This window comes from Alosa alosa, chromosome 22 (genome assembly GCF_017589495.1).
Source record: "Alosa alosa isolate M-15738 ecotype Scorff River chromosome 22, AALO_Geno_1.1, whole genome shotgun sequence".
Classification (NCBI taxonomy): Eukaryota; Metazoa; Chordata; class Actinopteri; order Clupeiformes; family Clupeidae; genus Alosa; species Alosa alosa.
This window is the reverse complement of record NC_063210.1, coordinates 14,877,256-14,948,983: the sequence shown is the minus strand read 5'-3', so window position 1 is coordinate 14,948,983 and position 71,728 is coordinate 14,877,256. Positions and strand designations below refer to the sequence as shown.

The 71,728-nt window shown below is 43.3% G+C and overlaps 3 protein-coding genes across 6 annotated transcripts in view; all 3 read right to left on the bottom strand.

Annotated features, from left to right (window-relative positions):
- The window catches only part of cep131 (centrosomal protein 131), a 31,509-nt gene extending 24,802 nt beyond the window's left edge, over window positions 1-6,707 (bottom strand). The window contains exons 1-5 of the mRNA XM_048234035.1: window positions 6,558-6,707; window positions 5,148-5,344; window positions 4,794-4,888; window positions 1,687-1,798; window positions 749-885 (exon numbers count right to left, since the gene is read on the bottom strand). Of these exons, the coding sequence (XP_048089992.1) occupies window positions 749-885; window positions 1,687-1,798; window positions 4,794-4,888; window positions 5,148-5,333 (530 nt within the window). The 5' untranslated portion in view covers window positions 5,334-5,344; window positions 6,558-6,707. The remainder of the gene's footprint in view (window positions 1-748; window positions 886-1,686; window positions 1,799-4,793; window positions 4,889-5,147; window positions 5,345-6,557) is intronic.
- Window positions 6,708-17,059: 10,352 nt separating this feature from the next.
- Window positions 17,060-54,592, bottom strand: rnf213b (ring finger protein 213b). 3 transcript variants are annotated; one of them, XM_048232748.1, is made up of 63 exons: window positions 54,377-54,592; window positions 52,875-53,658; window positions 52,554-52,715; window positions 52,166-52,335; window positions 51,684-51,949; window positions 51,350-51,594; window positions 50,471-50,677; window positions 50,019-50,232; window positions 49,830-49,885; window positions 49,581-49,743; window positions 49,316-49,465; window positions 48,403-48,501; window positions 48,154-48,282; window positions 47,801-47,966; window positions 47,123-47,290; window positions 46,852-47,001; window positions 46,095-46,720; window positions 45,422-45,581; window positions 45,019-45,236; window positions 44,769-44,912; window positions 44,511-44,663; window positions 40,672-41,959; window positions 40,209-40,393; window positions 39,909-40,067; window positions 35,925-39,797; window positions 35,649-35,785; window positions 35,458-35,556; window positions 35,046-35,164; window positions 34,269-34,382; window positions 33,365-33,420; window positions 33,114-33,264; window positions 32,810-32,948; window positions 32,511-32,699; window positions 32,062-32,192; window positions 31,307-31,482; window positions 30,951-31,154; window positions 30,498-30,685; window positions 30,127-30,247; window positions 29,920-30,020; window positions 29,333-29,512; window positions 28,789-28,934; window positions 28,330-28,429; window positions 27,710-27,821; window positions 27,134-27,348; window positions 26,632-26,821; window positions 26,150-26,272; window positions 25,571-25,681; window positions 25,043-25,285; window positions 24,730-24,820; window positions 24,578-24,612; window positions 24,210-24,461; window positions 23,374-23,530; window positions 23,124-23,218; window positions 21,994-22,242; window positions 21,350-21,482; window positions 20,942-21,025; window positions 20,559-20,736; window positions 20,188-20,389; window positions 19,826-19,903; window positions 19,397-19,594; window positions 18,744-18,833; window positions 17,928-18,103; window positions 17,060-17,665 (listed from the first exon to the last, which is right to left on the bottom strand). In XM_048232748.1, the coding sequence occupies exons 2-63, from the start codon at window positions 53,654-53,656 to the stop codon at window positions 17,530-17,532; spliced, it is 15,432 nt and encodes a 5,143-aa protein (XP_048088705.1). In that variant the 5' UTR covers window positions 53,657-53,658; window positions 54,377-54,592; the 3' UTR covers window positions 17,060-17,529. The 3 variants fall into 3 exon arrangements, with proteins under 3 accessions (XP_048088705.1, XP_048088706.1, XP_048088708.1); XM_048232749.1 differs by having other exon boundaries at window positions 32,810-32,945; XM_048232751.1 differs by having other exon boundaries at window positions 52,554-52,712.
- A 5,270-nt stretch (window positions 54,593-59,862) lies between these two features.
- nploc4 (NPL4 homolog, ubiquitin recognition factor) overlaps window positions 59,863-71,728 on the bottom strand; it is a 17,939-nt gene continuing 6,073 nt past the window's right edge. Inside the window, exons 7-18 of one of the 2 annotated variants that reach the window (XR_007192392.1) lie at window positions 71,472-71,595; window positions 70,689-70,868; window positions 69,915-70,001; window positions 68,695-68,766; window positions 68,298-68,424; window positions 67,438-67,598; window positions 66,348-66,419; window positions 65,295-65,387; window positions 64,683-64,799; window positions 63,251-63,353; window positions 61,448-62,736; window positions 59,863-61,302 (exon numbers count right to left, since the gene is read on the bottom strand). Coding sequence is in view for 1 of the 2 variants with exons in the window: in XM_048233589.1 (XP_048089546.1) it covers window positions 62,576-62,736; window positions 63,251-63,353; window positions 64,683-64,799; window positions 65,295-65,387; window positions 66,348-66,419; window positions 67,438-67,598; window positions 68,298-68,424; window positions 68,695-68,766; window positions 69,915-70,001; window positions 70,689-70,868; window positions 71,472-71,595 (1,297 nt within the window). In the remaining variant the exon portion in view is untranslated. Of the gene's footprint in view, window positions 62,737-63,250; window positions 63,354-64,682; window positions 64,800-65,294; window positions 65,388-66,347; window positions 66,420-67,437; window positions 67,599-68,297; window positions 68,425-68,694; window positions 68,767-69,914; window positions 70,002-70,688; window positions 70,869-71,471; window positions 71,596-71,728 lie in introns of both variants that reach the window. The other variant, XM_048233589.1, reaches the window with a different exon arrangement.

Here is a 71,728-nt window from a genome sequence, read left to right as displayed (position 1 = left end):
CCTTCAACGACAGAACTGATGATATACATGCAGCAAGGTGCACACACACACACACACACACATACACCACACACACACACACACAGACACACACAGACACACAGACACACAGACACACACACACACACACACACACACACATTTCCTTTGCCTACACCTTGACATTCAGAGACTGGAAAAAAATCACAGGAATCTGAAACTTGTCCACCTCGGGGCAGTGTTGCCTTTTTGATGGACAGGTGAATAGGATGGCAGCAAGACAGAAACCAACCACTGAGTAATGTACACAGTACTGTATGCACACATTCTTTTAGTATTCCTGAAAGCTCACATGACTAGCGCAACCCTTTAGAAGTCCCTTTCTCTCTCTGCCATGTTCTAAACTTAGGATTAGTAGTAGCGGTACTGCTGTTGACGACAACTACCTTATAACAACAATAACAGTAAAAACAAAATAAATAATATCTAAACAAATAAATAATATCTAAACAAATAAATAATATCTAGCTCATAAGAACATCAATGTCCACACTGTGCAATACAAAGATAATGTTGCAGAACAACGTTCACAATCATTGAACACAATTGCTTTCAAAGTGGCTGAATCAGCCTCACATAAAGGCATCACATTAGTAGATGACTAGGGATTTCCTTGTCATTGGTCATTGTGGATGCTAATATCGCTATAGTTACAGCTGTCATTATGGCTACTGTGGGCAGAGTGGACGGGCCATTGGCGTTCGCCCACCTGTTGTTGGCGGTGAAGTTGGCAGCCAGGGTGACGCCACTGCTGCCCGGCTCCCTCTTCTTCGGGCCGGTGGGGGAGTCCATGCTGCCCACACTGCGGGAACTGCTGGGCAGGGGGAACGCACGTGGCTGGTCATCCTGGAGGAGGGAGAGAGAGAGAGAGAGAGAGAGAGAGAGAGAGAGAGAGAGAGAGAGAGAGAGAGGATGGGAGAGAGAGAGAGAGTAAGAAAGAGAGAGAGAGAAAGAGAGAGAGAGAGGATGGGAGAGAGAGAGAGAGAGAGAGAGAGTAAGAGAAAGAGAGAGAGAGAGGATGGGAGAGAGAGAGAGAGAGAAAGAGAGAGAGAGAATGGGAGAAAGAGTGGGAAGAGGGAATTCAGTGGTTTCTCAGTGATGAGGAATACAGCTCCATATTCACAGAGAGAGAGAGAAAAAAAACTCCTAATGGTTGGAAATGTTTTAGATTGGAGAAAGGGTTCAAATGAACAGATTTCTGCACATACATCATGTATGCATTTGTGTGTGTGTATATACACTCACACACACGCACACACACTTCTGTCTTTGTACTGCCCCACAGCTCATTTTCTTGAGTAGAGTACAGGTTACCACTGGTTTGCCATCCAACTATGTGCACAAAGTTACATAATTCAATCTACCATTTGGCTTTGCTGGAGCCTTTCATCTCGAGTGAGTCAGAGTGAAATCAACAGCAGGTTTCACTGGCAACGCTAACACTTTCCACAGACTTCATAAATATAGCACAGCTAGGAACAAGGGGAACTAGGGTTATATAAGGCCTAGTGTGTTAGCTTTCTGCAGCTAACAGTGTCCCACTTGCTGACAAGCTGAGTCAGAATCACAGGGGTCATGGACGACTTGGGGGCGGGGGTTGTGGTGGGGGGGGGATTGGTTGGTGTGGGGGAAAAAGTGCAGCGTTACCAGAATGTTCCAGGTGGTTCGGTCCGGGGAGGCCTTGCTGAGGCTGGCCAGTTTGCGGCGGCCGTTTGAGCTGCTGTCGAACAGGGCCTGGAAGTCCTCCGAGCACTCCTCACTGTAGGAGTAAACAAGCTCCGTTCATGTCTGACTCTTCAGTCTTAAAACGAGATACAAAACTTCAGCTCCAGCGAGGGAAAAAGGCTGCTCACATTCTCAGTTAACTAAGCCATCTTTGTATCAGAGGAAGTTGGCTATGCCACAGTGACAAAGAATAACACAACACTGATACAACAAAAACACTGCTCATTTGTACTAGCATAAAACTAAGTTTAGGGTCACAGTTAAGACTTGGGTTAAGGATGGATTTATATAACCACAGAGCATCACGTCCATTGGTGGACAGCACACGGTGTTCTCGGTCATGTAATAAAGACATAGCATAAAGACATAGCCAGTTCAGTGTTACAAAAAAGTGTCATGACACGGATCAAGCGGAACTCTAGCTGTCAACTGTATCTCTTGGATAAGGAGCCGTGCTAATGAGCTAGCCCTGTTAGCTAGTGCAGCCTACTCTGCTGGAGTCTTCGTTCGCGAGAGGCACACCACGCCTCCAGTGCTGAGCGGAACCGTGTGCTACAGTATGCCTCCACCCTCCACTCGCCCCCTCCACCCTCCACTCGCCCCCTCCACCCTCCACTCGCCCCCTCCACCCTCCACTCGCCCCCTCCACCCTCCACTCGCCCCCTCCACCCTCCACTCGCCCCCTCCACCCTCCACTCGCCCCCTCCACCCTCCACTCGCCCCCTCCACCCTCCACTCGCCCCCTCCACCCTCCACTCGCCCCCTCCACCCTCCACTCGCCCCCTCCACCCTCCACTCGCCCCCTCCACCCTCCACTCGCCCCCTCCACCCTCCACTCGCCCCCTCCACCCTCCACTCGCCCCCTCCACCCTCCACTCGCCCCCTCCACCCTCCACTCGCCCCCTCCACCCTCCACTCGCCCCCTCCACCCTCCACTCGCCCCCTCCACCCTCCACTCGCCCCCTCCACCCTCCACTCGCCCCCTCCACCCTCCACTCGCCCCCTCCACCCTCCACTCGCCCCCTCCACCCTCCACTCGCCCCCTCCACCCTCCACTCGCCCCCTCCACCCTCCACTCGCCCCCTCCACCCTCCACTCGCCCCCTCCACCCTCCACTCGCCCCCTCCACCCTCCACTCGCCCCCTCCACCCTCCACTCGCCCCCTCCACCCTCCACTCGCCCCCTCCACCCTCCACTCGCCCCCTCCACCCTCCACTCGCCCCCTCCACCCTCCACTCGCCCCCTCCACCCTCCACTCGCCCCCTCCACCCTCCACTCGCCCCCTCCACCCTCCACTCGCCCCCTCCACCCTCCACTCGCCCCCTCCACCCTCCACTCGCCCCCTCCACCCTCCACTCGCCCCCTCCACCCTCCACTCGCCCCCTCCACCCTCCACTCGCCCCCTCCACCCTCCACTCGCCCCCTCCACCCTCCACTCGCCCCCTCCACCCTCCCCTCGCCCCCTCCACCCTCCACTCGCCCCCTCCACCCGCCACCTCCACCCCCCTCCCCCCTCCACCCTCCACTCGCCCCCTCCACCCTCCACTCGCCCCCTCTGCTTTACAAGCAGGGCCAGGGAGGATCAGCGGATGACAGTTATGAAGGACTCTGAAGACACAGGAGGGGTGGGGCAGAGGAGGGTGGGAGAGGTGGGGTTTGTTGGATTGTCTTCTGCTTAAGCCCAGTGCTCAGGCATCCCAGAAGGCAATGTGTGTGTGTGTGTGTGTGTGTGTGTGTGTGTGTGTGTGTGTGTGTGTGTGTGTGTGTGCATCGGCAAAGAAGAGGGCGCCAGCAGCTGCCAAACAATAGGCTCCCCGCATGCACACACTTCTCCTTTCACCGCTGCATTCCCATTCAGAGAAATCTGACCCCACCTCCACCCCACCCAGTGCCCCCTCCCCTCCTAACCCCCACCCTCATGCCCCCATGAACCCCTCCTACTCCTGACAAAGCAGGGCAACACACCGTGGCGACAGCACTTCTGTCACCCCCACCCCTGCAACCCCGTCATCCCCCCCTCTTTCTCTGCCCCCACTCCCCCACTCGGGCCTTTCTGATTCAGCAGCCGCCGGCCGGCCGGCCCACAATGCCCATTGTCCCCTCTGGAGTGCTCCGGAATCCTCTGGGGGGTGCCAGCTGTTGCATGGCTCAGGAGGAGGAACGCTGACTTGACTTGAGTAACGCAGCTTGTTAAAGGGACGAGAGGGGGGGCGAAGACACAAGGCCTGCTCCAAAGTCTAGCCCCCCCACCCCCACCCCACCCACGCCACAATTCACACACACACACACACACACACACACACACACACACACACACACACAGCCTATCCCCATACATCAAATCACACAAAAGTTCACGCGTGTCACTCTTTCAGTACGCCACTTGCGCTAAAGCAGCACATGCTCAGGCATGCCCTGGAATACTAATACAACCACAAGTAATAGTAAATGCTCCCGATCACGCTGGAGTTTGACTACTTCTCCAATCTGCCACTGGTCAAATAGCCAATCAAGAGGAGGGCTGATACGTTCCCTGCAATCTGTATAACTTATTTAATTAGAAGTATGAGTAGACTAAAGACTCTGAGAGGTGCCTTTGTGTGGCTTTAGGCCTAAGTTAAAGGAGAATTCCAGCTACAGTGCTACACTCTGTGGGCATGCCCCAAGAGTGCAGCACTGTAGCTGCCTGGCAGCTCTATCTGTTGGCTGCAGCAACTCGGACTGTAGAACCGTTTGTTTTCTTTTTTTTTTCCCGAACCAAACGTTCTCGGTGACTTCGAGAAACCGCAATTCTCCTTTAAATCTGAGCAGCAACACATGATTCTATTTCATTACATGTATACTTACATAATGTTATGACTTAATACAGTAAAATCAGTCAAATAAAAAGCATTTAATGCATTGTCTACGGTGTGCACTTAATGCACACCCCTCTGAAGAAAAAAACACTTAATGCATAGGTTGTTGCCTACAGTGTCTGACACAGAGTGATTATCCTAAACTAACATCAGGGGGAGTGTCTTGCTTACCTCAGGCTGACACTGGCTTGCTGGTTCACCTGGGTGGTGCTGTTGGAGCGCCGTAGGTTCTTGATGGAGCGGGAGCCACTGAACGCAGCATCGCCCTGGCAACAAGAGGAGGGGTGTCAGCAACCTTGTGCTGTACAGTGACAAAGACTTCAATATTGCATTGGTGGTGATGATACTCGCTAAAGGAAGCTCACTGGGACCTGGTGTTGCTGATGCTGCAAGGCAACAGGTTCCTGCACACTCAGCTAAACACCTGTTCGCCTTGAAACAGTTTCATATACTGGCTTGCTCATTACAACCCAGTAGGGACTACATACGTTGACCATGTCAGTGCTCAACTGCTCAAACACTCACCAGTGTGTTACGTTTTCCTCTTCCTTCACTGGCCACAGATACAGACACAGAGCGAGAGAAGTATTTGCCCGGGGACGCACTGCTGGGCCTCCTGGTCACTGAGAGCTGAGATCCGGTCAGGCTGAGGTCCAGCGCATCCCCTGCTCCTCCAGTGGGAATGGACGTGGGACTGCGTGTGGTGTGCATTGTCACAAAGTCTACAGAGAGTGAGTTTGTATGAATGTCAGTATGAATGAATGAATGTGTATGTGTGTGTGTGTAGGTGTGTGTGTTTGTGTGTGTGTGTGTGTGTGTGTGTGTGTGTGTGTGTTTGTGTGTGTGTGAGTGTGTGTGTGTGTGTGTGTGTGTGTGTGAGTGTGTGTGTGAGTGTGTGTGTGTGTGTGTGGGTGTGTGAGTGTGTGTTTGAGTATGAGAGTGTTTGAAAGAGACAGGGAGGTGTGGAAAATCAGAGGTACCATAGTTAAGACAAACCAGATGGATAGGCTATATATCAGCCCTCTAGACCCTCAAAGGACTAAAAGAAATGCAACTTAATTCAAACGGCAAAATAGGCTACTAGTATAAAACATTCACTGTTTAAAACATAACTGTTGATGCCAATTCAGCTTCAATATACACCATCATACTAAAAGCAAAGTGTACAACGTAAACAGTATAGGCTAGTTTTTACTTTACTGCATCCCATGGATGTAGAAGATTAATATTGCTTGATTGCCTTTGGTTAACTGGCTGGACACTGGCAACAAATATAACGTTAACTTAGCCCATTGAGCAATTGCATTAATTTAGCAACAAAAAACACAAGCCACAAGCAGCAGTCAGTTTTGCTTTATCAGGAGAACGCAACACTGTTGCTGATAACGTTACAGTAGCTACCTCGGCTATACCTAGCAAAGAGAAAACTGATGTTACAGTAGTGGAGTTCACTGACCTGTCTATTCTATTTGTTGACCTGTCAAGGCTGCCGTTATTATAACGTATTGTCCGTTCAATTATTTACATAGAAACGTAAGATAGGAAGCCTAACTTTAACGTCAGTATTATGTGGACAAGACAGGCTTCATCAATCAGCAAAAAGCACTACACCACAATAATAAACAGTGTTGTTAGCTAGCTTTCTGGCTAGCCATTTAGCCAGTGATATTGATGCGTTATTAGAAATATCTACATTTGTCTTTAAAAGGTATCTTTACGTTGACAATGCTAGGAAAAGATGAAAAAATGCAAACAACTGATTCAAGATAATGTTCTTGCAAACTCGACAACGTAGTTGTCTAGCTGGATGAAAGTTAAGTAAGAGCTTGCTAAATCTTGAATCCATACTCAGTGAAATTGCTTGCTTTCCCCCATTACGGACCAATGATGGACCCCCTTCCCAAATGTAGCAGAATCAAAAACAGAACAACTCACGACAGTATGCGCAGACCGATCGTCCAGAGGTTGAATAAACCTCCTGATGAGTCCTGTGTTAGTCCCAATGTAATAGTCACAAAGCAAAATTTCGTTTGTGAATTCAGACTGTTGAGGACCAACAATACAACATCTTCTCTTAGGCAACGAGAAAACACAAGAACTCCGCCCCTCGAAAGCTGTGATTGGTGGTGGCATCCCTTTACCCCAACACTGCAGATGATCCGATAGGCTGCCGAAAAGTGTTTGTCATGAAAGCTTGGTTGACTTTGCATGAAGGGGGTGTGTAGGGAGACTAGACAGCGGCAGATGTTTTCACTAATCCGTGGTAGTGGGGGGTTGTAACATGTTACTTACTAAATGAGTGTAATAATTCATAGAAAATCATTTGTAGGCCCTATTACGTTCCTTTACTGGTTAGTTATTTTAGTCTAGACAGAATGACAACATTGTTAAAACAGCACAGGAGAGACAAGGAAACTTAGGACACTTAACGCTGATGTGTTCATAAAGAAAAACATATTTACACGGTGAGACCTTCATTCAAGGTCTAAGTCTACCTTGAAAGAAAAGTTTCAGATCCTCAGTTGAATTCACCTCCCTTCCACAACAAATTGGTCACATATTTTGTTTATATAAATAATAGCAATATTGTATTAATACATACTAAATGTAGTCTACATTTCACAGTATAGCATATGCATTTCAAAACTTCTGATTGTTTATTTTTATGTTAATATTTCTATCTTCAAGTCTTTAAGTCAGATAGGCCTATTAGCCTAATTAGGCCTAAGGAGAGAGAGAGAGAGAGAGAGAGAGAGAGAGAGAGAGAGAGAGAGAGAGAGAGAGCATGCAAAGACCACAGACATAATTAATATAATATTAACATAATAGCATAATATTAGGCTATTATTATAGCCTACAATTAAAGTGTGTTTAGTTGCATGTGCAATATAATCAATAGGTTCTATGCAAACTCAGAAGTGATGCAAAGAACAGGGAGACAGCAAAGAACAAAACACAATTCAACAACAAAGGTCCAGAAAACCAAATGGACACACATTTGTAAATAAAAACAAAAAACAAATGAAGTCTGCTTCATTTGGATCATCCACACATATCCACACAGAACCACAAATAATGTTTTAAATGCCACAGCAAACCAGATCTCTGCTTTTTTGCCATAGTCAGTTGCTCTGGTAGAGCATCCAGCTTGGGTGGGGGTGACATACTACCCTTCTGGTCCAAATGGTTCTCCAGGGTGGATCTGATGCACATACTGAAGATAGATAGATAGATAGAGAGAGAGAGAGAGAGAGAGAGAGAGCAGTGATGAGGGAGGGTTTTCCAAGAGAAGAGGAGAAGAGCAGTGAAGCAACAGTTAGCATTCTAGTCTATTGTTCTGAGCACACGCATTCCTTTTCACTCTCAGCCCCCAGCTGCTTCCTCAATGGGTGACCAGTGCAAGCTGGGATTGACAGATGGTCGCCTGGAGGGGTCAAAGTGCACAGCTCCTGAGTCAAAGGACTTTAAATCCCGATATGCCCGCCGACTTGAGGGGGGCTACTTTGTTGTGATTGAAACCCACTGCCATGGGGGGATGTGATGCGGATAGCCCATGTGATGTCTTTGTTTTAGTAACAAGGGAAATTGTGAGAGCAATTCCCTTTCAGATGCGTAGGTTTTATGGTCGACACACTTCAGATCAAGGTTTCTTTGTGTGCTTGCGTTTATTTGACGTGTGAGTGCCTCCACTTAGGAACATATGTTAAATAAATATTACTACTCCAGCCATTCTTGATAGGCTATATAGCGGGAAAATAGGGGACACTTCAAACAAGACTATTAAAACTGCCGTTAGATATGAAAATGTTAGCTGAAGATATCTTACCCTAGCACCGTTACAGTGTCTGTCACTGGTTAACTTTAACCAATTTGGCACAGGGTGTCCTTCATTTCTCACCGAAGCTCCAAATCGCAGAGCTACAGGAACGGCTAAATCATCATTAAATGGACCAACAGACTGGGACTATATCAGATGGGTGGCAGAATGGATGCTCTCTTACTCCCAGTGAGGTGCATAAGGTTCTGAAGAATCTGATTCTGTGGTCTTCAGGAGGAGAACCTCATGGAGTTCACAAGTAAAGAAGTCGATGTCAGTCAGGCAAAAGAACCTTCTTGTCCCAGTCCTCAATCTTTTGAGAGTTCTGCCCCGGAACTCCAGGAAAAGACCTGGGAGAGGATCCTATGTAACACAAAACATTTAAAGAAAAAATTAGTAATGCTTGAAGTAGTGCATGTGTAGTGTATCATGTGTGTATATGGTTGAGGCTATTTAAAATAAAGTGTCAGGTCACTGAAAATTGAGATAATTGTGATTAAAAAATGCCAACATTTTCTTTACCCATCTTCTATGTTGAAATTCTAAAATGGCTGCCCAGGAACTCTCACCAATATCTGAGTCCTACAACAACAAAGTGAAGTGTGAACGAAGTGTCAAAAAAGGTCAAAAAGTCAAAATGGCGGCTAATAACATCAGTTAACTTTCAGGATCGATGAGTGTCTTTTTGGCTAAACCCTACAGATGTGTGGGACAAAGAATGGACACGTTCTATTGATCAACCTCACTGGATATATGACTATAGGGGTCAGGGCCTCCTAGTGCCTCATTAAAGACATCCAACTCAGGGTGTCAACACAAGAGAATATCCATGTTGTTCAAAAATATACTTCCCCTCTGTAATCAAATAACAAAATAAAATAACAAAATAAAGATGCACTATTATAGCCTTGGAACACAAAAATCTTTGACATATTGCAACAAAAAGTTATCAGTACAGTTCACATTGTAACAATTAACATATTAATTGTAACAGGAAACAGTAACTGTCCGCCATTGTCCAAAGGCCTAAATTGATACATCACCGTATCAATACACACAGGCTCTTGCACTATGGCGATATCCATTGTATAGGTACGTAGGTACAGTATACGACACATACCTTCTCTTCCAGAGTCTGGCTTCTCTCTTCTCACTTGCCACAGTTGGAAGTGTGCCATTTGTCAACCCTACTCTCTTTTGTTACCGATGCCTGAGGGGTTTGGCATTGTTATGGAGGTCGCATCCATTTCTTTTGTGAGAGTGAGGTAATGACTGTGAGTACATCATTATGACTCTGCACCCACCCACACACACACACACCTGCCCTCTCTTGAGCATCAGCTCTGATTTCCAGCAGGTAAGGAACTGCCAGGTGGCCACACAGTGCTGCAGGCTGTTCTCCCCCAGCGCCTGTGGAACATCAGACACACAGAGGAGGGGGGGTTGGGTTGGGGAGCTGCATTAGGTCACTTACAGTATTTTACAAAGGAATGAATACTGAAACTAAACCAAAGTTTAACAGACCCATATACAGATATCCATTCACTGGGTGTCAATAGCTGAATTGACAGATTAATGATCAATCTAAGATGCTTGCACACTGCCCCAACACAAACTCCAAGAAATACCATTGGTTGGGTCAGAGGGAACCGTCAATCTGTCAAGTTGTACATAAGCTGCTTTTAGACCTATGTGTAAGTCCGGCTGTTCTGCGGATGTCAAACGTATGGGTCGTATATCTGAACAACATCACTGGTCATTTGGAAGATCCGCAGGTTAGCATCATGTCTGAATCACCCGAAGGGTCGGACCTCCATTTGACAAAGCTCCGCAAGTAGCCTACTGCGGAGGTTGTGTCTGAAAGCAGCTATTAATATGGTTCTACATGTTCTAAAGCCGTTCTTTTCCATTACTGTCTCGGCAGTGAGGAGGTCTGTTGGCATTTGTTGAGCAGTGTGCATGCAATTGAGACAAGCTTATTGACAAACCGTACTGCATACTAATGTAACCTGTTTCAGGTAGCCCAAATACAGAAAAAAAATGTATACCTTAATGACACTCTAGTTTTTCTGATCAAGTGGGTAAGACTGTGAGAGTGATGCTGTAATTGCAAGAGGAGCAACAGAGAAAGAGGAGGAAAGAGAGACAACTCAACGACTGCAGACTCACAAGAAAATATACAGTAATGCTGCTGTGTCAATAAAAACAAAACATTCAGCCCATTTGGCTGGAGGTCCATATTAGGGGCATATTAGGGGTCTGGACTTTAAGAACAGCCTTGAATTGACCCAAACACCTGAAAGTTGTTGGAGTTGTACTTATTTGCAAGATCACTGTTCAGATGATTTAATATCTGATACACAGCCTCTGCGCTCCCATCCCCTTTCATTTCTAAGATGTAGCCCTCTGATATAAACCTATTCTGGTTGTACCTGTCTCTACAGCAGAAAGCTGACCAGAAGTGACTGGCTACTCTCACTTTAGACCAATAAGAAGTATAAGTGTTCCCCGGAACGACCCCGGTCACAACATGGGCTGTACTTTGGCTGCACTTATCTGCAATTCTCTGCGCTACTTTCGTCTCCACCTGGTTATACCACCGTTTGTTATTTTGGGCTGTCTGTGGAGCAGCATTGGTGAGGGTGAATGAGGAATCTGCCTGGTCTTGATCACAGCTTTGGCAACGGGGGTAGCATAGTGGTAGCCTCTATGTTTGTTGCTCTTGTCCGTGTTAGTGAGAGAGTAGATCCTGTCAAGTACTAGCTGGAATTCTGTCGGGCACTTTTGTCCGTTGGCAGAACGCTTTGCTCTCGCCAGCAACCATCCTAAATTTGTGCTACTCTTTTTGCAAAGAATGAGGTGCACATACTCTGTGCCCCCCGGGATGTGAAAACTGGCATCACAAAGCTTCCATATGCAAGGAACACTGCCCCATGACTGCAATTTGCCATTTGTGCGTGTAAACCACCGATGTTCGCACACACATGCATGCATGCACATTGCACACGCAGAAACACACACACCCACACAAACAGACACACACACATATATATATACACACATGTAAACCCACTCTCTCTTTCTCTTTCTCTCTCTCACACACACACACACACAAACACACAGTTCATGTTGTCATGTTGCCACTTGTGCATGTGAACCACCAATGTTCGCACACACATGCATGCACGGCACGCACACAAAAACACACAGAGTGCCTGTAACTTTAAGAAATACAATTAGCCTTCAGTCAGTTTTAGGGTAGTGAATAGTTGTGCATAGTGTGTAAGGATATGTGGATGCAATTAATTATGTTTTCTATGTCATTATATAAAATAAATGTTAAAAAACATGCCTTATTTTGTGGATAGAATGCCGTGTTTCAAAAGTGTGGTTTAGGCTACAAAGGCAAAAAGTAAAGTACTTGTCAAATGTTTTGCTTGCATAAAGGGAGTCATTAAGCATAAACTGCTCACAGAGTGTAACGCCTTTTGTCCACGAATACCGGTACACAAATTAGTTTGCATTGTGTCCACAAAATGCTGAAGAGAGCACATATGAATTTCGGTCTTTAGTGCTAATCTGCCCCGGTTCTTATTGATTATTGACTTGCCTCTGTGAAATCTTTGCCGCTAATATTTTGCTCCCCATATCTGTTTTTAAGGATGATGGAGAATATCTCATATTTTCCAATGAGATTCTGTGCTATGATAACGCTGTCATAGACAGGAATCCTTTCGAGGATCTTGGATTTTCTTGCAAGTATCCCAAACTGAGTAAAGTGGTGACTTTTAAATACAAAGCTCACCACCAGTACGGTGTTCATTTTAGGACATCCTCAGACTCAGGTGTCAGACTCAGAAAAACATCGGTCATCTTCAGACAAAACAGCCTCAGCGTCAGAAAAACCTCTGTCATCTTCAGACAAAACTGCATCAGCGTCAGAAAAACTTCTGTCATCTTCAGACAAAACTGCCTCAGCGTCAGAAAAACCAGACTCAGGTGTCAGACTCAGAAAAACATCTGTCATTTTCAGACAAAACTGCCTCAGCTTCAGAAAAACTTCTGTCATCTTCAGACAAAACTGCCTCAGCGTAAGAAAAACCTCCTCAGATAAAACTGCTTCAAACCAAACTGCCTCAGAAAAAGTGGAGTCAGGTCTCAGAAAAAACGCTGTCAGAAAAAACAGAGTCAGACGAAAAAGTCTCAAATGAAAAGTTATTGTGGGGACAGAAGAAGACGACGGATACAGAACGGTGAGTTTAATATTATGCTTAATACGTTATTCTGTCACTGGCAGGGTAGGAATTTCACGGCGGCGACGACGGCCGTGGTAGCCCTTGCGCTGGCCGTGAAGCCCCTTTGAAAATCATAGGTTTACAGGCCACGGTGGCCTTGGTGCCCCCTTCTTTCAATATTCTGCTTTGTGTCCTACTAATAGCGATTTTTATTTAGCCTGCGGCCTGTCAAAATAATCTTAGCATTCACAGCGCAAATTAATTTAGTCTTTTACGCAGTGGAGAAAGTGACATCGCAAGAAAGTGCGTCCAAATTCACCCATTCTTCTCAGTTGAACTACTCGCGAAGTAGCCTAGTCATCATACAGACATCACAAGTGATGTCACATGAAAGAGCTTTTTCTCAGCTTTTCAACGATGTTAGCCGATAACTGCTGTGTTGAACGGTTCGCGAGAAAAGTCAATAATATAATTAAATTTAATCATACATTCTACTGAAGGTTTTGCGTCCATGATCTCCCTACCCATTCATCTCGGTGGAATACTTCACGAACCCTTCTTTTAACACATGACCAACCATATATCAGAATAAACAGCAGACCTTACCGAACATAAAGGTGTAAAGCAGTCCCCTGTACAGTTAGCCGTTCCAGAGTAATCCAGTTTTGAATTTGCAGTAAATTTCGACATGCATTGATGTCTCCAAATTTGGACTTTAAGTTTTACAATGTGTTTAAATTGTTCCACATGATTTCATAACGGGCCAAATACAAAATAAATGTTACACATATCGCCTAGATATTGGTAAATCAGAGGACGGCTGACTAAGAGTTTATGAAAGTAGCCTGATCACAAAATGCTAAGCATGCATCTAGGCTATTTGAGTTTCTTAAAGATGAGCTGTGCTTAAATTTAAATTGTTCAATACATGATTTCATAGCAGGCCAAATATAAAATAAATGTTATATTTAGCCTAGATATCTGTTTTTATTAGATGATCAGATGATTTACAGTTATATGTAATATGTCATGTTTCATGTTTTTGTAATGTTTCATGCAATGATGCAGGTCTACTGCAGTGAATAGGCTAAATACAACTTTGATCATTTTTATAGCCTACTACTGTATAGTTAACTTTGGCCTTGGTGCCCATGTGGCCTTTGTGCCCCCCACCAAATATGCCCAACTGAAGGCCAAGTGGCCTTGCCCCCAGAATGGTGAAATTCCAAGCCTGGTCACTGGCATGTTATATTTGGTGCTTGGTTAGATGTAGAAATTATAAGTAAAGGTAGAAAGTGATCCAATGGTATACACATTGTAGGAAATCCATGGATGTAACTTAGCTAACCTCACTTCGCTAGTAACATTAGCAGCTGCTGTAAGGCACATACTGGAGTAAGCTACGTACTACATACAGCAAAATAATTTGTTTTTCAGAGGGACTACGGTACATTCAATGAGCTAGGGAAAAGTGGGTTAAACATTTTTCCACCACCAAAAGTCCAGAACAACACCTGGACCATTATTTCTTACTTTTGCTAACCGTTTCCCAGTTGTACACTACCTACCAGTAAGAAACCTGTATCATTATCATCACATCATTATTCCCAAACCCCCATAAAGACAAATGTGCTATGTCATGATGTAATACCATATAATACCATTATGATAAAACATGAAATAGCAGGTACCAACAACAAGGCACATTTCTCTAAATAAGTTAAGATAACATCTCATATGAAATGAATTCAACAACGCTGCAGTTATTGTCCCCTGGGGATTACATTTCAAGTACCTGTCTATCTTTATGTCTGTCTATTATTGTTGTGCAATGACAAAGACAACTGCTAACGTTCTATAATGGTATTATATGGTATTACATCATGGCATTGCACATTTGTCTTTATTTAATACTTAATACTTTTCTGAGACCTGATTTTCTGAGACCTGACTCCACTTTTTCTGACAGCGTTTTTTCTGAGACCTGACTCCTTAGAGATGTTTTTCTGAGGCAGTTTGGTTTGAAGCAGTTTTATCTGAGGATGACAGAGGTTTTTCTTACGCTGAGGCAGTTTTGTCTGAGGATGACAGAAGTTTTTCTGAAGCTGAGGCAGTTTTGTCTGAAAATGACAGATGTTTTTCTGAGTCTGACACCTGAGTCTGGTTTTTCTGACGCTGATGCAGTTTTGTCTGAAGATGACAGAGGTTTTTCTGACGCTGAGGCAGTTTTGTCTGAAGATTACCGATGTTTTTCTGAGTCTGACACCTGAGTCTGAGGATGTCCTAAAATGAACACCGTACACCAGCCAGCAATCAATGTCACGTCGCAGAGGGGCTTTGGTAAGTTCACATTGCAGTTTAAATTCTTCAAGTCAGAGGCATACAGTCAAGTAGAGGAACCAAACTCCCCTCTGGAGTTCGACCTGGGAGAGATGATGTAGGGTAGGCTACATGCAGATCGAGGCCATCTCTTCTATTCCCAACATTGAGTTGCGAGCACTCGATTGCACCGCTGCTCCTACTGATTGTCCTAGCGATCAACGCAAATATCCGATTCTTCAAAGCGGGTAAGATCAGTTGTGAACGTTTATGAAGCGTCATGCAGGTGCAAGATAGATAATCTACTAAAGCAGTGTTTTTCAAACTTTTTTGTGCCACGGCACACTTTTGACACTTAAAATGTCCCACGGCACACTAACATCCTGTGTGAAGAAAAAATAAACATACCATAGCCTAAACTTTCAAATAATACACAGATATGGCCTTATAATGGCTTCTATGCAAGACCTGCTCAATAAAACAAGCGCCCTCTGTTTCATTTGTAGGTGAATATATCTAATTTAATTGTTGTTATGAACTGGAGATGTGATGATTCTGTGAATACTGGATATGGGGGCCCCTACAACGCCTGCATACCACAAATAGTGCAATGATACAATGAGAGCATATGGTTATAAATTATTTGATGCAACAGTTGCTTTTCTGGACCAGTGAGTGACATTTGGGTAATTTTCTGCGGCACACCTCATGATCTCTCACGGCACACTGGTTGAAAAACACTGTACTAAAAGAATTAACCAGGTCTATCTGACATCCACAAATTAGATTTATGAAGTAGTATGAAAATGACTTTCATTAATATTGAAAAAAGTGATTATCTGTTGATGAGATATTAAATGCCCATATAGGGGAAATGTCACAAATGGAAATTGACACAAATGTTTAAGTGATAACCCCTTACAAGAGAGACTTTCTAATGACGAGACACAGCACTCAAAAAATCCTCCATAGAAATGCATGGGGTTAGTTTGTAACGCCAATATGGCCGTTGTCTACACATATCCCACCCTGATCCCACTCCTTCCTCGCCAAAACGTTGACATGTGTATACATTGAGCCAATGATGTGGTGTGTTGTGCAGACATCGTGCCAATCATGTGTTGTGAACTCGCTGCTGGAGCACGGTTGGTGTCGTGAAGCCTTGCGCACGTGCATTTCTGCCGAATAGGATGCCCGATGAGTACCCAAAAAGCGTTGCATTATGGCCCCTGAGTGGAGGGACTTGCCTAAAAGGACTTTGCTTATACTAGCATGTCTCACCAAACCACATTTGAACAGAGTCTGGGCACACATTGCAAAATGTTTTCAGTCATTGCATGCTTATGGATGTGTTGGTTAATTCCAAAACCATTAGTGTCCAAACTATATTCTCTGATCTCAACTGAAAGCAAGCTGGCTAGTGGCTACCATTATATTGCTATTTCACAGACGTAAAGTGGATGAGACTGTGGAGATCTATACCAATGGCAATAACTCAAAGGTCCAGTTTGCAATGAAGGCTTTCAAGTTTATCGGCCTCCATGACCAGGTAATGATCATAGCTTATTGTGCAGACAGTCTACTGTTCATGCAATTATGTAAGGTCAGTTATTGTCCTGTTGGTTCTTGTGATTAAGCCATGTCCTCGGTGTGCAGGTGTTCATCACCTGCTCCACCATGCTCTGTAAGGCCGGCACACAGGGCAGCACGTGCCCTCAGGGCTGTCCTTCATCACGTCGCAAGAGAGAAGCTCCCAGCCTGACTGATGATGATTTTTTCCCCACCGAGGAGCATTCTTTCCTGCCTGTTGGCCAGGTTACCTACCTCACTGAGCACCATAGGCGCAGCAGGGATGCCCTCCTCGAGACCTCACGTCACTTCATCTCCCAGGGTCCCGTGCGTCTTAGGCCCCAGCGAAGTGTGCCCGATCAAGGTAATGTAGCCAGAGACCACTTGACCAGTGATACGAAGGGTAGCAATCAGTTAATTAGAAATCCTTTTCCTGGATATTAACCTCTGGTCACGTAAAACAATACCTCTGTATCATATATAATATCTGGGTCATATATTATTAAAGATAAATGTATTAAAGATCATTCACAGTATGCCATAGAGTGTGCAAATGAAGCATTTTAAATTACACCTATGTTGTTATTATACATTATGATGTATATCCCATCAGTGCAAATAATCTATATTTACAAAATGTGATCAATACATCTCATAAATCAGGTAGGTAAAACCCACATCCAAAAGCATAAAAAAGAGACCAACGCAAGGAGAAAAACAGTCCATCCCTCCACGTGCTTGTTTCAGGTAGGCACATTCAATGCACATGCAATGTAATCACTGTAAATTAAGAGTATGCGACACATAGGTGATGCAAGGAACAGTTTGAGGGAGACAGAGAGACAGAATTTCACAACAAAGGACCTGCTGTTCAAAACAAAACTAGGACACAAATTTGTAAATAAACAAACAAATAAAGCCCTTAATTCTGACCCATTTGGATCAGTCAAACATAAGCCAAAAATGGTCATGTTTTGAAGGCCACGGTAAATTTCCAGATCTCTGCTGATTTGGCCATAGTCAACTCCTCTGGTAGATCATCGAGTTCGGGCGGGGGTGACATGCCCTTTTGGTCCAAATGGTTCTCCAGGGTGGATCTGATGCTGAGAGAGAGAGAAAGAAAGAAAGAGAGAGAGAAAGAGAGAAGACAGTCGGACAAAAGAGGAGAGGGGAAGAGCAATGGAGCAACAGTTAACATTCTAGTCCACTGTTCTCAACACACAGCCCCCCTTCTCACTCTCAGCCCCCAGCTGCTTACTCAGTGGGTGACCAGTGCAAGCTGGGATTGACTAGAATAGATGGACCAACAGACTGGGACTACGGGAGAGTGTTATGAGATGGATGGCAGAATGGAATGGGTCTTACTCCCAGTGCGGTGCGTAAGACTCCTCATTCTCAGGGTTGGTCTTCAGGAGAAGTATCTCATTGAGCTCTCGAGAAAAGAAGTCAACATCAGTCAGGCCAAGAAACCTCCTCAATCCAGTTCTCTCCTCTTCTAAGAGTTTGCCCCGGAACTCCTTGGGAAGGCTTTGGAAAGGATCCTATGGAAGACAAAACACTTCAGTAAACCAAAAAAACAGATGGTCACACACTCTTTTGTGTAGCATATGATGGCGCAATGCTCACACGAGTGTACAGTAGCTAAATGTATTAAGACAACATATGCAATATATACAACAACAAATACAATATTTTTTTTACTCTAGGCCCAGCCGTATCTAGCAGGTTTTGAAGAATAAATTACTTTACACAAAATATTGATTATTGTATGGCAACTATATACTGTAACACAAATATTCAAATATTTGAGAATGTCGTTGAAACACTGAATTTCATCTCAACACTTTTGGCCACCACTGTATATTGTATCTGACAGGGCATACCGGAAATGCTGTTCATGGAGGTGAAATGATTTACATAAAATGCAAAATCATTAATATCGCCTTCCTGCATACATCAAATATCATTGTCTGGTTGAGAGCAATGATTAAAATATGGATACTTTACAATAGCAGCCCAAGATATCTCAGTAATCTAGAGTCTCTAGAATAACAAAGCAAGTATTACTTGTATGAATGGTCAGAAGGGCAGCTAATGACATCATCAATGACATAACTCAGTTAACTTTCAAGACCGATGAGCGAAACACACAGATACATACATACACACACACACACACACCTGTCCTTTTTTGAGCATCAGCTCTGATTTCCAGCAGGTAAGGAACTGCCAGGTGGCCACACAGTGCTGCAGGCTGTTCTCCCCCAGCGCCTGTGGAACATCAGACACACAGAGGGGGGGGGGGGGGGGGGGTAGCTGCATTAGGTCACTTACAAGAATTAAGTTATCTAGGTTGACATTTGAATCACAGAAAGAATATACCCTGGAAATCCAGAGTTCTCGCGAGAGCACAATTTGAATTGTGCCCAAGAGATACTCTGGCCAATGAGCAATGATCCAAATTTCTTCTATCTCTCGGCGAGAGGGACCAATCAAATCGGTGTAAAGCGGGACAAAGGCGAGCTACACTGATGACTGACACTGATGAATTGTTGTGATTGGTCGTAGCGTTATCGCGTGCAGTGAGAGTTTCAAATGCATGCTTGGTGCCGCCCCTCGAATTGGGCCATTTTCATTACTCGTGGCCAGACCCTTAATCTGAAAGATTCCAGGGTCTGGTTTACCAGGCTAGAAAGAATAGGGAAATTAAATAAAATGCTGTTATGCTTTTCCCAACAGTCCAAATTATCATGAAAAAAACATGCCTTCACTTGTGAAGATGACAAGATAACAAGAATGATAAGTATTGAACAGTTATCTGTTCCGACCAGCACCTTGACCATGTTGCTGGATATCTGCTGACCCATCCTGAGTGAGTCCCTGAGGTAGGGGACCAGCATAGGTTCTCCACCACCACCGGTTTTCCCCAGGAACCGCAGGCCGATCTCCACAGCGAACACAGCATCGCAGACGTCAGTGAAAGATTTTAGCACTACCTTCATGTCTCCAAGCACAGAGCCCTTCAGAGGTTCCTGGAAATGATTAAGCATTTTATTGTTATTGTTATTGTGTGTTTTTGTCTTTACCATTCTCTCTATTCACATCAAGTCAGGATGATTATCAAAGAAGAGAATCTATTTTACACTATTTACACTAATGACTTAATTAATGACTTAATTAATTAATTCATTCATTCATTGACTGTTACACTAAATCAATTAAAAAAAAAGCATGATATGCGTTGGGTTAAACAGAAATTGTACCTGGGGTATTTTACGGCTGACATCTGCCAAGATAACAGAGAAATCCTGCTGATGGCGGTTAAGGTACTTTGAGGTGTCCTGCAAGCAGAGTGATATGGCAAAGCATTGGTAGGCAGTTACAGATGCTATTAAATGCATTTACAGGGACATAATGAAAGTTTAGACCTATGTCATCAGGCTAACTGTATTTGTTTTAGGCATTTTGGTATTGACACAAGGGGGAAAAAACGGCAAAGACAGACCTCAAAGAAAGAATGAATTTTACCTAAATGAAAAGTAGTAATTGCATCTGTAATTTTACAAATGACATCATTTTGTGGAGTAGATCAAGGGGATAACATAAAAAAAAAAAAATAACTCACTACTTGGATAAGAGGTTTTCCTGCCAGGAACCTACGACAGAGTTCTCTCTGAATGCCCAGCAGGTTGTAGCTCATGTCCGTCTGTCTGCCTGTCACCAAGGTGTAATGACAGTGAGCCAACACCAGGGTCAGCAGCTCACGCTCTGGATGACACAGGGCAAGCTGGGTCTCCGACAGCCCCTCCACAGTGATGCTGTAATCACTGCATTGGCAATGGGGAGGAGATGAGAGACTATCAAAGACTGCTGACTCACAAGGAAATGTAATGCTGTGCTGCAACTGTCAGCCAACACAAGTACATTTACACACAAACAGCCAAACATACACACATAAACAGATGCATGCATACAAACACACACACACCCACACACCTGTCATCCTGATTCAGTGTCCGCGTCTCTCTGACCAGACTGTTGTGGGTGTCGGACAGGAAGTCGATGAGAACTCGGAGGCAGGAGCCTGGCCCATGGCGACTGGGAGACAGGTATGCCCCTGAGCTCTCCATCGACAGGGCCTTTCCACACAGATCCTTTGGAACACCTCTCTCAGCTAATCATAGGACAGAAAGATTAATACATGCATGCCAAACACACACACACACACACACACAAACATGAAAAACATGCAAATATGTACATAACATGAAACTATATATATATATTTATTCTAGATGGACATACACATACACATGCACCAACATTTGGGGGAAAAAAGTCAAGTGCAAATGAAGAAAAATGCCTTCAGCTATACTCACAGTCTCTTGCCAGCTCCATCCTGAGACAGTTCCACACTTTTATAAACGTCTCCACTCGGGCCACCAGCAGTGTCTTCTGATTACCTAACAACAAGCAAATAACAAGTCTTTCACACATGCTCTGTCTGCACTGACAACCAGTATTCGCCTTAAACTGATCTAATGGTATGAGTACTCACTGAACAAATAGACAAATGAGAGATGAGTAATGTCAGTTTTTACTGTACACACAATATAGACTGACACATAAAACATGCTGGTTTTAAGAGGCAAAATGCTACAGTTGATTTACAAAATGTTCAGTGTTTCTTGTAATCATATGTCATACGACTTAAGTGTAAGTGAAAGTCTAATTGACAGAAACTGTGATGGAGTCTCTGTAGGAGTTATCCCCAGGCTGGCACGAACCTTTGTGGATCTGCTGCAGCACCTCTGTGATGGTCCTGGAGGACAGGTCTGTCTCTGTGGGGAAGACCCGCAGCAGGTCCACCTGTAGGGCCGCCAGCTCCAGCAGATGGCCCAGCTGCCTCACACACGGGACCTGATATGGTTGTAGGAACAGTTACGAAGGATGAGAGATGTGGTTTTACAGAGGGTCAGAAGTGCCATTTCACATTAACATTCATTTACAACAACTGAATCTGCTACCATCTTTCTAAAAATTGTGGTTTTGGTCATTTTGAAGTCGTTTTTCAATTTCCGATTAAATAAAACTTGTGATCCCACCAGTATTTTGCAGTGATTTGTTCTGATAGTTCTGATAGAAGCATTTACCAGCACTTAACAATACCCCCCCTTCTTTCTTGAAGAAATGTCCAGTGTAGGGCAACCCAATATTCAACCGTGCTATTTTATTCATTGTCAATATGCTCGATCAATGATTTGGATACACAGCATTCCAAAACAGAAGTAATTTTGAGCTTTTGCCTTTACTTGGATAGGACGGTGAAGTGTGGACAGGAAGGAAGTGAGAGAGAGAGATGGGGTGGGATCTGAAAAATGATCGCAGGTCAGATTCGAACCTGGGTCTCCATGTCCCCTTGTCATTTTACCTTCTTGAGGAAGAGGGAGAGCAGAGGAACCGAGTCTCGCTCATGGCTCTGTTCCACCACCTGCATGAGGCGCTCCACACTCAGGTTTTCCGGAACGTTCCAGAAGGAGGACTGGTGGGTGGGGCAGTCGGAGGGCAGGGGCAGCATGGGCCGGGGGTCGGAGTGGAGGAGCCTCATGAGGGGGCTGCCGGACAATCGGTCGTCCGCACTGACCGCCTCCTGAGCTTGTGTTAGCTTCCTGTTCAGATCCTACGGGTACGTGTTAAAAAGTCTCTTTAAAATCATTTAAATATCACACATACTGTAATCCACCTTTGAGACCATAACAATTAATGAGCAATATGAAGAGAAATTAAAGATGAATTAATTATCTTGAGGGCTTTTTTTTTCTATCTATTTATTGTTCCTGTCTATTTGCACCAGGGTGATACCAACGAGAAGGGGCCGGCTGCAGAGCCGCAGACCATAGCAACCGATCTACCACCACCAATCTACCACAACGGATCTAGCACCACATGCGCTGATGTTCTTCTTACTTAGATAATAGCTGAAACTAGTTTAGTTAGTTTAGTAGCTGGTGTGTCGTGTTGTATTTTATTCATTGGAATAAAACAACATCTATTTTTTATATAGATATATTTTGTTTTGTTTTCTGTGTGTTTCGGGAGTATTTCAACCACGATTGCACTGTTATCTCGTCAGTATATGATAACGTTTTGACTATGTTACAACTGGTACGAGCATGACAAATAAAGTGATCAAATTGCAAATTTCTCCTTTCTCCATCCTCTGTAAAGGAGCATTAAAAGTTGATATGAACAAACTAAGTTAGCATAACCTATTAGCTAAGTAGAACATCAGCACAAGAGAACATCAGCGCATGCGTGAGCTAGCTGCTAGATCCGCTGTGGTAGATTGGATGCTATATGGTCTGCGGCTCTGCAGCCGGATACTATTGATACCAACAGCTGGAAGCAAATCATACTAAGCTAATAAAAGCTGCTTTTGGTTCTGATTCTGGTAAGGAATAATGAATAATTGCAAATGTACATTGTTCCTGTCTAGGGATTTTCATTCTACAAGATGCAGAGCAAGTAGCAAGTAGCAACAAGGAAAGGTGATTTCCAAACCTGAAGTGTAGGAGTGATGACAGAGTCACAAACTGTTTTCTCCCATCGCTCACGACCCTGTCTGGAAGCCAAGTCTGCCCTCTGCTGGTATGAATCTGCAAACACACGAAGAGCAATTGCAGTGTTATTTATTTCTAAATAACAAGAGAAGATTGTAAAGTTCTACTTAAAATAATGCACAATCTATCTTTCTCTCTCTCTCTTTCACACACACACACACACACACACACACACACACACACACACACACCTCTGGCTGAGGCGCTTAGAATCAGGTGCACGATGATGGCAGTGTCATCCATGTTCAGGTCCAGAGAGCGTCCCAGAACCTCCATGTCCTTCTCCAGGTGATTGTAAAGAAACTCAATGACATTGTGGACTCGGTGTTGTATCATTGCGCGAACTCCCTTAAGTCACAAAGGCATAGAAGGACTGTAAGTGTAAATGCAGACCTGAATCTACAACTGACGTCTAAAATCTGGGACAGTACAAGTAATGAACAGTACAAACAGAACATAAAGGCATCCAATGCAGTTTCAGGGGTTATTTTTGCTACTGTGCTACCCCTATATGTGGATTTGTTGACAAACCAGCAAAGATAAACTCCAAAGAGCCATGTCGACTGACAAGTAAATTTTACGTGATTTTATGCAAATAGTAGGCTACAGGGGTTTCCTGTGTATAGGCCGCATTGTGTATAAACCGCAGGATAGTGTTTTATGCAAGTTGAAAAAACAAAACCATATTAATACCATATTAACTGCCCTCGTGTATTAACCTCATAGCTGAAGAAATTTAGTAAAATCAATGTATAAACCATGGCTAATAGTTGGGAAATTAGGGTTTTGCACAATTGCCATCAAGCAATTCATGATCCTTCGGGGAGAGCAAGTTTCTTTTGCAGTCTATGGTTGCAAGGCTGGTTCTCTGTAGACGGCTGGGTTAGAACTATGCTAGGCACGAGATTCTCCCTATTACAGGTTAGTTTACCATCAAAATTACTTCTAAGCTGTTATATTAAGGTAAAACACTTGCACAGGATATCTCCAAGAATGACAGAGCTCTATAGGGCTAACGTTAGCCTACCAGCTGATTTTGAGCTGTCCCCAACAGCATGGCCAGATGAGTGAGAAGCCTGAGCAGGCAGGACTGGACAGAAGACATCTGCCGTTCGGGGGCCTCGGACCTCAGCCTGGCCTCTCCCAGGATGTGCCCGGGTTGTGTCTGATCGCCCACTCCTCCAGTCGCAAGGGTGAATCCTGCCACGGGATTGTGGCTCATGCCACCGATCGGAACGCCGCACTCTGGACATTTGGATACAGCCATAGGTTTTCCACACTAAAACAGATGGCAGACGACAAAACAGAGAGATTGTATTCCAACAGTAAGTGGGTTAAGAAATGGTATGGCATGGTACTGCACTGATATCAACAACCCAAGATACTCTTACTTACCTCTCCGACGAAGGAGAGATGGCCATTGGCACATTCTGTCAAGAAGAAAAGCAAGCTATTCTGTAACATCCTCATAATCCAGTTCATGACTTTAAAAGAGGAAGAAACGTACTATGTAATGATGGAGTTTCCTCGCGTCATGAGATACTTACTGTACTTCTTCAGGTTTTGTTCCCTCCCAGTCGCCATCCACTGTTGTGCTTGACTGCTGTTGTCATCTGGCATGGTTGGCAAAAACGCACCCTAAAAATAGAGTTAGTTAGTTAATAGAGTAAAGTTAGTTAGTACAATAAGCCATTGAAGGCTTTAATCATAACCTGTTTTATTTACAGACACACTTTATTACCAATCTATTCTTTCACTTTTACCAAATATCTTCAAAAGATCAACTACAACTGTAAACACAAGAACACCTCCATTTATTGTCCATGTTATTAATAAACCCGATTGTAATTGTTTTCTCACTGTCATGTTCTGTGGCTGTGAAGCAATGCGCTGGAGCTGAGAGAGCAGCCGGTTCCCACTGTGGAGAACGCTGCCTGCGTGGACCAGCAGCTCCAGCAGGGTGCGCCGGCGAGCAGACATGCCACGGTCCAGTTGTAGGGGAGAGCCCGGTCCTCCAACCCGATTGGATAACAAAGCAGTGCAGAAGTCTCTCAGGTCACCAGGTATATTAGTTTTTAGGAAGTCCTCTAAGGCCTTAATCTCCTGTGTAAGGAAGGCAGACCATCGGAAAAATGGTCAATGACCTTGACATACTGTGAAAGAGAAACAACTTGCAAAATAATGTAGTGCAGTGCAAAGAGGACATTTTAAATGATTTAATATACAGTATATATTGATAAATTATATTTGGTAAATATAATTCTAACAATGTTTTTACTTACGTATTTCAAAGTTAAACGGAACTACAATAAGCGACTGTGTCGAAGTAACTTAGGAGGAATTTTAGATTGCTTTTGATTTGCTCCCAAGATTCTTGGCACTCGTTACCTGTGGTCTTGGATGGAGGTTAGAGTCTGGGGACACCAGGCGACAGGTGACCTGTCTGAATACGGCCAGTGAGAGGGGCACCAGGCCAGCCGCACTGGAGCCACCAGCAGCCTGGACACAGATGAAACAGAACAGTCAGATTCTTCTCTGACCACTACGGCAGCCAGAACTCCACATTTTCTACATCTTAAAGGCCCAAGTATACTTCTACGGATGCGGATCTGCAAAATTTGTCACACTGTATGTCCGGTCCATATGGCCTTTCTGTGCTGCAGCCAAATTTTGTGTCCGTGTGGGTATCTTGCGTATTACAGTAACTGTGCATACAAGTAGATGTATGGTACAACGCCAACCCAGTTAGGAGATACACACGCAGATACATACGACTGTATGACTGTACAGCATAACCGTACGCGCAGAAGTATACTCGTTGCTTTAAACTGTTTTGTTTTTTTTGTGCTCAAGTACCGATGAATGCCTAATGCTATGAAGTAGCCTATAAGTCATGAATCATTTAAAACCATTAAACCACTTTTAGGTTTTGTAATTTGTATGCATGGTTACTCTTCAATCACAGACCTGGAGGACAGCTTTCAGGGCATCTGTTCTAGTCTCCATCAGTGCCTGTCCAACCCCATCCCTAAGCGTCCGGTAAGACTGGCCACTGCACAAGTACCTATCCACATCTGCTGGAATTAGCCTCTGAGGAAGAGACAGTAAAGTCAGCTAAACAAAGGAGAACTGTGATCTGCACTTTATCTCGTAACTGGTATCTAAAGTTTACTGTATATTAGACTGAGTTTAATGGTATATGACACAAAACAAATTTTGAAGCAATGTCAAATACATGACATTTGAATATTTTGAGCAGGTTTTATATTCCAAGTCAGAAGTTAGCTTTTACTTTTTACTTCACTTCACATCTCATGTCTGAGAAAAACATCAAGTATACCCCACTGTCTTTAACATCCTGAGATATAGACAGACAATTCCGTCAAGTTACAGTGAAACCTCTGATAAATCTGTCGTGGGGAAGCAAAGCCACCTGTGCCACTGCTCACCTGCAGTCGTATGACGTCCGGAGGGAAGGCCCAGGCCGAGGGGGGGCTGTTCATGAGGGCCAGCACCCCGTCCATGCCAGCCAGTCTGTTGAGAACCCGCAGCAGGTACACACGGTACCAGTCGTTCCCACGGTACGCACAAACCGCCTTCACCTGCTCCAGGTACTTTTGCCCCAGATCCCCGAGCTCACCTGGCCCGAGAGAAAACAGAGGTTCACTTCAGAATCCCCTGCATGACTTTACAAAAATGCTTGACAAGCTTTATGTGACGAGACAGGAGAGTAAAAATGAGTGCTTTTGAACGAATTAAGTAAGTACTGTACATGTTATTCTAAGACAAACTTTTCACACACATGCAGACACACATACACACTTGCATACATACGCACACACATACACACAAACACAGACACGCAAACACACACACACATGCAAACACACACACACAGCAAACACACACACACACACACACACACACACACACACACACACACACACACACCCCTGTGGTTGCCCCAAAGCCTTCTGCAGCAGACTGGCAGCGGTGGCGAGGCAGAGTCGGAGTTGTGCCAGGGAGAGGAGGAATTCCGCTGGGTCCTGCTGCCTGGTGGGGATCTGCCCACGGGCCAGTCGGCTAAGGAAGGCTATGTCCTCCTGCAGAGTCTTCCTCTCTGCCTCCCTGTCCTTTACTGCCCCAGCTGAGAAGCGCAGGGCATCCTGTTACAAAGCAGAAACATCACAACATCCAAGACCATCAGAATATGTTAAATATATACAGTACATGTGCTTTTTAGAGGCTTTCGTTGGTAAACTAGGTATCACATAGTAGTAGCCTCAAGGTGAAGATGTAGTTATTGTCAACGGTCAATTAATGATGGCATAAAAATGTGACCGAATATTGAGACACTGACATGATCAGTCCATTGCAAGCAAACTCTTGACAAATTGACTTTAATAAAAAAATATATATAAATAGCATATAAACATAAATTAATCACTGGATTTGCTAACTCCCAAATAATACAGTAACTGGTCAAACTGAATACTTCAGAAAATTCCAGGGAGCTGGGAAACATACTTGGAAACAGTTGACAAATAGCAGGTAGAGCTCAGTGCGGTCCTCTTTGCTCATCAGGTTCTCCGCCAGGTTCTGTAGATAGTTCTGGATATGACCCTTCACCTGCTGGAAGCTACAGGATAAAGGAACAACAGATGATGTTTAGTGTGCTTGTGTGTGATGACTGTGCCATTGTGAGATAGACATAGTTGTTTAATTGTTTCATGTGCCTTGTCCCCATAGAGTAGCTGATTTCTCTGATAAACATTTAGAATTTCTCTGAAAATTCCTAGAACCCTGTAAAGCCTTCTGTTGATGCTATCCATAGACACACAGACAGTGTGTGTGATGATGATGGCCATAACGTTGTTTGAATGAGTCAGAAGTTGTGCATATCAAGTAACAGGAGGAGCTCCCATTTCCTTTGCTTTGTCCCAATAAAACCATATCCTGATATATCTGATAAAAGCTCTTTCATGAAAGGCTCCTTGAGGTTACTTGATGTAAGGAGCCTTCCCCTGAAAGGATAGTATTACTTGTACATGACCAAATTACATGGTTGGACAAACCTACACCTTGTACTGCGGCCACCCACCAGGGGGCAATACAGAGGTGTCAATACTCTGCAGCTTCAAGCATACCTGTGTTGCAGAAGAAGTTTGGGGAGTACGGAGCGAACAACCGGGCTCTGGTCAACACACTCAAGGAAAGGGGTGAGCTCTCTTGTCTTGTATACATCACCTACAACAGGAAAATATAAACGTCACCACTAATAGGTAAAACTGATTAAGTGTGCTAAGACATGGAATTATGATAAAGATGAAAAGAGTTAATGTAGCCACCTTCAGTTATCAGCAGACAATTCACCATCAGATTACTGTAAAGTTCACTATAATATTACATCACTTGATATGAAAAGAGTTAATGTAGCCACCTTCAGTTATCAGCAGGCAATTCACCATCAGATTACTGTAAAGTTCACTATAATATTACACCACTTGATATGACTCATTCATTTTCTTTCAATTAAGTTTCTAACCATTTCCTTACAAATGAGCATACATAGTCTCTAAGAGCAGTTCTCTGCGTTATTTGCAAACCTTGTGCAGAGATGAGGAGTGAGAAGAGAAGCTCCACCACCTCCTCTCTGGGGCTCTCTCCCTCACACAGGCAGAAGCGAGACACCACCTCCAGGAAGAAGGAGTCACAGCACCTCCTCATGTGGCGGTGTTGCTCCAGTGATCTCCTGTGATAGGAAACAGCAGTTCAGTGCCTGTTTGCCTGTGCTGTCACCTCAAGTCAATGGCATGAGGTGATACAGATCCCATATAGCTGATCAGTCAATTAAATTGTCAATTAAATTGGGAATGCTTCTAATTTATGGGCTCCTCATTTATAGTTTATCAATATGACACATCATATCTTTAATCTTTGAACTTATCAATATAAATCAGTATATCAGTTTAACAGCTTATCAGTATAAATCAGTATACCACAATTACAAAATGGTCAAAATCATTAAACTTAATTATTATTTGCAATTACAAGAAATAATCATTAGCTATTCAATCTAATAATTAGCTATTCAATCGTAATAACAAAATCACTACAAAGCATATATGCCAGTTGTTATTCTCCACTCACTTGATACTCGCAGAGACAGCCGGCTGGAAGTCCGCAGGCAAGTCCGTCCTGCATGCGGGGCAGCGCTTTGCTGCTGTCTGAACGATTTGTTGGAGGCACCGCAGGCAGAGGATGTGCTTACAGGGCAGAACACATGGCTCTGTGAGAGACTCCATGCAAACTGGACATATCAACCCGAACCTGCGAATAAGCGGGACATACGCAGTGATAGAATAAATACTGCAGCATCGGTTTCAGTGTCCTGAATCAGGGAAATAGTGGATGAGGGTGATGGGATGAGTTTTCAATCTGACAATTTAGGGAGAATACAATTAGTCTCGACAAACACTGCAACAAGTCAAAAGAAGCAAATTCTCAGAAACACACATCCGCAGGTGATGCACAGCACAAAGTACACACTCCATGCATTCTGACCTGATCAATGTCTTCGTAGGATGACAATAAAATCCAAAAATGTCTGTTTTGGAAGCATTACAACATTTCCCTGTGACCATCTTATCTGTCATTATCTGCCATACAATATACAGTAGAAGGTAGCATCGTAGTGTTATGAAAGGTATTGGATGCAAATGAGCAGTTCCATTTACCGTAAGTCTCTGCTGATGGACTCATTATGGTAGGAGTTGAGAATGCGGATAAGCTGCTCCAGAGAGTCTTTGCTCTGTAGATCCGGAGCCTCCTCCATCAACTGTAAAGAGAAAGAATCCCATGAGATGAACCTGTGATGGCACAGCAATACGGAAGAACTGGAGAACGGGTAGCTTTGCAAGTGTATGTGTGCTTTCTGTACTTGCCTTATGTATAAGACTGCAGTGTTTTAGTGTCAGGGCCTCTACTCTGACTTCCTTCTTGTTGACTTCCAGGACCACTTGCTCAATGAAGGCAGCCACTACAAGCATTCCACACCACACCGTCCTGCAAGAAATCAATCTGGATCAAGCTCTCTTTTCTTTTTTTTTTCTTTTAAGGAAAAAAAAATCAACATTAAAATATTTAGGATAACATAATTGGATTTTATGAGATTTTTTTACTATCATTCTGGCTGATGCGTTACTTCTATGCCATTTCTTCTTATTTTACATGAATCCCTTTTTAAAACTTTAATGACTAGCTCATCTGATGTTATGTATTTCTGTTAGAAGACCTGTTTAATTGATGAAGTTACCGAATAGCATTCAAGTGTTGGAGGCAGCCAGGACTACAGAGTGCTCTGTAGTTTTGCCCAAAGGCTCTCTCCACACAAGGCTTCAAAACCTGCACTCTCTGCAGGAAGGCTCTGCTCTCTTCCAGAGAGGTCACTGTCTGAAGCTTTGTCTCTTCCACACACATTCCAAGCGCCCAAATGTCCTCTTTCTGTGATGGAAAGAAATGTAATTTAACACACCAGTCCCCTTAGTAATTCCTGCATAATGGTTAAGGAGCTGGGCTAGCATGCAGTAGCCAGAAAGCTGTGGGTTCAAGCTGTGGGTACAATTCCTGACTTCCACCATTGTGTCCTTGAGCAAGGCACTTAACTCTTGAGTTGCTCTGGGGACAATGTAACAATGCCCTTGTAATATAAAAAGCGCCTACTAAATGAAAAATGTAAATGTAATGTTATTCAGTTTATTCATCTCACCATTTCTGTAGCCTCTCGTTGTGAATCCTTATTTAGGATCTTAGCAGCTAGATGGGGCTGCAGCTCCAGGATGTGAAACAGAGTATCCAATCGGGATGAGTAATGTCTACTTGCGGCAAGGATCCAGGCAGGACAGAGTTCGGACGCGACAGACATGGATTGCTGCAGAGCAAAGATGCAGCCCAGCACCGCTTTGCAAAGAATCTGTGGAGATGTTATAGTTCTTGAGAAATGTACCACAGAACTGGTGGTAAAATCCATATAGTCATTCCATATAAAAAAAAATCCCATATAAAAAAGAGATTTACTTCAACTATTATACAATTCCCTGAAAATGTGTGCAAGCAGACCCTCACCGCAAGTCCTTCCTCCGACTGTACTTTAAAACACAACAGCACAAAGTCGCGCAAATAGAGCAGGCCAAATTCCTGACGACCTTGCTCTGAGAGATTTCCCAGGTATCCACCCAGCTTGCTGCTGGACGCTGAGGCAACGAACTGCCGAATCCTTTGGCTACCCTGCTGCTGATCACCTGAGCAGAACAAAAAAAGGGCAGGGAAGACATACATATAAATTATAGATATGGACCCTTTCAACAAGGTAAACAAAAACAATGCTTGAACATTCTATTTGGGCCCCAATCTACTTCCTCTGCATTAAGATAACATATGGAATGTTAAAACGGAAGTCTTGTGGGGCCAACTATGATGCTGATAATGGAAATCTCTTGAAAGGGTCCATACTCAGGAGAGGTGTTTAGTGCTACAGGAATAAGGTTTCCCACAGCATCCAATCAATAACCAAGCCTATTCACCGTCAGCTTTACCAGTTTAACTCAAACTTGCGGTGGGATTGGGTTACACATGAGTCTCTTGTACTCTCAGAACCCTACTGACTTTATACAATGTAAGTCAATCCAAAAGCAAATATTATGAAATATAGCCTACATTATGAAACTACATTATGCAACAAAACCCTTTTCTTCTCCAACCAGGCTTTAAACACTAGATTGAGACAAAGAGTAATATGACAAATAAGTTAAATCAGACAGTGTTTTTGTAACGCATGTCAATATTGTTTTTTCGCTGGCGCTGTTTTATCTGGATCTCACCAGGAACAAATTGGGATTCCTCCCACAGGGCGTGGTAGTAGGATCTGATGAGCCAGCTGAAGGGAGCTCGACAGGGTTGCTCTCGACCTCCCAACATCAGATTAGCCTGCACTTTAATCTCCTCTTCTCCTCTGCAAAAAAGAATTAAGGATGTGTTACTTTAAGTTTAAATACTGATGAAGTACAACATATTCACTGCTTACTAACTCATTTGGCGGACGCTTTTATCCAAAATGACTTACAAGTACATATGGCAATTATTATAAGGGGAGGTCACCCTAGAGCAACTTGGGGTTAAGTGCCTTGCTCAAGGGCACAGCGGTGACAGCTGGTATTTGAACCCACAGCTTTTCTGGCTACTGCATGCCAGCCCAGCTCCTTAGCCACTATGCTACCACCACCCCTTTTCAATATCTGACTGGTTCTCTTCAAAGCAAAAGACTAAATACCTTGATGTCTGTGAAAAGGTTAGGTCCAATATTTGCTTGTCATCAAAGATGTCCAACCAAAAATCGATCAGCTCTTCACTTAGGCCAGCAGAGTAAGCCAGGTCCAGGTTAGCGTCTCTGTCAAGAACCTCAAGGATACGGGCCAAAATTGGGGTAAGAGTTGATAGCAGACATCGCCAAAGGGTATGCCTGAAAAATTACAGGACAGAGATTCTCTCCAAATTCAATCAATCAACAAACGATCACTCATTAAATATTTTATTCAGAAATAATTATCCTAAAAAGTCATGTCATTTTACCTAAGAGTGCCACTCTCTTGCAAAGCTTGTCGCTTCCCAGCCTCCTTGTTCACCCAGTCTTTTGGGTTTGGCATGAGCTCTTCCTTTTGCGCCAAGGCGTCTACAAGTCTCCTCAGCAACACCTTCTGAAAACGTGCTGCTGCCATGCAAAAAGAATATAACATACACATTATCTAATATTCCAATTATGCCTTTCACTGGCTTGGACTTGCATCAACATTGAAAGAATGCAAAGAATGTAGCCTGTGTCATTGTATACAGTTGCACTGGCAAGAGATTTTGAAATTATGTGTGGTTGGCTTACCACTGGATTTTCCATGGGATCCCTCAAGAAAGCCTAAAACTATACGTATACGTTCCATACTCCTGGGGTTTTGGGTATCTTTCAGCAATGACACTGCCTTTTGAATACAGGATCTCACAAGGGATAAATTATCCAGATGTACACATTTTCCCTGCACAGCCACACAAAGTTCATGATAAGGTCCCAATGTCAACAGTAAATATTGTGAAACTTTTGTACTGATAACTATAAACATACAATACAATACTTACATGTCCGGTCCCCATTGAAGCAACAGAACTGTCTTCTGTGTTCATGGCATCTGTATCTATTAACCAGCAGTTTCATCAACTATTTTCAATCACAGCCTACTTGGGACTCAGATAATCATGAATCATCTCTCGTCTAGGGAATATTGTCTTGAATTTCCCCATGGGGATCAATAAAGTATCTATCTATCTATCTGTAACAAGCCCTGTATGACACAACTTTGTTTAAGCTATAGAAGACAGTAGTCTTCAGTAGAGTTTGGAGAGGACAAAATTGTTCCATTAATTATGTATAGCTGTTTTGTCTTTCCTTAAAATGGACCTTATGATACACTGCTGATTGATTCTGTAAAAATTTAATTATGATGGACTATGAGCCGATTGAAAATGTTCATAGAATATTTCTGTGCAATTGCACCTAAATTGTAACCTGACCCTAGCCAGATGAATTTCGTTCCGCTTAGCTCCGCCTAGATTCACTCACATCCATCTGGGACCTCTTCCATTGAGAGTGATTTCTGCAACCCGATTTTATGGTACAGCCAATCAGGGGCGAGGGGCGGAGTTTCATAGATGTGACATAGCATAGAAACGACTGTGAGACTGTTATCAGCGTCACGGGTTGGCTTCGATGTGAGTGGTTGAAGTAGCACGTCAATAGATAACGGACAAGTGGCTTATTCAATCATATGCAAGCATTTTTTGATTAGGCCCAGCCTTCTGAAGCAACACTTCAATGGATCGGTTCCAGATGGATGAGTGGAGCTAGGCGGAGCGAAATTCATCTGGCTAGGGTCAGGTTACCTAAATTGAGCATTATAGAATGAACTGTATCGGTCTACATGCTGTTCTAAAGCGATCCATATCTACTTGCTAACAAGTGTGCTGTGGGGCACTGTAGGCGTACCTGGACTAGGTAGAGACATCAGCTCACTCATGGAGGCGCCACAGAATGCAGAGAGGTCTAAACTCATGTCTTCCGTATCTCTGAGATCATCAATATGCACAGAGAGCCACACACCTAAAGCACATTCCAACATTAAAAACACAACAAGAGTCACACGTCAATGTTTATATTACATTGTTTACCTTGACCCACAATGTGCAACAGAGCAACTGAATATATAGAATTTGGGTACCACTTTAGTTTAGTTTTAGGAACACATGTTAGCCATTAATTCATAAAATGTGTACGTAATATGTGTCGTATCTGTACGTATTAGTGCTAAATAAGGTCTGTATTAAGTGTCATTACACATTTATTAGGTCTTTATTCAACAATTTACTGAATAGGATTTATTCTAGGCAAATCATTCAAATGCTGTTGGTCTTAATTAACATAATTTCACTGCATTTCTTACTTCCAGTAACTATATGCATGTGACAAAAAACTTCCTTGTATCCTTGTCTTGATCCAAAGGTTATTGATAGTATGGATGATAGTTTGATAGTATGGATGAAAAAAGAAAGTTTATAGCCTTCTAATACATTGCCTTAATATGTTACTATTCTGTCACTATAAGTCACATATTCAAACAGTGTATTAGGAGAAACTCTCCCTTTTGATCCATACTATATACCAGTAACCTTAGATCAAGACCAACTAGTAGCTTATTACCACGAATAACCCTAAACTAAAATGTTACCGATATGTGCAAATATATTTCTCATCAAAATGACATACCCCCTTGAAAACCAATGTATTGAGGTCCGCCTGTCATTCTAGAGAGTTTAGTGATGAAGACCACAGAACAACAGAACTCATCAGACCCCATGGCGATCAGTTCATTCATAGTGGAATACCTGTGAAAACGATTTTTGGGGCATGTCAAATGTATTCAATTTCTGAGTGATACAAACTACATGCATACATAAGCATTCAATATCTGAGGTGCATTCAAATTAGCAAAAATAGGCTAAGATTTGTAAATGTTTAACAAAGTTTTCTTTGAGGAGGTAATTCTCCGAGAACATGCTAGGAGTTGTGTGAAATGTAACCCAAACAGTAACCATAACCGGTGAGATGGAATGTTTACACAAAATCATTCAAATTAATCTGTTTGGAGAAAACATTTTCGCCGAATTTTAACTCTTACTTTGCCGATGCTATAAGTTCCTCACTGCACTTGGATTCTTCCGTGTCCATCTGAACCAGTAAGATGTGGAGGGATTGACCAGCATTGCGGAGAAAGTGCCTGAAAGTGTTTTTAATATCAGTCAACCATGTTAAAAAAGTAGTTGGTCTAGTCATGGATAAACACTGGTGAAACCTGCAGGCCTCCATTACCGGATTTTGCTGCAGAAAGAAGCCTCTGTGTCAAATTGATGAAGGGAGAGTAGAAGTAGTCTTTCAGTGGTTAATCCCAGAGCCTTGGCTATTGTGCGCACATCAGCTTTTGTGAGCAAACTGGAGAATGTAGTTATCTACAGACAAACATGCTTGTTATTATGCCGTTAGTGGAATTACGTGAATCCAATAGCACCAATGTGACATGGTTTAGTTACTGATTAAAATGAAATAATTGTAACTTGCAACATGTAAAAATCAACATGTAAGACATACCTCTATAAATCTGCAGTGGTTTTCAGGCTGGTTCAGATGGTTGTTAATGAAGTCTCTCAAGGAACAATGGTGCTGTCTTTGAAAGTACATTTGCTGAAGCTCCTCTCTCTCCTGATTCCCCAAGTGTGAATACTTTAGTCTCAGCACTGAGTCAGGTGTAGAACAGTTTAACAGGAATGTCTTGGCAATGTCAAAGACCTCCTCCTCTTTTTTGTCATCTGTCATTTCAGAACAGTCATCCTCAACTGTATCTTGGTCCATTTGCACAGCGTCATCCATTCCTGATGATTCTTTCTCCACAGCCATTCCTGAATGAGTTTCTTCTTGTTCTTGGCCTTCAAATTCCCCTGTGGAAGTTTCCTGTTGATCTGGAAGACTTTGCATCTCTATATCTGACTCACCAGTGCTGTCAAGGATCTCCTGCTCATTATCGCCAACAGCTTCCAAAATGTCCCCTCTTTCCCTCTGTGTGTCAGATGTTGTCTGCTCCTCAATGATTGACTCGTCTGGTACATCATCTTTGACATCTTCACCATTTTGAGCCATTTCACTTCTCAGCTTGTCTCTTTTCTCCAATGCCTGCAAGAGGGCACAGGCACAAGCGTCACTATGGAAACCCACAAAGACTTCCGATGGCTTGAACTCCTCCGAGTGTTGGCAAAATTCCTCAACCCATTCCTTGAGCTTTCCCAGGACCCGGAGTTGCCAAGGTGTGAGATCAGTACTCCTGTTCACCCTGTGTTTCTCCAGTCTGTTAATAAGAGGCACTGGGAACTGTTTGTACACCTTCTCTTGGTCCTCCACCACAACAAGTCTGAAATCCTTGTGAACTCGGCATTTGACTCGGTGTGATCCAAGTCCCAGGTCAACATACTGCTGTCCACTTAGATACACATAGTACTGATTTAACGCATCATACAGACTCTCATAGAGATTCTGAAGATTCAGGAGAATGACTGTGCGGCCAGTCTCCATGCATGTCTTCACTCGATTGACATTGCGGCAGATTTGAGAGTATTCTTGGTCTTTGGGGAATCCTGATCCAAAGACAATTTCTGGAGTGGGATACTTGCTTTTGGAAAAGATCTGCTGCTCCAGGATGTGAAGGGCAGCATTGTTGGTTGTGAGCAAAAGAAGATATCGGCATTCGTTGTTGTGAAATTCAAGATTCTTTTCAACCATAGTTAAAGTTGAAGGCAGAGTAATTTCTTTGAGGTTTTGGAATACATTCTGAAAATATGAGAGGGGATCAAAACCATCACACTGACCACTGAAGTTCCGCAAGATGGCCTCCGCCAATTCGCTCTCACTTGGTTCGTTGTCCGTTTTTTTCACCATGGCAAAAAGCATTTTCACCAGGCTATAGTAGTCTCTGAGCCCAAAGAACTGGGTTTCGTTGCAAATTTTCAAAAATGCCTCTGCTAATTGTGGGAAGAGGTGCTTGATTTTCAGTAAAATGGCCTTTGAGGATGAGCATATCCCTTGTGCTGTTTCTACCAGTTCTTTCTCACTTGGGTCCCAACGAGACACAAAAATCCCTCTGTTCATTTTGGCTGGATCTAGGGCCCAGTTTGAGATTCCAACAAATCCTACCTTCATGTGTGGATCCGATTCATCACTGTCAATGGAGCCATCCTCCAAAAGAGGATGCAGAGTCTTGAGGGGCATCTGTGGGGAATCTTCAGCCAGGCCAATCTCATCCAGAACCACCACTGAGACATACCTATCCATGTCCTTTTCCTTCTGGAAACGAGCACAATTTCGGAAAGTTCCAATGATCCCTTCAGGACTTGAGTGGGGACTGCACTGGAAGGAGACCATGTGCACCTCCTTGAGTTGCTGAAAGAACTCACAGTGTGAGTTCTGTCCCTGCATGGCATCAGCAACAACAGTCTTGGCAAGAGATTTTGAACTTCCTGGTTTGCCAACAAGGAAGAGTGGAATTCTCAATTCAATGCAGACCACCATGAGAAAGACATTTTCTTTCAGAGCTATGTTTTTGGCTATTGTTTCTCTTGTCTGAATCTCACTCAGAAACAAGTCCTGACATGAGAGGATTTCCTCTTCAAGGGCACTCTGGGTGTTTAGTGGTTTGGGAAAGTGTCGGCTAACAGTGGTCAGATATTCCTCTTTTGACTCCAGGGATGGGTAATAGCAAACTCCCACTGCAAGGGCAAGGCATTTCAGAGTAATCAGGGCAGTGTTCCTTTGGTCACATTGAGGAAAAAGTTGGTCCCTATGCTGGTAAAACCAGACTAGCACTCTCATTGACCTCTCTACATCCCTCAAACTGACAAAACTGCACTCATTTTTTCGACTGCGCATGTACCTTTGAGAGGCTGCCAACACATCAGAGATAATACCCTGATAACTCAGTGGCAAATCGTAATCTTGAAATTGATTCCAAACTATTTGCTTAATATAAGATTGCTCAGCTAAGTTGCTCAGCTGCCCAAAATCCCATACTAGGGGTATCAAGCTTGGAGGTAAGGGGTGAACCCTGTAAACCAACTGCCGCAGGGGGACTTTGCCAAGTCGGTCCTCAGTTTCCCCTGCCTTTACTCTGTATCCCAAGCCAGCACGCTCCAAACGTGCCACCATATCTGCTGAATGTCTCCTGTAGGGATTGCATGCAGCTATGATCTTCAAACCAGAGTTGGCTCTCAATGGGACTCCTTGCACTGTCTTGTCACAGAGAACTTCTTTGATGGCAAAGATAGCTTCGGTTGTGTTGGCCTCATCAAAAAACAGAACAGTGTCTAATTCATGATGCCTTTGATTTTCAATTGCCAATATTTCAGCCTCTTGTACCTTTCTATAGATGGTCTCTGCTGTGGTTCCTCCATGAACTTTGACAAGTTTCATATTTTGGACATTTTTGCCTTCTCTCTGAAGATCGCACAGGAAGCGAACAAGTCTTGTCTTTCCACAGCCCGTCTCCCCCATGATGATCACTGGAATTCCACAGCGGAACCTCATATGGATGGCCAACATCTTCTTCACGTTATCAGCAGTGAGTTCATAGGTTGGGTCTGGATCAAATCTGCCTTTAACCCAACCCAATTTTGCGCCCACAACATTGGAAATTCTTTGAATTTTGACCTCTCGAGGCAAGTCCTCAAAATCCTCTCGCAGAGAGATGTGCTGTCTCTCTATACCTGCAAACAGCTCTGGTGACATCACATTGCCCACCAATACACTTCTGGTGACTGGATCAATTGCATTGAGGATGTTGTTTCTGGGGTTTTGCATCACATTAAATCCAAGAAAAGTCATAGACATATGGTCAGCATTGAAAAAAATGTATGGGTGAGGCTCTGTCTCCCAACGTTTACGTATAGTCAGATGAGCCAGAGGGTCAACTTCACCATCACCACTGCTGATAAGGGAGGGACTCTGGTCAGAGATATCCAGGGATGGTGACGCAAAGTCCTGGGACATTCGGATCATGAACTTCACGATGAAGCTCTTAAATCCAGGCAATTGGTCAGCAAGAAAATCTGCATCACAAAATATAGAGCTCTCACAGTCTCTCAACTGCAGATTGAGAAACCAAGTGAAATGCTTCAGTTCAGCCCAGGATGGGTCTTTCAAACCACAGTTGGCCAGCAGGTGATGAAGGCAGTCAATGTGGTTTCCCTCTACAGACCCTTCTGCATATGCAAAACGATCCAAGTTATCATTTCGGTTGAATCTCATTAGAAACTGATATGGCCTTTGAATCCCTTCACTCTGAAACTCTTGGTCATCCATCAAAGGGTCCAAGTTTCTCTGCAATTGTCTGTTCCTGATTTTCAAAAAATTGTTCTCCAATTGTTTGACTTCATTTGGTGGTCTGCAGTGGATGGTAGGTAATGTGCAAAGAAGCCCTGTCTGTAGAGAATAGAAATTAGCTATATTCTGAAGTGCTTTGACAGAAATAGTTGACTATTCAGTATTTCAGAAATTATAGAACTTATAAAGTGCATTGCACCAAAGTGGCACCTCTTTTGTTGATGCTTGACCATGAAATGCAGAGTGTGGTTGTAGAACCTCAACTGACATCAGATGAAATGCATTTCTTCTCCAAAGATTTCCTTGGTTGTCACTCAAACATCCAAGAATCAAGAACTGAAACAAGAACTCCTCCAATCCAAGCTGAACCTACAGTTTAAGACATAATTTCAGGAAAATTGTTAAGTATGGTATCTCCATTTAATGCCCTTGATGATGAGATATTAAGAATAAATAATAGCATACATTCATATTAAGTAGCACAAAACACAATTCCAATGGACTACTTACTGCAGCAGTATCAATGTGCAAAAGAACAGGATCTTGCTCTCTCAGGTGATTCAATTTCTCTGTCAATATCTTCAGGAATGCACTCATATTTACTTGTGGCTCTATTAGTCTGATCCTTATGTATTGACCACCACGAAATGTAGTCTTGAATCTCTCAAACAAACGGGTGATGTAGAGGGATTTTCCTGTGTGATGAAATAAATGCTATTAATCATAACAAGTAGCACAGATACATAGGACTGAAATAAGCTCTACTGTAAGTGAAACTTGCTACAATGCTCAAGCAGAAGACAGCAACTCATGTGCAGTTAAGTTAGTAGTGCAGTTTGTCAATCAAGTATTACTTACACCAACATTCAAAATCAGCAATAACTCAAACAAAAAATAATGTTAATATATTGTCTAAAAATGTTGTTATCTATTTTAGTATCCTACATTAAATTCGAGAGAGAAATATCCTCACCAACAGCAGGACGTTCAGATGATATGATCCAAACTGATAGGTTGTCTGGGTAGACACCTTGGAGATGGTGTAGATGTGAAGGAAGACTTAAGTGGTGAGAGAGGTACCTTCTTGCCCTATCAGCTGGGGCACTTAATCCTGCTTGAACCTTGAAGTTGCTGAAGAAAGATGGAACGTATCTACCCTGGTGTGTCACAGGGCAGACCATCACCAACCGATAGTGAGGACCTGCCTTTTTGTCAAAGGCTTCAAAGTGCTCCCCCAAGGCCACACTCACATCGTAGGGCAGAAGGTCTGGATTTATCAAACTGTAGATCTTCTGGCAATTCCTCACAGCACATCTTGTGAGACATCGCCGCAGAAATATTTCAACTTGCTCTTCTGTGGTGTCTTCCTGGCACATGAGGACCTCATCAGTGGAAGGAAGTGTCTGGTCTGGACTTTGCATGTAAACAGACAGTGCAGTTCTAAGCACCTCAGTTGCTGGGCAAAGAACAAGGTTAGGCCTGCCTTCCTGAAAACCGGGAGGAAGTTTCCGCTTGACTTGATGCTCATTCATCTCAGAAAGGAAAGTGAGGAAACTCGCCAGGGTTCTGAGGTCTATTTGTTCTGTTAAGTACCTTGACATGTCTTCTTTGAAACTCTGCCAAAGGTCTTCCAGCCTCTCAACAGTGCCCAGGTCCATTATTTCATCATGAGGATGAAATGAGGGGCGAGAGTCAATGGATTCATCATTGCTATAATCCAATTCATCTTCAGACCCATAAACACTGCTATCCACACTACCCTCCTCACTGATTTCCTCAATGTTTTGTAGATCAGAGTCTGGAAGCTCTGCACTGGTACTTTCCACAACTGTCGCCTTCTCTAAAGCCTTCTTAACATCACTCAGTGTACAGCCTGATTTAATGGGGGCCAGTAGATGCCAGAACTTCTGTGGCACAGAAACCCGCTTGGTACAGATGCTGTGAATTGATTCGCTCAAGTAGACCAGTTGTTCTGAAGAAAAGTGGTTCAGTGTAGGAAACTGTGACCGTATTTCAGATAAAAAAGCACACCAGTCCTTGTAGCAAGACTCCACGGAGCGGCTAAGCTCTTGTAGACGTTCTGTGACCTCTCCTTGATACTCCTTGACAACATCTTTTTGTAGCAGATAGAAATGCAACCGAATGCAGGGCTGCTCCTCATGGTTGCAATGGACGCTGGCTTTACAGTTCCGGAAAAACATGTTTCCAGCAGACTGGAGTTGTAGAAGGATACCAGCCAGTATCTGAACTCCTTCAAATACCTGTTGATGGAGTCAAGAGAGTTAATTCGTTAAGAAAGTAGTCCCCCAAAACTGGAAATCTAAGAACTCATGCCACATCACCCACTGGATCAACCTAATTGCAGAATACATTTCAATGGAAAAAAATAATGCTCTCCAAAAGAAGCATATGTGAGCCTTTGAAGATACCTGGGGCCTATTGCACAAAACTAGGATAAGGGATTAAGCCGGGATATCTTGGTTATCCTGGCTCAATTCATCCGTGATCCAGTTGCACAAAAGCGGGATGGGGGCAGCAGGATATTTTATGGTATAAGTTACCATGGCGATTTATTCTGTGGAGCTAGCCTGCTCCAGACCAGGCTAAGTTCCAGGATCTATTTAATCTCATCCCTTATCTCAGTCAGCAGTCACCACAAACGGAAACCAATAGTTATTCCACTGCCCACTACACATTGTTATTACATATACCTAGACCCATGACTGCACTGCAACCTACAGCAACAATCACATAGTGAAATTTGCTGACGACACAACTCTGGTGGGTCTCATCACCAAGGGCTTAATTTGACTCAATACAGGTTGGAGGTCGACCATCTGACCACGTGGGTGCAGGGACAACAACCTCCTGCTGAACGTCAGCAAGACCAAAGAGATTGTTGTTGACTTCCGGAGAGGTCACACCCAACACCTGCCACTGACCATCGACGGTGCTGTGGTGGAGAGAGCGAGCAGCACCAAATTCCTGGGGTGCACATCAGTGAAGACCTCTCCTGACCACCAACACTGCATCACTGGCGAAGAGAGCTCAGCGCCGCCTGTACTTCCTCCTGCGGAAACTCAGGCGAGCAAGTGCTCCACCAGCCATCATGACCACATTCTACCGAGGCACCATTGAGAGCATCCTCTCCAGCTGTATCGCTGTGTGGGGCGGAAGCTGCACTGAATACAACAGGGAAAGCCCTGCAGCGCATAGTGAACACAGCTGGAAGGATTATTGGTGCTTCACTCCCCTCCCTGAAGGACATTTACACCACCCACCTCACCACCCAAAGGCGACCAAAATTGTGAGTGATGCAAGTCACCCCGCTCACAATCTGTTTGATCTACTGCCCTCTGGGAAGAGGTACAGAAGCCTGCGCCCCCCGCTTCCACCAGACTCACCAACAGCTTCATACAACAAGCTGTAAGGATGCTGAACTCTCCCTCCTCTCCCCTCCACCCTCAGCTACATAACATCCTGGACATTGGACCCAAAATGGCCGCCTGCACTACTCCCACTTGCACACTTGCACACTTGTACACTTTACAACTTGGTGTTGTTGTCCTGAAAACACAACACTTCTGCTGCTCTTACATAACTTGCACCACTATGCCACTTTCTTTCTTACTTAGGTCAAACAGAACTACCCAAGCCTTTTATTGGCCTGACTTTGCACTAGTATTTTATTGACTGTCTATGCACAATTTCAACCAAATTTTGCTGCTCTTATTTTTTCCTTATTATATGTGCCCTCTTATTTACTTATTTACTTACTTTTTTGTTTACTTGAATGTTATGTTTGTCTGTGGACCTAAATTGGTAAAATATGTCTTGTCTTCACCGTGGGATAGTGAGAAACGTAATTTCGATCTCTTTGTATGTCTGGAACATGTGAAGAAATTGACAATAAAGCTGACTTTGACTTTGATTATTTAAACGTTTGTAATCATTAATTAACTCTTACATACTCGCCATTCCCAACCTGTCATGCGACAATGTGACGTCACGGGAGTGCCTAACCATTTCGCGCGTGGTGGTCGCGGCACTAGCTGAAATATTCTCCTCAACAGAGGTGTTGCTGTTTGTCGCTGTTGTGAAAAGGCTATCACTACCTACTTCACTACACACTGTTTGTTGCTGTTGTGAAAAGGCTATCACTACCCACTTCAAGCAATGAAGCCGCTAGTTGCCATGGTGAATCAGTGAATCTGTGATCGGTGGCGGGGTTTATTTGAGGGAGCCGTGAGCGTGCACTTATCCAGGATAGGTTTCACCTGGCTTGATGAATCCGTGTCTGCTCATCCTGGCTTGGTCTTTGTGCAACCAATTAAGCCTGTACGCTCTTGTTTTGGATTCATTGAGCGCAGCTCAGTAACTTATCCCGGATGTCTTAATTCTGCTTTTGTGCAATAGGCCCCTGGAACCCATTCATAACCTTTCTAAATTCAATCAAAACAAATTCAACCAAAACATAGCCTTAAACTGCGTATGTCACCAGAATTGTGTCTGTTTTTCTATCTTTTTATCACTGTTTTGTCTTGTGTTTCTGTCCCACACTAGATCTATGTATGTTACCCTTCCACTTTTTACAATATATCTTCTTGCTAAAATATGGTAGGACAAGTGAATGTAATTCATTGAGCTGTATTAAAAATAAAGTTGTCCTCCAAAGGTGGCAGGATAAAAAAAAAGAGATGTTTATAGACAAAGGGCCCAAGAAGCATCCATAATGTACAAATTTCCAGTGTGTAGTGCACATCATGTTAAGAAACATTTTGTGAGGTGTGATTCGTTTTTGGGTTATTTTACCTGAGTGAATCTGTTGACGTGCTCCTTCCCATAATCTCTTTTTGATGACATCAACATGAGCTTGTTCTGTAGCTCCAGCAATTCATCCAACCCATATGTCTTGCTTCCATAATGGTTTTGCACACTCACTAAAAGCATGTTATGCAGGCTTGTCTAAAACAACACAGATAATGCAACACAGTGACATTGTACGGTGTAAGTACAGAATCAGTTTATAGTGGATTAATTAACAGCTGATGCAATTTTCACAGCATTTACCTTGCCAGTTTGATCCTGCAATCTTTGCACTTGGTACACCCCATGGTTATTGATGTCTGATGCAAGAGAAAGAGAAGACTGTTCCACTGATCCATGAGTCTCTTTCAGCCCTTTCAACCAGTCAAGCCAGCGGTTTGAATCTAGCTGAGGACAAAAAAAAACACACACACACACAAATTCTTCACTAACAGACTCCAAATTATGAGCTCTATGCTGTAAGATATGTTGATATTCTTTCTCTAATATTTACTAGTTTCTCTGGAAGTTTCTCATCTCTTTCCAGGGTGTCCCAAAGTTGTTTAGTACAACCCATGAATTCCTTAAATCCTGATGTGGTCTGCATGAAGTAGAGAAGTGGACTATAGCCCATCACAGCGTCATGGAAGTTGGCAACTCTGTCGATTTCAGTGTCATTCTCGCCAGCAGAAATTGAAGCCAAGTCCACAAAGACCTTCAGATCACTCAGATCTGTCAAATGTAAAAAAAATGTAATCAATATTTTTGAAAAGTTATGTGCTATGATGATGTAAAATATTGCCTAGATAGCTAAACATTCCATTGTTATCTACATGTACAGAACACTCTACATGACTATTTTCAAGGTGGCAGCATTGATGTTTAATCATTCATTTAATTATTCAAAGATCACTCACTCTTGAGATTGTTTTGGACCCAATCTACTAGACAGTGGCTGTCTACAAGTGCTTTTAGACTGGATGTGTGCTTGGGAGTGACTCGGGACAATGACTGCCGAGCACTGATGAGCTCATTGCTCAGTGATGATAGGTTTCTCTGTTGGAAAGACGCTTCTCTCTGCATAAAACATGACTTAGTTAGTGGAATTATAATTGGCCACAATAACATGGAATTAAGAACTTTCTCCTTGTGTACAAATAATAACAACCACTACAACTGTATCTATACGATAACACAAATGGGCAGCCGTGGCCTACTGGTTAGCTACTGGTTAATTCGGACCTGTAACCGGAAGGTTGCCGGTTCAAACCCTGACCAGTAGGCACGGCTGAAGTGCCCTTGAGCAAGGCACCTAACCCCTCACTGCTCCCCGAGCGCCGCTGTTGATGCAGGCAGCTCACTGTGCCGAGATTAGTGTGTGCTTCACCTCACTGTGTGTACACTGTGTGCTGTGTGTGTTTCACTAATTCACGGATTGGGATAAATGCAGAGACCAAATTTCCCTCACAGGATCAAAAGAGTATATATACTTATACTTATACTTAAATACAGCATACTGTGCTACGTACTATAATACACTGATAAAGGTATTTTAGTCAGAGCCAAAGTAGTATGCAACCATTCTCTTACCAGTTGGGTGAGACAGTGGATTTGACCAAAGTCTCCTGTCAACTGCAAACTGTCTCTGATGTCCATAATAACACAGGCAGATTCTGAAGCATCTTGGAGCTGCCGGTACTGCTGTATCTGCGGAAGTCTCTGCTCAGCCCATCCGGACTGCAGGCCTTCATGAGTAACCAGCATGCACTCCAAGAGGACAAGCTCCTTTTGGATTCTGGCACCGTCGCCTTGGTCTCCTGCCCTCTCCAGAGTCCTATTCAGCTCTTCAAAAGTCACAGATGAGTCTGCAATACTCAGACCGAGCTGACGGAGGCCATTGAAACAAGGCTCCCAGACTTCATCACAGACATATGACAGGGTGAGAGTCACTGGCCTGTCGCTGGAAGCCCATGATTTTTTTGACTTTGCCTCCTCTTCCCAGTAGCTTAGGAGGAGGCTGCTGTCTCCCACTTCAGACATTTCCCTGGCCATCTGTAAAACCTCAGGTTCTAATCTGTACCATAATACCACTCGGGATGCCACCTGTTCACACAGTTTATGAAGATTGAAGGGTTGAACTGACACCAGTTGATTCAAACGAGTGCTCTCCAGATCAACGCCTCTGTGGCGCTGTTCAAGGATCGGCATCTCTTGTGCTGTTTGGATAGCAACAACTTGTTAGCAAGATACTGTAGCATTATGGGACTGTACTTGTACTAAACAACAGCTGAAGATTCACAACTTTGTGGAAAAAAAGCTAATTGTAAATTGTTGCTAACTGACTTACCAACAATGAACTCTGAGACCTTCCCCATCATCTTGATGAGAACATCCATGTTTGCTTTCTGATCATAAAAGACATTTACATCATTCTCTCTAAGAAGTAATAGTTTCTCTGGATCAAGAGAGATTACTTCATCCTTTTGAATTCTTCTAGCTAAAAAGCAAGAGGAAATGACAATTATAATTATGAAGACAACAACCTATCTTGTCAACATAATATCTGGTCAATATAATGACTTTTTCAGAAACTGGAGTTCATTTGAAGAATGGCTTACCTTGAGTATAAAGTTTTCTGAAGTTATCTCGTTGTTTCAGGGTGGTTTCCAGATGACCAAGGAGAACGTCACCCTGACATAAGCCTCTAACCAGGTCAGCAAAGGCAGTCCGGCATCTCTGTATTACCGCACCAGCCTCATCATCCAATGGCCATGTCTGGTTGCCTGCTGTAATAGTCATATAGTCAGTAATTCATGTCACATGTGTGGTTGTGCAAATACAAATGCGGTGAAATGGAGGGTTGCAACCACTCCCAACTGTGCAAAGGAAAGAACATATATATATATATATATATATCACCATCAAAGAGCATCAATGTACTCCCCTCTGCTACTGTTTTTAAGCAATTGGTGTCAAATCTCTGCTCATCAAATTGCAATAGTTTTTAGTTTATATACATATATATTATGTGTGTATATATATATATATATATATATATATATATATACAATATATACCGGTATATATATTTGAAATTATATTTTTACATTTTTAAATGTCTTTATCTTTATCTATCCTTTCTATTGTTTTTTAATGCATGACCTTTCTTTGTAAACTCGTCGTCATTGTAAATGAGGGAAACCTCAATGCCCTACGAGTATAAATAAAGGTTTGAATGAATGAGTGAATGAATGAATGAATGAGTATATCATCACCACATCATCACCAGAACTAACCTTTGGACAGTAGCTGGGAAATGGCAGACTGAGGCACTAAAAGCTGGCCAATTGTATTTCCGGTGAAACGGGCAGAAGACTGCACTATGATGGCAGACAGGATCCAGGAGGGGGGTGCACTAGAGCAAGAGAAGAGATGCTTCACAAGATCTCCATCTCTCCCACTCTGTAAAAACAGAAAAAAACAGGTAAATAGCAGGTAGATATCAACAAATCATCATATGAAAAACTGGTAAATTGCAGATGGATACCAACAAATACCGTAGACTAGAAAGGACAGCAAACATACATAGAAGTTAACCTACAGACAGGTTGAGGAACATCTCAAACAGCTCGATATTCTGGTCACTTACATGACAAATGCTCTTGATCGCTAATGAGCATGAGTCTTTAAAGCAGGTCTGGATGGTCACGTGTGTTTTTTCCATAGTTGTGACAATTGACTCCAGACAGTAGAGAGCAACCCTGTCATTGTCCTGGACCTGCACAGAAAAAAAGAGACCATTCCATATCCGACAGGGCGCCAAAACAATAATTCCATGATGTAAAATTAATTTTTTTGAAGATGAATTTTAAGAGAGAAGAACTAGGAGAGATCCTACCTGGGAGATCCTTTTTGTTAGATCCCTCTCCAGTCGACTCCTCCACTGATCTGCCACATCTTTCACTGAGCACTCCACCCCAAACAAGGCATCCCACAGCTGTCAGAAAAAGAGCGTAAAAGCATATGTGAGAAAACAGTGTTGGGGCAAAAGTTGTTTCATTAGTATCGCTTATAAGTAGAGCATACAACGACATAAAGTGAAACATGGCTGCTTGACTTCCACTGTTTGCACATAATTGTTTACTCAGCTGATCGACATATTGTCAGAGTTTTTTTTCTATGTCATGCCAACAGGACACTGATGCTCACTGCTAAAAGTCTGGATGCCGAGCCACTACCATGTTGTTGAATTTTGCCATTTCACACAAATGTAAAACTGTTTCACAGACTCAAAACACATGGGACACATAGGTGGTGGTAGTGTAGTGGTTACGGAGCTGGGCAAGCGTACTGCACTACTGCATGCTACACCAGCTCCTTAGCCACTACTCTATCGTTTTCCGAAAGATGCACATTACTGCATGCTACACCAGCTCCTTAGCCACTACTCTATCGTTTTCCGAAAGATGCACATTACTGCATGCTACACCAGCTCCTTAGCCACTACTCTATCGTTTTCCGAAAGATGCACATTACTGCATGCTACACCAGCTCCTTAGCCACTACTCTATCGTTTTCCGAAAGATGCACATTACTGCATGCTACACCAGCTCCTTAGTGCAGTACACACTACACGATAGTAGTGGACTCTATCGTTTTCCGAAAGATGCACATTACTGCATGCTACACCAGCTCCTTAGCCACTACTCTATCGTTTTCCGAAAAGATAGATGCACATTACTGCATGCTACACCAGCTCCTTAGCCACTACTCTATCGTTTTCCGAAAGATGCACATTAACAAAGAGATACCTCAATTTCTTTTGGATAGGAGAACAATTTGTTCCTCATTAACGGAAGCTGAAGAAGTTCGTCTCTCCATCGACCAAATTCCTGTTGAGTATCTTCCAGTTGCTTAACAAGCTTGATCTGTTTCTGTGCACTCTCCTCACCCTCATAAGTCTGTAACAGAGACTGGCATTAGTGCTGCAGCATTTAGCAAGATGCAATTAAAATAAGAGTTGAAAATGTGAGATAACAGTTGAATGGTGGTAGTGAGTTGCTATGTTCTTTTTACCTTCACAATCAGAATGTCCAGAATTTCAGCAACCTTTAGCAAGAGCTGGAAAGTTAACACTGCTGTTTTGTACAAAGAGCTGACCCGTGCCATCTGAAGAGTGCTTTTGTGAACACGGATACAACACTGGAAGACAGATACAACCTGCTCCAATCCACTTATCCTACAAATGAGACATATAAAAAGTAAACATGATGCACACTTAATGCAACATAGTCTTTCATTTTTTTCTGATTTTAAGAAAATTACCTCTCTTTTTCCTCCTCAACTTTCTTTAGCACAAGGGATAGGATGCGCTCAGTTACCTACATAAACACAAAACAAAACAAATGACAAATTGCACAGGTAATAATATTGATGAAATAATGAGTAGGTATTTTGTCCTACTTTCATTACACTACCGGTACATATTTCCTACATTCATACTTGTATGTGTACCTGAAGGACTTTTGGAGTTGTATTATTGTCTGGTCTTTGCTCATACTGCCTCAGTCTGTACATTAAACTCTGAATGACATACTCTGGGGCAATGTTAGTCAGGGTGACAAAGTCAGGAATGTCCTCCAGGGCCACCATAGATATCCAGCTGACTAAAATGTGAGGCCTCTCCTGGGCTACTGATTTGTGATTGTCAAAAAACTCCATCATGAACCTAAAAAAGGAAAAGAGACATTGTTGTAAACATTCTATTGATCAACAGTGATGTTTCAAACCTTATGCTCTTCACAAGTAAAATAAAGCTTGAAACATCACTGTTTGGGAATATCATTAAAACTGCATCAAAAGGGAGCTACAGTGTACAGATATGACAACTAATATTATTTTTCACACTGTTTATTTTTGCACACTGTTTGGATAGTTCTTTACATTGTTGATGCTGGAAATGTTACCTTCTCTTATCGGAGAAGCTTCTGAGACGCTCTCTGAAGGAACTGTACTCTATGTATTCCAACCCAGCCCAGCTCTGCTCCTCCACTGTGGGCCCAAGCCTGCGTGAGTCTGCTCCTGGCTGCCTGAGAGTCTGCAGCAGTGGGACCAGCAGCACCACCTCTGACACCATGTTCTTGGCACAGTAATTCACCAGACCATAGACCAAACTAAAGGGGAGAGACTGAGGGTTAGTAGTGGGAAATGCTTTACTGCAGTGTGGTGTAGCACAGCTTACAGATATTACATATTTGAGTTAAACCCTTCCTACTTCTGAAACACTGTTGACTGGCTGGAATTTCATATGTCTCGGTCCATGGTTTGTTTACCATTTATAGATCTAAACTTCTGTTCCAACATCAAAGTGTATTTAAGTGTAATAAATGGTTATGTTGTGAAATTTGTTGAATTCGAAAATGGGTACCGGATTAGAATCACAGAGAATCTGCATCCATGGGGCCAGCAGCACCACTTCTGAGACTGTTTTCTTTGCACAGTAATTCATCGATGTTACCATTCCCATGCAAACTTTACTATATATTCGTGAGGTCTTTAAGCTCTATCAAAATAGTATTATCTTTCCTCACATAGCAAGATTGACAGTAATGTTTTGATATTCCGTATAACAGAATAGTAAAGCACATGAGGATATTACGAGTAGGCTATTTGCTACACCATACCCTGAACTATGGGGTGAACATGCTACCACATCAGTCATAAAAATGCTCTGCTTGTAACATCCTACTCCGTCATGAAACGTGAAAATAAATGTCAGCATGAATTGAGAGGGAACAGAATGTGATCATGCAGAAAAAAAAAGATAACCTGGAAATGTAACTTACTGTGCTGGAGATGAAGAAATCTGTTGCATCTCCTCTACATTTTGCTTTTGTAGTGCTGTACTTGAAGATACCAGTTGGCACAATCTGGTCAAGTCCTTCATCCCAAGTTCAAGGCGACATGCACGGGTTATTTGAAACAATGAAAAGCCACACAGAAGTGGTTTTTCAGTCAGGTGTTGTGCCAATTTTCCTTCTCCCTTTCCAGACAAGAGCTGACCCAATCGTCCGGCAATCAGCTCTGAAATCTTGAATCAAACAAGCAAAAATTGCCATTAAATAAATGCCGTGTCTCTTTTAATACATTATATTCTTCTTTTTATTTCTATTCCCTTACTTTAAGAGCTGGAGGATGCACATGCTCTCCGTATGTGATACGTTGTGTGTCACCAAAGCATCTCTGATAGCAATTTAAATGATCTGCTATCAGCTTATTGGCTGGTTGGTCACAGGTTTCCCATCTCTGAAAGATCCTGTCCAGTAGAATGCGGGAGGAAGTTTCCCAGGTTTCCATAATGTGCTTTTCATTTGACCATAACCAATTCAAGATCGAGGTGCCCCAGGATTCAGAGCGAGTGATATGGCCCTCATAGAGGTACAGCTCTGTATATGAAGCAAAGAACCCAACAGTTCATCAGTATCATTCCTGCTCACGCATACAGTGCTTTCTGAGTCAAACGAATTGAGCAATAACCAATCAAGTCAGTGAGGAATCATGAATCATGGGGAGGATCATGAAATATACTGTACTTTAGATATCTTTATGAGATATGTATGTTTGTTTAATACTGATCATATTCAATAGCATTGAATACACACCTTTGACTTGATATTCAAATGGGAAACGAATACACCTAGTGGCAATCTCCTTTATCTGTTTTTGTCGTTGTTGCACACCATACTGATAAAAGAAATAATCTCCACGTGTTATCTGATCTTCTTTCACAGACAGTGTTGCCTCAAGAAGATAGCCTTGCTTATTTAGCCCTCTACAACAGACAAAAATTGAGACAATAAGAACAACATCTTACATAGACAACTATAATATAAAATTAATTAATTTAAAAATGCAAAATAAAACACAGATTGATGTAGAAAAAAGTGCAAAAATGATTGGTAAAGTAAAATAATACAACTGAAAAACACTAACAGAATGGTTGAAAAGTCATCAGTTGTGAGTTTAAGCTTTTTTGGGTTAATGTCTTACTTAAAATAAGTGATGTCAAGTTCTCTGTGACTGTTGCCAAAAATCAATATCCATTTGTCTAATTCTGGGTTGAACTTGAACTTTTTGTCCAACACCGCATAGACATGGATGGTGAACACAGGACCAGTGGGATCAACAGGCCTTTCTGGTGATGGCTTTCTGCTGGGTGTGACAAGTAACAAAAACAGACAATTTCATCACAGAAAGAAACCAGATGACAAAATTACAGGGTGTTATGGCATTAGCTTTATAAGTGTAGTTACCCTTAAACACATTTGGTTTCTGTGTAAAAAATGGTGTAAAATATTGCAGGTATCTCACCTGGAGTCTTGGGCTTTGATCTCTCCTGTAGTCTGTCCATCCTTGGTCTCTTTCTTGGATCCAGCAGCTTGAGCATATGACAATTTCGGCCCTCCCTGTTTAGGCGGATCAGTGGACGACCCCATGTGCCCGTTTTCATCAGTGTCCATCTTCTCCTCTTCTCTGTCTAGGTTCTCTGAGGCTCCTCGCAGATTGGTCCTCTCCGGTGCTGTGTCAGTGTCCTTCTCTGTCTCCTGCTTCACCTCCTTCTCAGACACCTTGTCACTGTCTTTCGCCTTGACTTCTCCCTTTCTCTTCAAAGAGCCCTGTCGTCGTTGCTCGGTCTCAGGTGGTGAGGGCTCCTTCCCCTCTCTGGCTGCTGCTGTTCCAGATCCCGTTCGCCCTCGTGTCAGCACTGCGGTCTCAGCGAGTTCTTCTGTCTGGGTTTCCTGTGTCGTCTGAACGACTGAGTCGGTCTGCGTTTGTGCGTCTATCCCTCGATGTCTCATCACATTTAGGGCGTCGGGTTTCCCAGTCTCCCCATCTGGACCTTTACTAGCAGCCTGGTCATCGCTGGACTTCTGGGTCGTATCTGGAGGAATCTGACTCGTGTCCTGCTTGTTCTCTTCTTGTGTCATTTCAGTAATGCAGTCCTCCTCTTGTTCTTGAGTACCAACTGAAGCAGCACTAGCCTCCAGTGGCTGAGCCGCCGTGTCTTTCTTCCTCTTGGGCCTATTGCCCTTCTTGTGGAAGGTCTGCTTTGGGGCATCTGCCCTGTTCTTGTTTCCCCTCTTCCTCGGCATAGCTGTGTGACCAAGAAGATAAATAACTCTCACTGTGCGATTAACACACTAGCCTACTTCCCAGCAACATGCCAGCCCCCCAAACAATTTCTCCCATCCACAATTTCCCTCTCAAATGATGACATTGCACTGATCACATTGCACATTTCATTATGAGTGTGACTTTTATGAGTGTACATGGTTAGGCCTGGGCTATATATTCCTACAATCCTGGGATTATTTCCTGGTGGACAGCAGTGTATAAAGTTGTCAATTGGAGATTGCATTCTCAGACATCATGATGAAATATTGCCAAGGCACTATTGCAATCGCACCTGAGATAAGATAACTATTTCATATAATTCCTCGCTGAACTAAGTTTCATTTCCTCATTCATTACTAGTGCGTAGTGCGTTTCACCAGACTCACTCATGAAGGTGCGCAGGGTCAGGCTAGCGCTTTATTAGCACCGTCAGGGTGGCTGTATCTTACGCCATGAAACTTAAGCTTATGAAACTTTAAGCCCATTCAAATGAATTAAAACTGTTTTCTCCTAGTATATAAAGTGCATCAGTCATTCAATTCAAAAACATTATAAATGCAATAATTTGATTAGGGAAACAGCCGAATGCACTCACACCGCAGCATCGCATTTACCGTTAGGGCATAGCCTTCAATGGTAGGCTATAGTACACTATTAAACTATATCAGTGAAAGCAGTGGAGAAGGCTGGGTACAAACCTGGGCAAAGAAGCCAGTGTCTCGTTAAGAGTCTTTTTCAAACTCGGCGGCGGCGCATCCAACAATGTCTTCAAGTTTCACATCTTGATTGAAGCATAATACAGGATTCTTAGCCTATATTGTTTTAACTATATAACTTTTGTATAATAGACCTAAAACAATTTAAGATATGATAACACCAGATAGCCTAAGATGCAACACTGCTCCCTGTTTACTTGCTAGAGTCGCACTGAGCTTCAGTAAAGCTTTGGGGAAACCAATTGCGCAGTGTTTCGGTTTCGTTTCTGTGGTTGTTTTCGTTATACTATAAAATGATCAGCCTAATTAGGTTTCTGAACAAGATTAACTTAAACATCTTTTCTTCCAAATACCATAACCCTAGATTAATCGGACAAGCCATGCACTAAAAGCAAAAATTAAAACTCAATTCCAAGTTTGTAAATAGTAAATATATAAAAACAAAATCTGGTGTCTAGTGAAACAGCGCCCCCGCTCACTTTTAGGAAGCAATACAATGTTTCCTCTGAATAGAAACACGATAAGGACTGTAAATCCTGTTTCAGAGGAGCTGTCACTACATGATTTCCATTCCATCATAATAACTATGATTGCCACCCATGATTGGGTGTACCCATCTTATTTAACTGAACAAGAACATTATAAATATATTAACTTTGACCTGGTGTTCAGGCTTAGGATTGTGAGGGGTAGGGTACCTAATAACCCCCTCATTAACATCATGAGGGACAACAAGACTCATTAAGAGTTATGTACACCTCATGTACACATCATTTATTTTAAAACAGTGAAGTTCTCTACCGGCTGTAGTAGACAACGCTTTATTATTTATCTCAGAAATCACACCTTCTGTGATTAATCAGCTTACATACATTGCATCCATCCAGTCTTTGCATTAAAAGACCCAGCTCTTTAGAGAACATCTCCTCTCATAGCAACACTTACAACAAGTCTTACTGATCCTAGCACTCACCAGTCGTCTCAAACTGACAAGTAACTGTTAAAAACAGCACTCACTGTTGCACTTATTCTTACTGTACTCTAATGTTTTTAAATTGTCCTAAAATTGTTGAGAACTGCTCTAAAACTTAAACTGTTTACTATGTTGTTAGTCGCTTTGGCTAAAAAGCGACAGCCAAATGTAATGTAATGTAATGTAAAAGGCCACAGAGGTTTTCTGTGGGTAGAGTGGGCAGAGGTTTTCACATCATGTCATTACACCGCTCTCAAATCACACATTGCAACAGAGGAACTGTCTGTGTCTGTGTCATCTGTTGTGCTGTTTTGTTATTGTCAACGGATTCGCATGACTAAATCTTGTCTGAGCAATTAATGCACCTGTCAAATTTGTGTCCTTATGTATATTTATTTAGAATTGTGGGCACAAATGAAGAAGTTAAATATGTGTGTGTGGCCCATTTTATGAGGCTGCTCAGGCCCTTGAGTTGTCTGAGGACAGGGGCTTCTTGACCCGCCTGACCACCACTCTGCTACCCCTGCGGCCCTGTCTGCCCCCCTCCACAGCAGGCTGGGGCACCTCCTCTTCGGGCAGGGGCAGCCTCTCCGGTCTGGGTGGCGAGGGGCTTCTACCCGCTCGGGCATCGTCCACGAAGGCTTCAACGCCCTCAAACTGGGTGGTTAGCTCACCAAGGCGCTCCTTGAGTGCGTTGAACTCTTTATAGAGATCACTTAGTGCCTCAGAAAGAGGCTCAATCCTAGAGAGAGAGAGAGAGAGAGAGAGAGAGAGAGAGAGAGAGAGAGAGAGAGAGAGAGATAGATAGATAGATAGATAGATAGATAGAGAGAGAGAAAGAGAGAGAGAGCTCAAGAAAATGAGGAGATAGAAACTAGAGAATACTAAAGTTTGTATGTTCCCGGAAAAAATACTTGCTAGCCTATTTATTAAACTTATTTACAAAATAGTTGTACATTATGGACTGGACCATCATATAACAACAACAAATTGGTTTAGTTTGGTGTTTCCACCTAAGGGACTCACCTTGCATAGTCGGGCAGTACAGTGCTGTGATCGTTCAGGAGCAGGTCTTTGACCTGGGTCATGATGGCGTACTTCCAGTTATCCAGCACCAGTGTGAGGTTTGAACACCCCCTAGTGTTCACCTTCTCTGCTGCAGGTTAACACACAACAGACAAGACATGCATTATACACACACACACAATTACAATTAATGTGAAATACAAATCATAATCTCTACTCTCTATGATATAGTGTGGACTGGATGGTCCAGTCCACCTGATAAAGTAACTAAAAGAGATACACATGACAATGGCCATAAGATTGTATAAGACAAATGTACACACACACACACACACACACACACACACACACACACACACACCTGGAGCTCACCCTCAGTCCTGTAGTCCCACTCTGCATTCTGTCTACGGGACTTCTGAGTGACAGCCAGAGTGATCAGAGAGAGCAGTACTACAGCAACCCTCATCCTGAACATCACACACACGCAAAACCACACAGAAACCAATGATAATTTCCCTCATGCTCTTTGTTTGGGTACATTTAATTCATAGGTACAGTACATTTGAATTTGCCTTACATAAAAGTGCATCAAATGTTGTATAGCTCTATTATACACTCACTATTTTCTATCAACTGTAACTATGCCATATTCCCAAATAGTGCTAAAGGAAGAGAGAGAAAACATATCTGTCCCAAAAAACCTGTTATTACCGTTTAAGATATTAACCTGTTATTATTACCAATTAAGATATGGGACTATTTTTACTATTTCAAATTTGCTCTCCAATTTTTAATCTGCATAATTTCCTTTTATATAAGTTATAATTAAATTGTTAATCATCTGTGCAGACACTAAGCTTCACATACCTTACAGAGGAGATGTTTTATTCCAGAGATCCTCAGAACTTTTAATATCCCTTTGGTAATGATTATAGCACCAGCACGCATGGACTTATATTCATCTGCCTAGCAAAACCCACCCCTCTCTCCCTTGTTGGGAGAGTTTTTGTAAGAGGTGTGTCCTTCCAGAGCACCCCCCTCCCCCCAACACACACCATACACAACTTCCAATATCTCTATTCCAGAGTGTTTTGTGACTTTATGTTGAAACACCGCAGCCTTAACAGGCTGACATTATTTACAGTTTAATAAAACACTATTGTCTGTTTCAGCACAACCACCTCTGTCCTTGTTAGTCTAGTGTGGCACATACCTAACACAAGTTACAATTACCAATGACCACTTGTATGTGTGTTTAAAACACAGAGACAAAATTGGGACAACTAAAACAGCCGCTACTGTGAAGCAAACAGGGTCCACTGGTTTTGTCTTTCATTTGGAAAACTTGTTTCGGAAAACTAAGACGAGACTAATAACAGATATTCACAATGAAAGGGGTCAAATGTAAGCGTGCCGATTCCTTTTCACAGGGACTTGTTCACTTCCAAACACGCAGGACACATGACAGCCAGAGAGAGTGTGTGTGTGTTTAATGGAGATTATGTGAACAGAAAGGCAAAACATGTCTTAACATGCTGCATATGCATGTGTACTTGCACCTATCTACCCAGGCGTGTGTAGGCCTCTACAGGGTTCCACTGACAAACATACTCCAACAATTGTGACAGCTCGTACTGAACAAGAGACTGATCTCAGCGCTAACTCTGATGCTGACTGATGATGGCAACAACCTTAAGTCAGTATTACCCTGTTAACGTTTGTGTGTGTAGTCAGTTTGTCTCCGTGTACATGCATCCATGTAAAATAAATGTTCCCCGCTTAATACACTTTTGTCAAATTCAGTGAATCACATCACCTTTTTCTTCCTGTCTGTGTGTGCATGTGTTAAAGACAATTCAGTGTTTGTAAATGGATGAAAGACAGGGGCGAGAGCATGAATGGTGCACTTGAGTTCCGATATCACCATCTCTAGTGCCGCTGCGTATACACCCTTTCAACAATAAAAAAACAATGCTTGAACGTTCTATTTGGTTCCCAATCTACTTTCTCTGCATTAAGATAACTTATGGAATGTTAAAACGGAAGCCTTGTGGGGCCAACTATGATGCTGATAATGGAACTCTCTTGAAAGGGTCTATATCACCTTTATTCATTTAGCAGATGCTTTTATCCAAAGCGACATACAGAAAGAGAATGACATTCAAGCTAGTGCAGAGGAGACCTTAGCTAGGAATTAGTGCTTCAGTCAATACTACTATTAAAGGAGTTTATACTGCAATACTACATACACTTGCCTAATAATGCTTGCAGTGACTGAGCCATTTGCCAGCGTGATGGGACTACTTGAATTTGACCTTCAGTTCTCCTGTACTTTTTGAGAGCTTTCAGACAGAGGGCAGGGAAGGTTGAGCGATGGGGCAGAGGGCATCACTGCTGACAGAGAAGGTCAAAGTCCCGGCTCAGTCATTGCAAGCGCCTCATGATTAATCACCCACTATGTGGATACTGTTTTTAGACTTGATTTAGATTTTGTGTTATTTAGTATAATTTGTATTTTAGTATATTATTTATCTTCTACTGCCCTTATTGCTTAGCTGTGTTTTTTATATTATATACTTTTAATTTTTTATATATTATACAATTAAATTTTTCTGCTGTTAGTGAATGTGGGTGTGATGTCTATGCTACTGAGACCTTGAATTTCCCCTTGGGGATCAATAAAGTATCTATCTAAAGGTTTGAGGAAGGGCAGAAGAGAAATCATGATCAAAACAAAAGATGTGGAAATAGGAGAATCATCAAGACACAGGAAGAGTGTAGGGGAAAGGAAGGGCAGGAACATATTGATGGCCAGGGTCCACATGTAGAGTATAAAGTTACGATTAGCTCACGTGGGCCCGAGGGGCAGCAGCGTTTGATGTCGACGGCACTCACCTCCATGGCGGACATTCCAGAGCTTCATCTGCGCAGCATCTGTGATCCCAGAAATGTCCACCTGAGACTGGTCACTCTCTCACACACGCACACACTGATATGCACAGACAGGTCCAACTTGGCCCCATAAATGTTGAAAGGAACTATGGTTTGCATCTGTAAGTTTGCAAATTGCGAGACTATGAATTACAAGAGTTCCTCGATTAATTAATAAACAGGATTGAAACTCAACACACACACACATTTTAACTGTAGTATACCTTGATGAGCATTCTAATGGGCTTTTGCTTAAAGAGGGAAACTGTATGACCATCAGACCCTAAAAGAAATAAAAGACTAAAACTAAAAAGCTTTGAAGTAAAAATACTTTTGTATTCATCAGTAGGCCTGTACTCTGCTGGAAAGTAAAAATGAACTCATAAAGAACATCAAATACTAGACCACACTAAACTGACCTGTAGCCCAGAAACAAGACTAGTTTGAGACTTTGAAAATAGGTCCCCTTAACTTTCAGCTTTATAGTAAACTGCACGTGAACATATCATTAGCATCAACAAACAGCCGAGACGTCACATCCTTTGAAAGGTATCCATTTTTATTGTTTAATTGGTATTTCTGAAAATGGCAACCCAACCTACAGCATACAATTGTAAGGGTGTCCTTCCGCTCTGGGTCAGTAAGCAGTGCAGTCAGCTTAAATTTCACTTGAGGGGGGGGGGCACAGCATCTTCTCCTCAGGAATGGCAGGAGAGGTTGGGTGAGGGGGAGATATGGTGAAGAGATCAACCTTTTTTTATTTACCTTTTTTCAATGTCAGAAAAAAACAAAAACAAATGCAATCTTTGCCTTTTCTGCGCCAGAATTACTCCCAAGCACTTAAGTTAAATGCAGTAAATCATAAATAGAGCATAACTTAGAAGCCATGGTCTCACCACACCAGCCCATTACTCTCACTCCCTTGAAAAAATATAGAACAGAAGGGGGTAGCTTTTCAGAACAACCGTGAGTGACGCGAAGGAGGAACAGACGAGTGTGTTCAAGGAGCAGTCCTGGAGACTCATCCCAAAGACCTCTCCTCCCCTAGACGTACCCTATAGACGTGCGCAGCGGACTGCAGATATGTAAAACAACATGAGTTGATCACCTAAGTGTTTGTTTAAGAGGAAAATATAGCCTCTTTGATTTTCTTTTTGGATTCATTAGAGTACATTTATAAATTTTTCATATTTTTTTTTTTTTTCAATTTTCAAGTGCTTCAAAAAGCAGTCCAAGAACACTTGTTTTTAGTGGGTATGGATATTTCACACTAGTATAGTGCTGGAATGATGTTTTGGAGTGGGGACAACCTAAGGAAGAAGAAAAACAAACTGTCTAAACTCTCCTCCATTTCCTTTGATCCCTCCACAGCCCCAACTCTTACAAGTACTGTGCACCATCGGCCAACTAGAGAGGATGATATTTCTGACCTCTCTCTGACGGCATACTAATGCAGGCTCTGTAGAGGCCAAACGGTGAAATGGAGGCACATTCTCCCGCAACTCCCTCACCGCACGCAACGGGCACTCTTCAGATTGCTTGGGGCTCGATAAAGAGGGAGAGATAATGAGAGGGAGGGGAAAGAAGTCAGAAATTGCGGATAGGGGGAAGAGAGAGTGAGCCAAGTCCAGTTGGAAGGGGAAAAAAAAATACTGTCTTGAATAGGACAGGTTCAAACCAAAAAGAGTAGGGCAACTTTGGAATGCAAATCCTTGCACACTTCCGTTCCATAAAGGTGAACAAGAGGTGAAAGAAAAGTGGGTCCACCAACCTCTACAATGAATCCAAATTATACAGCCAAAGTATCATGATTTATACCATACTGCAAGTTGTATCAGAAAGCAGGTCCACCTTACTTTCTCAAAAAGCCTGAGTCTTAGGTTCAGCTGGGTTATAATACATGTCCTGTGTGGAGGCTATTTGGACAGTGATGATTTCTGACCTTTGCTTCATCTCCTCTGAGAGCCAGTACACTAACCTTTCTATCTCTGTTTTTCGGAAGTCAGAGGAGTAAAGCCAAAAATCTAATTCTGTACCAGAAACTTCAGTGGCCCTAAGTGCCCAAAAAAAAGTCAAGATTCAGACAAATGCGCAGACACACACTTTTGGATTTCAAACCAAACCCTGGGTAAACCCGTCGTCAACCAGTAAACGTGACTGTTCAACATCCACACAGATGTTTAAATGGTTAACTTTATCCATTCCAATTGTAATCCATTAGGCTAAAAGGAGTCATGGCAAGGACTGATTCGTATGCTGTATGCACAACAGTAAAGCTGGAGGGGTTGGGTTGATGGTGAATGTTTGGCCGTTGGGTTGGGTGAGTATGATACTCAGTGTGGCCCGAGTGGAACTGTTACAGAATGCATCTCGTTTCTGTGTGGTTCATGGTGTGTGGGGAAAAATAAAATAGAAATCAATTCTCCTTCAAGTCCAGAATCCCACTGCAAGTTCACTAAGAAAATATTAAGTACTGGTTTCAATATCTCGCATGTAACTATTACACCGTACAATAGAAGGAAAGGAAAGCAAAAACAAATGACACGAAAAAGAAAGCGCCGCATCAAGTTAAATTAACAGTGTCATTCCTGAAACTCATATGTACACAAATCAGAGAGAGCTAGCGATTGGACCGATTTGAGTCATAGTCCAGATTCAGGAGGTTTTTGATGTTCTGATGCTCAAAAGAGCAAGGTGGCAGGTAGGGATGGGGGGATAATGCGGGCTAGGGGTTAGCGAGACAGCCTCACCAAGGTGCTTTACCTAAAAACATCCCTGCTGAACTGCAAGAGCTATGCATACACAATCATTTGTTTTTTTTTGTTTTTTTTGTTTGTTGTTGAAGTGATCAAACACTGCACAGTGACCCTGCTTGTTGCCCCCGTTGGCCGTCTGGACTGGGTATTGCCGCAGTTGCCACGCACCCCTCAACGATGTCCGTGAGATGGAGGGGGTGTATGTGTGGCTGTGAAGGGGGCAAAGGGAGGGGGTTAAGGGGGAAAGTGGGGACCAAGGGCGAGAGCCAGAGAGTGAGAAAAGGGGGGGAAAGAAAAAAGTGAGAAAGAGGGGGAGAAAGAGAGAGAGAAAGAAAGAAAAGGGGAGAGAGAGGGAGAGGGGGAGAGACAGAGGGAGAAAGAGAGGGAGAGAGATGGAGGAAGCGGCCCAATCTGGCGCCTGATCCCAGGCGCCGACACAGTCGGCAGCGCGGTGAGGACGGGATGTCGGTGCCCTCCCCCTGGTGGCGGGGAGGCCTAACTGCGGGGCAGGCTGCACATCTCGCACAGCTCGGTGCCCGGCTGGTTCATGAAGGTGCAGTGCAGGCAAGACCACATGGACGAGGACGAGGCCGGCGCCGACGGACCGCCCATGGCATAGTCGCTCAGAGATTCCGCTTGCTGCCCACCCACAGTGCCTAAAACACACACACACTTTAGGAAACCTCTATATCAAACTGAATATAAGACACACTAATAATGCAAAGATAAATAGACCTATACACCTTTCCCTATTCTCTGCCCCAAGACCTTACACAGTCACATACCAATGGTCTTCGTTGGACAAACACCAAAGTAAAGCCAAAGTTCACAAGAGTATTACATTTGTAATATGCACACATTACAATACTTAGCACACATTACAACAATCTATGTCTGCAGATTCTTGTCATTCAGGTCTGATTGAAGTGTAGGCCTTCTGTTACGCTTGACGGGCTTTCAAGACATATTTACCCACAATGCATCAACAACCAGGTCAAGCAGCGAGTCATGTCCCAATAACGTTATACTCTGAATAGCATTTTTGACCATAGTCTTTTGTGATTAAAAGTAGGCCTACCATTCACCTTCACAGGTCTTAAAACACAGACTGGTTCAGACTAAGGTTGTGGAGGGTCATGAAAACATGTATAAGACTGCAGAAGAACTCACTACAGAGCTGCTCGATGGTGGCCCACTGTTCAGACTTCTTCCATGTCAGTGCCAGCTCCTCGTTGGAGGTCTTCACAGCGTCCAGCAGGAGACCGATGCTGTCCTGTTAAAACACAAGAACACACAGAGATAAGAGGGGAGGGGAAGGGCGTGCAAAAAGGATGGCAGTCTTCATTAGACATGGCGAGAATGACAATATTTAGTCTTGGAAGTCTCTAGATGTCGAGAAGATTCAGGATTTCTTTTAATGTCGCATCTCATTATAGAGGTGTATGTTTTGGCTCCTCAACATTGCCAGGAGAGGTCATGAGGTCACGTTGCCTGGGCACGTAGAGCAACATCTCTGAACGTGTACAATTGCCGACGACAACACCAACACAATTGGTTAAGTATAAATCCCCATGTGGTTGTGTGCATTATGCAGCTGGATAAATAAGTTGTTATATGTTATTATAGATTATTACATGGCTCTTCAGAGTACTGCAGAGAGTTCCATTCACATGAATGGGCCTTCTCAACATCCGGAGGTCTGTTAAATGAGAGCTTCCTATTGCAACGGAATTTCATTGAAAGTGAAAGTCAGCTAGTACAGAACACCTGAAACTGTCAAGTTCTATCTGTGTGGCGAACTATTTATTTTGTCAGCGGAAGCCACGAAACAGTAGCAAAATCATTTTTAAAGACCTATTGTGTTAAGTTTCTTTTCTCGTTTTGGCAAGTAGCCGTATAATAAGCGGGATAATGTATTGTCCGCCGGTAATTATCAGAAAATAAGTCCCTTCAGGTCGAAGCAAAATTCCTCCGCTGCGCATTGGGGTTCTGTTCTCCCTGTCGGGACTTATTTTCTGATAATTACCAGCGGACAATACATTATCCCTTACGTGAAGCTACGGCGGCCGGTGCCTAACCCTTCAGCCATCTATGCTTGACATCGATTACACAGTAAAACAGTGTACAACACATGCTGAACCCAGAACTCTGATCCTCTAAGATGGCTCATGCCTGGCCACCATCTGAACTTCAGGAGGGAGCTCTTGGTTGGGCCTCTTAACAGTGACAACGGGGGTAAAAAAAACTGTTACGCAATGCTTCAGGCTTCCTCGATAACACCCCTCATCAGAAACAACACATGTTCACGTTCTGGAAGGCCTACGAGGTTGGGGATGTTTTTGTAGATGTTTTTGTACATGACCGTAACTAATGTGGGGTTGGATGCTGAGGGGCACTGTGCAAAGGTTTGAAATAAAAGAGCTGGCCACCGAGGAGAGCTGACCAGATGCCTGTGGGGCTCCCCGTTTTCCACAACAGGGAACATATGGCAACGTTGCATTCCTTTCATGGTGGGATGAGAAAAAGGAAAAGGCAATTTTACCTAGAGCACATTTTATACACGAAGGCAATTCAATGTACATGCATGTAGATGTAAACTCACCCGTAAGGGCATGACTTCGTTAGTCACCAGGAAGAGAAGAAGGTGGAAATCGGAGATGATGTCCAAGAATGACGAGGCAGAGCACTGAGAGAGGTATGTCGCCAAGCTGTGGAAGTCCTGCAGTCACACACACACACACTTCATTTTAATATGGGCTATGAAAAACAGATTGCTTTGTAATCAGACATGCATTCAACATCAACACTAATCAGATACAGATGCACATTCAACAGCTTTGTTTTTCAATGTCTACATAGCAGAGTGAGCATGACCACTTCAATACCTGCCAAAAACCCAGCTATTAGACAAACAACTGAGGAGAAAGCCCTACAAAAGCCAAAGGCTTTAAGATCATAGCTTGGACTTCACCAAACAAACTTATGATATGTATGCTATGCTAGAAAAATACAATGATTCAATAAAAAAATGAATAAAAAAATGTATTCATCTGTTGGTTGTTAAAACTAAACTTTAATACCACCAGCTCAGTGAAAACATTTTTATATAGCTTTCTCCAATGGCAACCTCTCATACTGAAGTGCTAATGGCTCTGTATGGAGCACGTCTTTGAGAAGCTGCCAGTGTATTGTGTGCGTCCTGTGCTAGACGTACCTGTGTCTCTCCCAAGGCCTCTCGGTTCTCTCTGGGGAAACGATGCGTGGAGGAGAACGTGTACTGTGGGTCCTTGGGGAAGGTGGTGGTGATCTGGGGTCAAAGGTCAAAAGGCAGGGAGATTAGGCCTGCTGGCATATCTTCACTTGTACCATTTCACTAATCTCTTATTACACTGCACCTTCACATGGTATGTTTTATTGGTTTAAATGCCTTAAGAACTTAAGCCTGGTAACTACACTCATAACAAAGGCTAGGGATTTGATGTCGCCCGAACCAAAGTCCCTGAACACTATGATTCACTGTAAGTGAATGGTCCACAAATGCATAGATTGTGTTACGTCCAAACTATTGATTCAAAATGGCCATTTCATTTATTACAAAGAGAAACAGTATATAAATGGACTGCCACTGGCTAATGCTACCATAGAGTGAATGGAGTAAGTCATTGACGTGGCCAAGTCCCCCAGTTTGTTTTTGGCAGGAATGGCGCGAGGCCTGGCGATTTACTGCACTCTGGCACCAAACCAAGCTGTGTCCTGCCAAAAGATGACAGGGCCTTTCATAACTGGCATCTAGTGGCCCTTCTGGGCAGACCCGTTCATGCCCAGAGCGAATTCCTCAATGAGAACAAACAAAAAGTACCGCTGTCTTTTCAGTCACATGGGATTTGTGGCCCTGTCCAAACGCACTTGTGTCCGCATGTTCCAAAGCTTTTCTTAAAGAGAACAAATACCTTTGGGCATGCCACAGTCAAAACTGCTGCATTCAAGCGCAAGGTCAAATAGGAACAGATAACATGTTGACAGTTTCTATTCCGGGGGCTATGGCAACCAAATCAACAAGCGTGCGGCTGCATTTGTTTGTGTATGAATGGAACTTGTACAGGTGAACAGGTGTGGAGAAGAAGGACGCCATGAGGGACTACTCTTCACCCTCAAATCAGCATCTCCCAAAGGATATTTCTTACTGTACTTCACATCTATTGTCGTGTATTTAATTTCTATGTTCTGTTGTTCAGTTGTTTACTCACAACATGTGGCATTTACTCACGTCTATGATCAAGTACTCCACAGGTAGGGGACGGGCTAAATATGTGATGTCGTTGCCAAACTTGTCTTTGTCCTGTGGGGAGACACAATAATAAAAGAAAGAAGCAGTTCAGACACAGATCAGGAGGATAGGCCAGAGAGACAGGGGAGCTTAAAGCTCTTTGGCAGTCATTCACACACAGCCAGCCACAGGTGTTCTTTGGAGCCAAGAGTGCAGTGAAGCAGATGATGATGAACTGGGAACACTGTGTGTGTCTGTGTGTGTCTGTGTGTGTCTGTGTGTGTCTGTGTGTGTCTGTGTGTGTCTGTGTGTGTCTGTGTGTGTCTGTGTGTGTCTGTGTGTGTCTGTGTGTGTCTGTGTGTGTCTGTGTGTGTCTGTGTGTGTCTGTGTGTGTCTGTCTACAGGGGGGACCTCACAAGGAGATCTAAGAACACTTTGTGGTGCCTGTCACTTGTCAATGGTTTCGGTCACTTGGAAAAAGCAACTGGGCCTAAGGGCCAGACTCAGCAGTGATGACAGGATAAGGTGAAAAGAGAAGAGCTGCATCAAGTCTTTCAGAAGAGCATGATCACTACCGATGCAAAATCTAGGTCAAGTGTGTTTCCATTCATACATTTCAAGAAAATGAGACGAGAGACTGAATTTGGTATCAAAAATGTAAATCTGAGTCTGTTGATTTTGGGATACAATGACAATTCTGTGCCGACATTCAAGTAAACTCATGGGGGCGCTGTGGCGCAGCAGGCTACAGCGTCCATACCATACACGGGTCCGAGTGCCCAGGGGGACCCAGGTTCGAGTCCGACCTGCGGTCATGTCCCGCTCCCACCCCATCTCTCTCTCCTATTCACTTCCTGTCTGTCTTCACTGTCCCATCATAATAAAGGCAAAAAGCCCAAAAAAATATACTTTAAAAAAAAAAACTCATTACTCTGCCTTTGGTGTATGAGTATATGTTTATATACCTACATCACACATCATGCCCTTTGAAGACTACTCTTTGATGTGAATCAATGTGGGTCATCTGTGTCTGTGTGCGTGTGCGTGTGCGTGTGTGTGTGTGTGTGTGTGTGTGTGTGTGAGGATGTACCTTATAGAAGACGTCAGGCACGTACTGCTCGGTGCTGGACTCTTTGGCGTAGCCGAGCTCGGGCGCGTCTCGGCAGGGCAGTAGGCACTCGTCGCGCACCAGGGCCTGGCACTGGTTGGACACCTGGTAGCCCTCAAAGTGCACCTGGTTATCTGGGCCCCCTGAGACAGCAGCACACGCACAGGGCCACGGGTCAGTGAGGCGAACGAGGGGATAACAGCAAGCTCGTCATAGGGTTCTCCATCCAGGGAACACACATGCTCATATTGCATAATTACATTTATTTAAAGGTTTCTAAGCTAAAACATTTTTTTTCACTAGCTACCTGTGCCCCAAATGCACTGTAAAAAAAGCGGTCTCTACCCTGGTTCCAAAAACGGCAAAAAAAACAACTTGGTCCAATATAAACATAAACTGTTCCAGCCAATAACCAACGAAATGAGCGTTTAGGAGAGTTTCGATAGCACGGGATGGAGGGGGAGGGAGTAGCGAGCTAGCTCTCGGTTTTGTTTGAACATCAAGAGAAGTGACGTTACCCAACATCGCTTAGAGCACCTTTAAGCTGAAACAGGGAGGCTACACAGTATCTGCTGCAGCAATTAGCTTCCACTATGATCAATGGAACTGGCTACACCAGACCAGTGGTGGTGCATTCTTTGAACATTTTTTTTTTTGAAAAAGTATTTTTGCTCTCTGCGGACGGAGTGTTTCACTTGCGGACCCTGTGTAGCTCTGGCCCAAGGCCGCTAATTGATTTTAGACCAGCTTGGGGGCCCTGTTAGGCACTATGGGACGAAGCAGAGGCCTCAAGGGGCAATTGGACGCATAGTGAGGACGTAACAGTGGGAGAGTTCATTTACCTGTGGCTACTACTGTGAAAAACTTGGAGCCAAAATGGCCGTCGGGGGAAAGCCGGCAGGCGTTGGGTTGTTGGTTCTGGAAGTTTCCGGCTGTGATGCACTCCTCAGCGCTCAGGAAGTACGAGTCCTAAAGAGGAAGGCCACATCATTCCATTAGACTACACACACTGATTGAAAAAAGTCCCCAGAAAATGACACTTTCTCTGAATGTGAAGTTGTGCACACAATTACACCTAGTAGCAGTATCAAGAACAGTGGCTGTGTTCCAATTTGCATACTTCTGTGCTTCAATACACAAGTTGTGCACTCTTATTAGGCATTGTAAGTACAGAAGTATGCAAATTGGAACACAGCCAGTATCAGACAATTATGCTTAGTGACAGCATGAAGAACGTACTTTATTCCTGGTGTAGCGTACTGTGCCTTTTCTAGTGTCCTCAGACAGAAGGTCTGTAAAGATCCAGCCCACCTGAGTGAAAGAAGAAGGGTACCAGTTACAGACTACAGCACTTGTCACATGGAACACATTCATCATTGCACATGACTGTAGATCTGATGAATCCATCACCACCACTACCATTCATACTAACTTGACGTGCTGATGAACGAAGCGAACAGAAGTAGCAAGGAGAGTGTCCAGGGTGCATGGTCACAGTCACGCCTGTTCTCAAACACACACACACACACACACAGATTGCGAAAACCAGGAGTGAAGAGAAGGGAAAGCAACACAGACACAGACACACACACACACACACACACACACAAAACACATGCTCACTCTCCAACATGTAGGCATATGGTGGCCATTTAGACTTCATGTGGAGTGTGGAGAAGAAAGCGCTTGGGGAATGCAGTTATTGATTAGTGCTGCTGGGGGAAGTGCTGGGGGTGTTGGGGCTTCACCCATAGCTGTCAGCTATGATCACTGGGAATAGAAATATACAAATAATCCTGGAGGCACAAACACACACACACACAGCCAAAGCTGCCGGGACGGATTTCCTTCATGACAAGCAGAAACTGACAGGGGCGCCTACTCAACAAACAGACGGTGATGGTGGCGTATGTGTGTGAGTGAGAAACATGAAACCCTTGGGTAAACTAACAGCTGGGTTTTCATGTAAGGCTGCTTGACACGGGTATCCTGACAATGAAGCCTGGGTGTTTGAAAGGCCAACCCTTGTTAAGCTGATTGTGTCCATAGAGAAAAGCTCTAGAACAATCCAGAGCTCCAGGGCAGAAACACTGACAGTATGACCCATAGTTGCAATACACATACATTTGCAGTGTCATTCCAGAACACAATAACACGAAACATTCACGTTAAACAAGATGACACCATTTTTTTTGGGAAATGAGGTAATTTGCCGTCCCAGAGTTAGATGAGAGGACACATACTGTACACCATTAGCCTAGCTTAGCATAGCATAACTCACTGGAAGTGGTTTAGACCATATAGCTAACCTAAAGCTGAAAATGTATTTTCCACAAAAATGGTGTGTTCCTTTAGGAGCTCTCTCATCATTAAGTTAATTGCTGACTTAAAACGTGGTGGTTCTGGTTATGTCATCTCCGTCTGGGTCTGTAGAGCCTGACACACTACATGGACCATACCTTGCGTAGGCCCAGCTTGGCAGCGATCTCCTCCACGGCGGCGGCTTTGGGGTCCTCCATCAGCTCCAGGCTGTTCTGGGTGCCGATCTAGACAAAATGGAGGTGGTGAATAAGTATCAACACAATATACTGTAACTACGCCAAACAATGAGGTCCATGGTCAGCCAGAGAACCACTAGAAAGCATCCACTCATTTATGGCCCCTTATTAACTGACCACAAGTAGAACCTACAGTGCACTTTGCTTTCATTAACATGAAGCCATCACCATCTAGTGTTACAAATATGCTACCACAGATAAAACATGCATCTGTAGAGAAACTTGAACAGTCAGATATGTATTTGCCTTAAAGAAACAAACAGCTTAATCATGTTGTCTGGGGGAGCTGTGGTACAAGTGGCAAGGTCTGTACCACATTTGGGTTCAAGTGCCCACAGGGATCCGGGTTCGAACCCCTGGTCATTTCCCGATCCCTCTCTCACTATCTCTCCCACCACTCAATTACTGTCACTCTTCAGTGTCCTATCCAATAATGCCCCCCCAATAAAACCCTTTGTCGTTCCTTGCTTTCTACCCCTCACTTGTGGGGCCTTGCATTAAAATGAAGCCATTGCAATCTATTATTACAAATATGCTGCTACAGACAGAAGCATACATTTGTGGGGAAGCTTATCGTATATTTATTTGCCTTAAAGAACCAAACCCCTTAATTATGTTGTTGATAAGCAACATTTCCCCCTTTACAGTCTTGGCTCCTTGCTCTCCTTCGCTCACCTGTGGGGGCTCGTAGATGGCGGCCACCTCGGCGCGGATGCCCAGCGGGATGTCCTTGTGCTCCGTGTACCTGCCGTACAGGTAGCCCATGCGCTGGCTGCCGGTCTTCCTCCAGAAGTCCAGGAAGCGGTCGGCGACGGTGTGGTTCTCAAACATGATGTTGTCCACATGTCTGTATTTCTGTAAAACAGCGCAATGACAAAAGATGAGAGGACCCGAAACAATTTACACAGGCAGCTCAGGACTGACTATGTGAGTGTTGATGATTAGACTGTTTGACTGGAAGTCTCAAACAAAAACAGTCACCACACAGTTAACTACAATAGCAACAAAGTATATTTTGCTTCCATTTAAAAATATAAATCAAGTACAGTGACACATGTTAACGTAGGAATGACAGACATCCATCCCTGTGATTTAAGGTTATAATGGGTGAGAAAAGATCAGAATCAAAATATCAGCATACATGACATGACGACTGGCTTAAAGTAATATGTCAACTTGATCATCCAAATGTTCACATTTAAAAGAGCCGTTCACACAAAGAATGATAACTATGACAATAACGGCAAATGAGTAACTTAAATAACTTTATCTAATATGACTATGTCCATGCATAAACGATACTGACATGAAGAATGATATCGCCAGTGTCACTTTTTAGTTATTGTTTCAGTTAGCTTTCTTGGTGTGAACGGCCCTTATGGCTGCCGGCAATTTTTTCCAAGCAAAGTCAGTCTGACACAGTACTGGATCAGTGAATGAGGTTTCCAGAGCCCTTACTTGTCTGTTGAGCGTAATGGCACTGGGTTGGCATTTAGTGCAGATGCCCTCGGGCCAGGGCGGGTGCCCCTCGCAGCCTGACTTAATCTTACAGCTTATGTTCTCCAGTGCCACAAATTTGCCCCTGTGGAACAAGAGGAGAAAGGCATTGGCATCTCAGCACACAGAAAGCACCCAGGACGTTTGACTATAGCTGTCTGCTTCTGGTAATGGTTTATGAATCATCATCCATAACCATATACTACTGGTCTACTGCC

Excerpts from the sequence above, each read along its gene's own strand:
- rnf213b (XM_048232748.1), bottom strand. The coding sequence starts at position 53,656 with ATGCCGAGGAAGAGGGGAAACAAGAACAGGGCAGATGCCCCAAAGCAG. Across the intron at positions 34,383-35,045 it reads ATACATTGGTTTTCAAGGGG|GTGTGTGGCTCTCTGTGCAT; the intron begins GTATGTCATTTT and ends AATGTGCTTTAG. Across the intron at positions 28,430-28,788 it reads ACTCCTCATCTCTGCACAAG|GTGATGTATACAAGACAAGA; the intron begins GTTTGCAAATAA and ends TTCCTGTTGTAG.